The following is a 72,089-nucleotide window of genomic DNA, read 5'->3' on the forward strand; positions in this document are numbered from 1 at the left end:
CGGGAAGACCCCACATGCCGCCGAGGAACTAAGCCCGTGCACCGCAACTACTGAGCCTGTTCTCTAGAGCCCATGAACCACAGCTACTGAAGCCTGCATGCCTAAAGCCCGTGCTCCAAGAGAAGCCACCGCAATGAGAAGCCCGCGCACTGCAATGAAGAGTAGCCCCCACTTGCCACAACTAGAGAAAGCCTGGTGAAGCAACGAAGACCCAATGTAGCCGAAAATGAATAAATAAATAGACAGAAAAAAATAAAAATGAGAAACATTTGGAGGGCAGAAGAAAACATTGTAAGGTTATTACATTATAAAATACATGTGAATTCAAAAATATATAATTTCTTCAAGTGAAACATGAATATTTATACAATAGTATGATATACGTGTTTTATAGCTTTTTAAAATTAATGTTATAAATCAGAATTTCTCAAATACTATTCCAAAGAATACTACTTCTTCAGGTTGTTAAAGACATTAATTGCCCAAACGAAGGGAGTCTTTGTCCAATCAATTGTTTGGAAAATGCTGTTTTAAAGTTAAGTGGCTCTGATCACCAAAGGACTGCTCAGCGACTTCAGTATGTTAACATGCACTTTGTCCAGGGTGGGATGTACTATCTAACCTGTTTTTTCACAGAGCTTTTCTTTACCCCCACAGAACATCTCTTATGAAACTGTCGACTGAAAAGAAAACACACACACACACACACACACACACACACAGCTTAAGAGCCCTAAGTTCCAGGTTTATTTTATTTTATTTTTTAGTTTTTCATGTTTGAGAGACAAAGCTCTCTTCGTTTATTTGTCATGAGGATGGGGAAGAGAACTGACAGGTCACAGGCATGTCTGCACATGGGGGTGCCAGAAGCTGGTATCCACCAGGCCCTCACTCTGCCAGGAGGCCTCTCTGGAAGGGGCTGCCAGCTCACAGATGCCTTGGACACCCTCCATGCCAATCACAAAAAAGTCACGACTGTCCCATTCTTGCCAATCTGCCTGGGATCCAGGGGAAGAAAGCAGATAATGATCCTTCAGGGGACAGAGAAAAAGATGTCATCAGCTCCTGGGCTAATGCCTCACATTCCAAGACCCGGAGACATGCACACCCACCATGGGCTCCCAGGCCAGCCTGCCTTAGCCCCCAGGCATTTTGCAAGCCTGCCTCACCCCATTAATGCTCTCCCAACAACCTCCAACAGGGCAGTGGGCATGTCAGGGATGGGATGGTGACTGCACATCATCATCGCCCTCCCAGGACAGACTCTCAACACGGCAGCCTCCATGGTCACTGTATGCCGTCTGTGAGCTCACAGGGGAACCCTCTCTCTTTCAAACCGCAGGCCCCCTGGGGACATGTGCAGTGCTCCAGCCACCTGTTTTCGCAAAGCCTGGCTTAAGAAGGCCAAGCACAGGGTGACTCCCACCCCCACCCCCACCCCCATAATGTCTGTGGAGTGAGTGTGCCTCTCTCACAGAAGTGACAGGAAGTTCTTTGTGAAGAAACAGGATACTTGGGATAGCCTGGGGCCAAGGAGGTATATGTGACAACCTCAGTTTTCCCATCTGTAAATAGGCATAATGGAGGTATCTACCTCATAGGGATGGCATGTCTGCATGAGGGGTGTGGACACGGGGACAAAACTTCTAAGGATCAAATGGAATCATGCATGTGAGTTACCTATCGAGTATCTGGCACGTGGTAAATTACGCATTACTTATCATTGTTAGAATTATTATCGCTCCCCAGCTTGAGGACCAGGTCTGAGCCCCCCCCCACCCCGCCCCGGAAGTGACCATTCTTCACCAGCCTTTCTGGGCCAATGAAGGCTCCATTCTGGAAGGTTCTTTCAAGCTTCTCATGCACTTAGTACTTCGTAGGCATGGACTTGGCTCAGGAATATTTTTCACCCAGGAAGAAATGTTAACCTTGCCACAGAATCCCAGGTTTGGGAGCCGTAGGGGCTTCTTGAGAATCATTTAATCCATGCCTCTCTATTCACAGAAGAGAAGGGTACAAACCAGAGATGGTTCATTTCCGGGTTTGTTTGGATCCCCCAGCTGCTCGGGACCCAGAACCCAGGTCTCCAGACATTCAGTCCAATGCTCTTTCCACTACTCCGTGGCCCTCCTGGGAACCTTACATGGGACCCAAAAGTCCCAGCCTCAGAACATACCCAAAATTCCTCCTGACCTGCTTGGAGAAGTTCTAGAAAATTACTCCTGTTTTCCTAAGATGTGGAGAAGTCTGAAGGCAGATGATAACTGGCTTTGGTTTTGTCAGGGTAACAACATCCCACCCTGCCAGGTGCCAGGGCAGGTACGGTATAGTGCCATCCCATGCAGTGCCCCCAGGGAGTGGTTAAAGACAGCCTTCTCACTCACTTCACAGATGGAAACACTGAGGTCCAAGAGGCCACACCTTACCCAGGTGTCACAGGAACCACTGCAGAGCCAGGAATTCATTCAATTCCACCACCACTCTGAAAGTGGCTGCACCACGGAGGGTGGGGGGGCAAGGGGTCAGTGGGCCCTGGGGCACCAGATCCTTCTTGCACAGGGTGAGAAATTTATTTTTTCCCCAAACTTAGGAGGGGCCTGAGGTGGGATCCCTGCTCCCGGCCGCGCAGCAGTCCCAAGAGGGTCCTCTCCCTGCCCCTAAGCACCAGTCCTGGGCCAGCTCCAGCTCCTTGGTAAGGAACTCGAAGAGGCGGTGTGCCCATCACACCGATGGAGGAGACCAGCAGCTGCGCGCCGGGATCCGCCAAGTCGTTCACCGCTGTGGCCAGGCCAGACCGCACCGTCAAGTTCACGCGCTGCAGGGACACGAAAGCTTAACCTGAAGCCGGCGTAGGCCGGGATCGAGCTGAGGACCGGGGCGCGTGGAGTGCGGGAGCGCGGGGTGGAGATGCGCGGGCCCCAAGGGATTAAAGCTGGGGGCACCGGCCGGGGTTACTGGAGGTCACGTCGGGGTCCTGACTGGGCAAGGCGACACGGAACGGATGCGGGGCCGCGGGGTCACAGAGAGCTGGAGGTCAGACTCGGCGGGCGGCGGGGCGGGCGGGCGCGGAAGGGTCGGGCTCACGGTTGGGGAGCCGGGGCGGGGACAGATTCCGACCCAGGTCAGTCAACCTCCTCCCACCCCGTGCTCCCCGGCCCATGCTCACGTCCTCAGGCTTGCCCAGGGTGGCAGCAGTGGCCGCGCACAGCCGCTTCTCCGGGCCCGCGGGCACGCGGCCGGCAGGCAAGTTCGTGTGCAGTTCAACGAACTCTCGAGTCCAGCGGGAAGCTGTGCGAAGGGTAGCAGCGGAGAAAGCTCAGTTTTATTTTATTTGGGAACCTTATTGAGGACTATAGCCTGGAGACAGCCTCTCAGATAGCTCTGAGGTACTGCTCTGAAGAGGTAGGGGAAGAGCCAGTATAAATATGAATTTGGGGCTGGGGAATACATGTAGTCATGCGTACATGTTGGTAAGAAATTATTGCTAATCACAGAAGCAGACATCTCACGTCAATGAGTTTAGCGCTTTTCTATGTATGGGAAGGTGCAAGAATCTGGAGTCACTGAAATTCTTCCTTAGATATGCATCTTAACCATCTAGGGACGGTAATCCTAAACACAGAATGCTTCATCCTGTTTTTGCCATCCTGAATTCCCTGAATTCAGGGCGTACAGTCAGTGGGTGACTGCAAATTCAGGGCGTAGAGTCGGTGGGTAACTGCAGTGGATTGCAACTTAGCCCTTTGTGTAACTGGTTGATAAACAACAGACACTCTGTTCTTTTTGTTTACAGACCCTTAAAACAAGAAAAGTCGCAGTGAACATGTAGGGTAAATGGAACCAGACTGTGAAATAACAGATGAAAACATTTTTTAAAAATTGCTATTTAGGAGGAAGAAAAGAAGGGCTTGCATTATGGTGAAGACCAGTGATGGTTTGGTGAGCCTTCAAGAGAGAGGAAGTAGGAGAATACCTTGGCACTTAATGAGATGTCCAAAAACATCTAACATATACAACAGGAAGTCACTTGTGGAAGCTGCAGTGCGACTTTTTTAAATGAAAAATTTATAGGTAATGTATGTTAAAGAGAAAAACCACAGGCCCCAAACAGCACCACTTTTGCTAAAGCCCATGATACCACCTAGATTTCATAGCTAACCTAACTGCAGTTTCAACCTGCCTCAGAAATGTAATCTTAATCACGCAGTTGGAATTTTCTAGTCAGCATGTTGGCCTTCTCCCCACCCCACCCCCACCCCCCATCCCAAAGGAAGAAGACGCATGCTGCATGATAAAACCCTCTGGGTCTCTTCCCTCCAAAAATAAGTTGTCCTGGCCCAAAATAATCCTTTCTTTTCTTTTACTAATGACTTCCTCTCCCCACCCTTCTTTCTATAAAAACCTTCTGCCTGTACCACTCCTGGGAGTGCTCTTGTAGTTACCAGATGGGATGCTTCCTGGTTCATGAATTGTTGAATAAAGCCTTCAGATTTACTCTGTTGAATTGTTCTTTGACGGGTAAATTAAGTGAAAAGGTGCTTGCTGTAATGTTATGATGACCCCTTGTGGTTCAAAACCAAAATGACCCTTTGAAAAATTAATCCTGGCACCATGAGCAGCAAATATCTTGGAGTTTAAATAACATTCTTTCAATGTTCCCCAAACTATTGTTAGTGGTTATCTCTTCAGAGTGGTTTTAGAGGGACTTTCATATCATGCATTGCTGTAATAGTTAAAATTTTTGCAAAAAGTATGCATTGCCCTGGTAAGCAGAGCAGAAAACGATAAAGACTAAACAAAATATGAGGGAAAATAATCATCTTTCTCAGGTAGATATTCGTTTCTCTGCAAGCCAGAATATAGAATTTGGATTAAAGTAAATTACTGCCCCTAATCTTTTTAAATAAACAGGATTTTGACCTTTTTTTTTTTTTGATGTTGTGGGTAGAAGGGGTTTTTTGGTCTTTTTTTAATTGCGGCACGCGGGCCTCTCACTGTTGTGGCCTCTCCCGTTGCGGAGCACAGGCACTGGACGCGCAGGCTCAGCGGCCATGGCTCACGGGCCCAGCCGCTCCGCGGCATGTGGGATCTTCCCGGACCGGGGCACGAACCCGTGTCCCCTGCATTGGCAGGCAGACTCTCAACCACTGCACCACCAGGGAAGCCCCAGGAGTTTATTAATTAATGTATTTTTTTGCTGTGTTGTGTCTTCGTTTCTGTGTGAGGACTTTCTCTAGTTGTGGCAAGCAGGGGCCACTCTTCATCGCGGTGCGCGGGCCTCTCACTATCGCGGCCTCTCTTGCTGCAGAGCACAGGCTCCAGATCCGTAGGCTCAGTAGTTGTGGCTCACGGGCCTAGTTGCTCAGCGGCCTGTGGGATCCTCCCAGACCAGGGCTCGAACCCGTGTCCCCTGCATTAGCAGGCAGATTCTCAACCACTGCACCACCAGGGAAGCCCAGGGTTTTGAACTTTTTACCTTTGCTTTAGAGTTATACTTACATAAATATTTTATCTAAGTATTATGAGTGATGATTGTTTTTTGTACTTTTCTAATCAGATTAAAATTTTTGCCCTAGAACAGATTTTGTGGTAAGAAATTAAATAGGGTCACTGAAGAACAATAAGCTATTATGAAGGAAGACACATACTGTATCAGGTCCAGCCTTAATTAACATATAAAGGCAAAAATATAATTTTGATAAAGTATAAAAACTGAATCATTAAGGCAAACAGCACATTACAAATCCCTGACAAAACAGATTTCATCACCAGCCAACATGTGAAGTACTTTTAGTATTCTCTTTAGCAAGAAGAAAATATTAAAACACCCTTAAAACTTTAAATTATCCAAAACCAACAAAGCATAAATGGTCCCACTTTTAACCTCAGACGAGAGATCCTTCATGCTGAAGTGGCCCAGAAAGTCAGTGATGCTGATGACAGTTGGCAAACACTCTGGCTTATAAGAAAGGAGTTAACCGGGAGTACACACACTCTGGCTGAGCAATGTGATAGCTGTTTCGAATCAATGTCAAGGGAGCAGTCTTGCTTTGCCTGCAGTGTTCTTGTCCTGAATTCAGTCACATGCTTTCTGGGTTTTCTCACTGTAGCCCACTTTAATCACTTGAAGAACGTACACGGAATTTAAGTTCATGTGGCTTTAAAACTCAATTTTTCAGCATGATGTGTTTTTTTGGACTGATATGGGAGGTTTGTTCTGTTTTGATATGTTCTAACCAGAAAACTTAAGTACTGGAGAAAACAGTTAAGGAGAGGTAACCACAAACCCATCTACAAAGGCACTGTTTCTACTGGGCACATGTGCTCTTAGAAATCAGCCACCTTCATGTACTGACCTTAGCTTCCAGTGAGCAGCGCGGGGCTATCAGACCACTAATTGAACTGCCCACTCCAGTGCGGAGACTTTGCCTTTCTGCGAAATCTCATTAAGAACTACAATGTTAAACCAGAGCTCCTTGGAGAAATAGCCAATTCCAGGTCGGGGTAAAAATTGAACAAAATGAGTAGGGAACAGCCTGTCTACAGAAAGCAAGGAATTTGTCAGACTACTGGGGTTATATCAGAAAACAGGATGACTATGCTTAAATCCATATGTTAATAATAATATTTTTTATTTTGAAAAACAACCCTTATTGGTCACTTTTGGAGGATGCTAAGAGCCAACTTGTTATTTGGAAAACTAGTAAGTAAATGGAACGAGTTGAGCCTTTATCCTGCTTTCTTATATGAAATGTAAACTAGGGTAACCAACAGTTGTTGAAAAGTCTCTTTTTATATAGTTCTCCAGCTAATAAATGAAGAAGGAATGATAAACTAAAATATAATCATTTTGTGACTGAATGAAACAGTGGACCTAAGTGGTAATCATAAATGGCATCTGACATAAAAAAAAAAAAAGAGATACGTTACATGCATCCTGATGGAAGCATTCAAGACTGCTGTTAAGTGTTCTTGCAAAAAATCTAACATGAAAGGGATCTAGTGGCCAGATTTAACTACCAACTTATAGGAATAACAGGAGATAGACCAACAAGTTCAGTGACACCTCAGAATGTAATCAGCAAATTCCAAACTGTGAAAAACTCTCCAGAACCTGAGACCAAGTGTCTTAAACAAAAAGCAGGGCTAGAGGGAGGGAAGGTGTACCTAAAAGAAAGTTAAGAGGCATGTAACCCAATTATAATGTCTCCTCATTCCAACAAGCCAAGTGTAAAAAAAATTATGCTGAGAAAATTTGAACATTAACTGGATATTTAATATTAAGGAATAGGGCTTCCCTGGTGGTGCAGTGATTGAGAGTCAGCCTGCTGATGCAGGGGACACGGGTTTGTGCCCCGGTCTGGGAAGATCCCACATGCCGTGGAGCGGCTGGGCCCGTGAGCCATGGCCGCTAAGCCTGCGCCTCCAGAGCCTGTGCTCCGCAACGGGAGAGGCCACAACAGTGAGAGGCCCACGTACCGCAAAAAAAAAAAAAATAATAAATAAAAATAAAAAAATAATATTAAGGAATAACTTCAAGTACAATGGAGTCATGATTATATTATAATATATAATACAGTATATGTAACAATATTGTATTATTGTTAAAGGATTTTTATCTTTTAGAGATAACTGAAATATTTATAGATAAAAAATGATATCTTGGATTTAAATAATTAAGGATAGGGAGGAAGTAGGCAATGTTATAGGGCAGGGCCAAAAACGATGGCCCAGACCAAATCTGGCCCACCACCTGTTTTGTTTGTTTGTTTAAATATTTATTTATTTATTTGGCTGATCGGGTCTTAGTTGCGGCACATGGGCTTCTCTCTAGTTTTGGCGGGAGGGCTCCAGAGTGCGTGGTCTTAGTTGCCCCACAGCATGTGGGACCTTAGTTTCCCAACCAGGGATCGAACCCATGTCCCCGACATTGGAAGGCGGATTCTTAACCACTGGACTACCAGGGAAATCCAATGTTTTTGGTAAATAAAATTTTATTGGAATACAGTCAGGCTCATTTGTTTATGTGATCTATGACTGCTTTCTTGCTACAAAGGCAGAGTTGAGTAGTCGCAACAGAGACTGTATGGCCCACAAAGGCTAAAATATTTACTATTTGGCCCTATGGGGAAAAACCTTCGTGATCCCTGGTAAAGCTGAACTAAGACTGGCCGTGAGTGAATAATTATTGAAGCAGGGTGATGGATACATGGGGGTTAATTATAAAGTATTGTTTCCATTTATATATGCTTGAAATGTCCCATAATAAAAGGGTTTAAAGTTTATTTGTTTGAAGTGCTGATAGCTTTAGAAAAGGACTTTGACTTGGCCTTTGACTTTGTCACTGAGTATGGCATCCTGGGCCCACTCCAGGGGGCCTACACAACACTGTGTAGAGGGCCTACACAGCACTGTATCCTACACAACACTGCCTCTAAAGACACTCCGAGGGACTGTTTGGCTGGGAATGGCTACGAAGCTAATGACTCTTGGGAGCTCTTAAAATTGACAGAAATTTGTAATAAGTTCTATATATTCTACATAGATAAGCATACATACACATATACATATATTTGTATAGCATGCTACCAAACCGCAATACCTTCATTCTTCGGATACAATTACCAAATATAGTGTTTCCTAGAGAAATGTGGAACTAAAGACTCTGTAAGAGCAATTTTATCCAGCAAACAGCTATTTGAGTCTCTGCTCGCCCTCAAGGCATGCTACTAGGCACTTGAGAGACAGAAAGATGATAAGATACTCTTCCTGGCTTTCAGGAACTCAGTGTAGTTAAAGAATTAGGATTACAGTTTGTAGTAACAGGAGGAAGAAGGGAAGCCATTGCAGTAGCTTCTTAGCACACAAGCCCACACCTGCTAAGCATATTAAGGATTGTATCTCATTTAATATTTACAACAAACTGAGGTGAGTGTTATTATCTTCATTTTACACATGAAAACACTGGCACTCAGAGAGAGGAAGTCATTTAAACTCATACTCTGTCGAACTCCAAAGCCCACTCTCCTAAACATCATTGGTAGTTTAAACACTGAAATGAACATTTTTATTACATTTTCACAAGAAGGACCCATTTACAAAGAAGCTCCAGATTATTGTCACTGTGCTGCGTTTCCTCTCATATCCCATGAGTTTGATCTCATTTTTGTTAGGTACCTGCAGCAGGAAAGGGACATTTTTGCTTTTGCTAGGTTAGAAGAGTAATGTGAAGAAAAGGAAATACTTTGCCTGCTTCATCCACTAATTTCATAATAGTGGAGAAAGTAGATGTCTATCATTTTAAAGAAACATTGGAACTTGTCTGCTTATAAATATAAAACATGGCAAACTGAAGTTTTTCACACACACTCACACAAAATCCATTCTTTTTTGAGCATGTGGACATTCAGGGCTAGTTCTCAGCAAAACCATGAAGACTGTGTTGTGCTCTAAATATTTAACAACTGGCTCTCTCCCCAAAATATGTATATATGTTTATCATAAATTTTATGATATAAAGGATGCATATTACCCAATTTACAAATAACAATAAAATAATACTCTTTCTTACAAATCCCATATATTTCATTGATTTTCACAGTATGCTTTCATTTATCTTTGTTCAACTCTAGAATCTGTAGCCAACCTATGGTTGCAATCGACAAACAAGTGTAGTTCCGATGACTGTTGGTTGATATTTTTATTTACATTAATGAGTAGGACAAAAATGAAACAATGAAGTCATATGTAATGTGTGTGGCTTCTTTGCTGAATAAAACAGTTTTTTGAATACTGAAAGACTATTTCTTCAAATTTTTTGCAATTCACAATGTAACTGTAACAGGAAGGGGGACGGGGCCCCTTCCAGGGCCAGAAAGTGAGCTCTTGTCTAATACTCGGAAATGGATTGTCCAAGGAGACACACGTACTGACAAAGCAAAAGATTTTATTGGGAAGAGGCACCTGGGCGGAGAGTAGCAGGGTAAGGGAACCCGGGAGAAGTGCTCTGCCACGTGGCTCACAGTCTTGGAAATACTGAGAAGAGACTGGAGAATTTCTGGCACCTTAACTTCAATTAAGAATTTGACACAATATGTATGAAAGTGAAATACTACATATGTAAAATAGTGTTCAGGATATTTGATACAATTTTAGAGCTAAGTGTAAGGGAGAACAAGCATTCCTTTTGGGAGCATGAAACCACAATTACGTCCTGGCTTAATTAAGCTGTGCATTTTGAGCTGCCTCCCGACTTCTGAGAGCTGGTTCCTTATTTGTGATTTGAGTAATAATACTATCAGTCCAGATACTCGTCTGAGTATCCTGAGATCCAAATGGGAAAAAGAAAATGACGATCGCCTTGTAAAGGGTCAGATTTTGCAAAGGTAGTGGCTTATTATTAAGAATCACAACACTGTGTATCAGCTCCCAGGATTGTTTTCTGGTCTCTGCCTCTAACGACTGGGGGCAGGGAGGGAAGCAGCTACGAACCTTTGACCAGGTTAAGGCATTACTAGTCACTGGTTTTACAAACACGATGCTGATGAATTAGCTTCTCAGGGTTCTCCAAACTACCTGCTCATGTTTGCTCTATTTACATATAAGTTAATTAAAAAAAAAGAAGTCCTCTCTTTCTTCTTATTGATAGTCCTCAGGACACTTAGGACAAATGTAATTTACAATTGAAAGCTCAGAAGCTCAGATGGGGAAGGAATGCTTACACAACATTCTGCTGTAGCAAGGGTTCCAATAGCAAAGCGGGGAAGGGGCCATTTGCTCTCGCAGGGAAAGAGCCCTGCCCCCCGCCTTCTCACGACCCTCCTCTCCCAGCAAGGGTTTGCTCCCGGGTGCACTCGGGTTATCTAGCTGATTCACTGTTGATGTAAAAACAGGGCTGGGCAGGCGATGTTGAAAGCCACTGAAAGCGGAGGAAACTAGTCACGAAACCCCGACTATCAGCTGAGAGATCGCTTCCCGGTAACTCCGGAGAACTGCTAGCACTCTTTCCAGACTGGTGCACGTCCTCGGGGTCTGCCAGGGACGCAGAGCTGTTTTCAGCCTCTCCCGGCCGCGACCGCTTCCCCCATGCTTGAGGGCGCCGAGCTGTACTTCAACGCGGACCATGGCTACCTGGAGGGCCTGGTGCGAGGATGCAAAGCCGGCCTCCTGACCCAGCGGGACTACATCAACCTGGTCCAGTGTGAGACCCTGGAAGGTAAGCGCCGCTCTTCTCGCCGTTTAAAAAGGAAAAAAGGGATTGATGCTGCCCACTGGAAGCATGGACCAGGGGCCTCGGAGTCCAGGGCGGGTTCTTAGGCCCAGGGTCCAGACTTCAGGGGTCAATGAACTTGGACGAGGAAAAAATATTACACCTCTATTTTCAGTATTCTCTAAGTAAAATGTAGCATTTCCTTTCATTATGAATGTAGGCAACAAATCACGGCGGTTAGTACTTTGTCACCAACAGAAATTCAGTGTTTTCATATCCTCATACAGTTCTTACAGATACATTGCGATATCATTTATGTTTTCACTATTTCAAAATTATACTAGATATTGCACTCATCCTTGATATTTAATGTCTTAATAAAGAATCATGTTATTGCACATTTTAAAATATCTTAATAGCTATATTTTAAAATATTTGGTTTCCTTTGTAATACTATGTATTTTCGTTCTACATATTTATTTATTTTTGGCTGCCTTGGGTCTTCGTTGCTGCATGTAGGCTTTCTCTAGCTGCGGCGAGCGGGGGCTACTCTTCGTTGCTGTGAATGGGCTTCTTATTGCGGTGGCTTCTCTTGTTGCGGAGCCCTGGCTCTAGGCACGTGGGCTTCAGTAGTTGTGGCATGTGGGCTCAGTAGTTGTGGCTCACGGGCTTAGTTGCTCCGCGGCATGTGGGATCTTCCCGGACCAGGGCTCAAATCCGTGTCACCTACATTGGCAGGCGGATTCCCAGCCACTGCGTCACCAGGGAAGTCCCTCGTTCTACATATTTATAAATATTATCTGGAGAAGGATATCACCAAACTGTCCAGGGATCCATGGCCAAAAAAAAAAATAATAATACCTTAAACCTTGGTCTAGAGAATTTTATTCTATTCTACTTACCAGTATCTATTAACACGAGAGTATGCATATTTGAGGTTTGTCTTTAATGGAGCTTAAGAAAAAAATCAAGAGGCATGGTATGTGGTGAGGCCATCCTAGATTCAAAAGTCCTGACTTTGACCTCTGCCAAGAATAGGTAGGTGACTTGGGGCTGAAAGCCTCTGAGCCTGATTCCTTATTTGTAAAACTTGATGGTAACGCCTGCTTTGCTGAGTTGTTTGGAGAAATAAATAAGGCAGGACATGAGAGAATGTGTTAAGAACTGTGAAGCACTCTACAAATGGAAATGATCTCTTTCTTTTAACCACTTTATGAGGTATGATTGACATGCAAAAAGCTGTATATATTTAACATATACAACCTGATGAGTTTAGAGATAGGAATACACCTGGGAAATCACCACAATCTATGCCATAAACCCATCCATCACCTCCAGAGGTTTCCTCCTGCCCTCTGTTATTACTGTGTGTGTGTGTGTGTGTGTGTGTGTGTGTGTGTGTGTGTGTGTAAACTACAGGCTCTATGCTGTACAGTAGAGCACTACAGTAGATTTCTAGGACTTATTCATCTTGTATAATCAACACTTTGTATCCGTCTCCTCATCCCCCCCCCCAATTCTGGAAATTATCTTTTTCTTAAAAAAAATTATTTATTTTAAATATTTATTTATTTATTATTTTTTTGGCTGCGTGGGGTCTTAGTTGTGGTATGTGTGCTTCTCTCTAGTTGTGGCGCACAGACTCCAGAGCACATGGGCTCAGTAGTTGCGGCACAAAGGCTTAGTTGCCCTGCTGCGTGTGGGACCTTAGTTCCCCAACCAGGGATTGAACAAGCATCCCCTGCATTGCAAGATGGATTCTCAACCACTGGAATACCAGGGAAGTCCCTGGAAATTATCTTTAAGCTACAGTATTTTCAAAGGCTTACCAAAGATTTCACATTTAAATATATAGTATTTTTATTATTAAAAACACTACATTTGTTTACTTTGAAACATGCTTATAAAATTAATATAATAATGTCAATAATAGGGTGCTTTAACACTTCTAGATTATTCTAGAAAAAACAAGAAAGCACTAAGGATCAAGACTGCCAGGAAGAGTATTAGAAGGCAAAATAAAACAAAAACTCAGAGGTGACTTTGCAAGCTTCTCAAGTAGGGCCGATGTTCCTGAGGTCACCTTATGGTTCTGACCAGTTAGAGCCAGAGTTAAGGCAGAACTGCCCAAGTTGAGGGAGACCCTCTCCTTTCATTAGCAATGGAAACAGCTAGACAAATCTTGTAGATGATAACTAATTCTGTTGGCTACAAATAATTGCAATATAATCTCAAATCCTAAATCACTTCAGCATATTTAATTAGGAGTTTGGTGTCCGGAGAATGTTAATCATATATATAAAATCAGCATAAATTAAGGTAGAAAAAATTAGTGAACACAGAGCATAATGAATGCTTCTGAGAGAAGCCATTTGAATGAATTCTCAATAGTTTTCAGTCAAGCTTTTAAATGGACTGAGGAATGCAAATTTAAACATAAACAATATGTGAAATGTCTTCATGATACAAAGCAAGGTTTAGCCAGCTCACTAAAGAATTCAGAGAAAAACCACCCTCAGCTTCAGTTTGGGGGAGAAGGAAAGGTTTCAGACCCTTTTGAAGACCGAAGAATGAACTTCTTAGAAAAATACACACAGGTGCATACATTTAGAATTTTCCATATAACATCAGGCGGTCATGGACCACCTGAAGTCATCCTGCACCCCGAGTAAGAAACTCTCTTATATACACCATTGCTTTATTGTCATTGTATCTCATGGTTTCTACCTTTCTTTCCTCCCATTAATATATATATTTTTTTCAACCATTCGTTTTACAACTGTGTTTGAATCTGTTGCCAATCTGTTCGGAGACTTAGGAATATTGAATATGAGCCATCAAACTATAGGTTATAATGATGCATGAGAAAATCAATCTAAATAAAGTAAGGGGACTGTTGAGGACTCTGAGGCTTAGAGTGGCTGTGACTAATCTAACCACCTTGTCAGGGGAGGGGTATGCAGACATCTGCATCTGCTTTTCCACTAAAATGTCTGCCTCCTGAGCATGAATGGAAGATACATGAATAGGTCCATGTTGCTCTCAGCTCCATTTTTTTTTTTTTTTTTGTGGTACGCGGACATCTCACTGTTGTGGCCTCTCCCATTGCAGACCACAGGCTCTGGACACACAGGCTCAGTGGCCATGGCTCACGGGCCCAGCCGCTCCACGGCATGTGGGATCTTCCCAGACCAGGGCACGAACCCGTGTCCCCTGCATCGGCAGGCGAACTCTCAACCACTGCACCACCAGGGAAGCCCTCAGCTCCATTTTGATATAGAAAATAATGTCTGTCCTGCCTGTTTATTTTATAAGGTGTTGCGAAATAAATCACTTGTGAAAAGCAGTGCAACTGTTGCATGTGTGAATGTACGGAGAGAAACCCAGCCACCTTCCGAGCTGGCTTAAGACATGAAGAGAAGAACTCAACGACACTCATTGAGACAGAAGTTAAGGATTTTAGGATTTGCACCATACAAATTATGGGTAAAGAAGAGTAGGTAAAACAGTGTCAGGATAGTATTATGTGTTGAAGCATTTTCTGTAAAGGAAAGCTAACTTGGCAAAGCTTATATTTGCCTTTAGTCTTTTGAAGTCCTCTAGTCTTTAAAAGAAAAGTGTCCTGATACCAACAAGTTGTTTTAGAACCACTTACCAGGAACATATAAGGTTTCAGGTAAATTTGGAAGAGAGAAACATGAAAATTGTCCAGAAAAGCTTTGAAAAATCCTAGTATTTATGATTGTGTGAGTGTGGTCAGAAATACTCATCCACTCCAAGGCCTGACCCTGACTAACAATGACCTGAACCAGTCACTAGGACCCTCTGTGACTCAGTCCTTCCAGGGGACAGGAGAGGAAGCCAGTTCACATGGCCTGTGTCGATGGTACTGCTTGGAGGCTATATTCACATAGAAAATTCTTAAAAGTAACTTTTAAAACAAGTTCTTTAAAATTAACTTGAACCAAAATAATAATGTTAAAGGGACATGAAATAGTCTTTAGAAGAATTAACACTGCTAATTTTTTTAATTAAAACTTTTTTTAGAGCTGCTGTAGGTTCACAACAAAATTAAGGAGGAAAGACAGAGATTTCCTATATAACCCCTACTCCCACACACGCATAGCCTCCCCCTTGTCAACATCCCGTGCATTTGTTATAATCAGTGAACCTACACTGATACATGGTAATCACCCAGAGTCCAGAGTTGACAATTCAGTCACTCCTGGTGTTGTACATTCTGTGGGTTTGGACAAATGGATAACGTGTATCCACCACTATTGTATTATACATAGTATTTTCACTGCCCTAAAATTCCTCTATACTCTGACTATTCTCCCCCTCCCTGACCCCCAGCCCGGCAACCACTGATAACTTTACTGCTTCCTTAGTTTGGCCTTTTCCAGAATGTCACATAATTGGAATCATACAGTATGTATGTAGCCTTTCCAGACTGGCTTCTTTCACTTAGTGCTATACCTTTGAAGACCCTCCATGTCTTTTCATGGCAACATTGCTATTTTCATCAGATTTTTTTTTTAATTACAAACAAGACTTTGTAAGTATTCTTTCTTCTTCAGAAAAAGGACAAAGTGGTAAAATGAATACTTCAGAGCTTTAGAATTTAGTAAGAAATAGCCTTTTCTAAAATTTATGGTGAAAGTAATCTCTGGCTCTCAGGGTGTGGTAAGAACGCTCTGGACCCAGCATTTACCTCGTCCTCTTTGCCATCATTTTTGGGAAGGGGATGAGAGGAGGTGATTATAGCTCATGAACAATTATTTCCTTTTCAAGGGACATGACCTTCATTACTTTCCAACTCTGTCTTCATATGGGAATTAAATCATATATTAAGCACTTTCCCTTTAGAGCCGAGGAAGTAAAGATGGAAAAGAAATAGTCCCTGCCCTAAAAGGGCTCCAACTCTAGAGAATAAAAATATTGAAAAAATAAGAATCCCTTAATGATAGCAGTTGGGCCTCAAAATTCCAAATGCATGTACATTTGACCTGGTACTTCATGTAGCATTGTTGGGAATAGCAGAAAATGAAAAACAAATAAAATGTCCATTGGCAGGGAACTGGTTAGATAAATTATGGAACAGTCATGTAATGGGATATTCTGCAGCTACAAAAAGAAAGAAAGAAAAAGAAAGAAAAGAAAAAAGCATGAGGACACACACACACACTCTAAGAGGACTGATATGGAAAGATAGGTGAGATGTATTAAGTGAGGAAAGCAAGGGGAAGAACTGTAGCATACGCATACTCTTTACTGGAAAAGGCAGATACATTTAAAATATATTTTCTATATGATTGTCTCGATACAAAGAAACTGTGAAAGGATTCAAATGAAACTAAAACTAGTAATTTACTGGGGCTAGTAATGAGTGGTGGGGGTGGTGGATAGGTAGGTGACAAGTAGGAGACCTTTCATTGTTTACCTGTATTTATACCTGCTACCTATTTTTTTCTTAAATTTTATTTATTTATGGCTGCGTTGGGTCTTCATTGCTGAGCGCAGGCTTTCTCTAGTTGTGGCGAGCAGGGGCTACTCTTCGTTGCGGTGTGCAGGCTTCTCATTGCGGTGGCTTCTCTTGTTGCGGAGCACGGGCTCTAGGCACACAGGCTTCAGTAGTTGTGGCATGCAGGCTCAGTAGCTGTGGCGCACGGGCTTAGTTGCTCTGTGGCATGTGGGATCTTCCCCGACCAGGGCTCGGACCCGTGTCCCCTGCATTGGCAGGCGGATTCTTAACCACTGTGCCACCAGGGAAGTCCCCTTACTACCTATTTTTAAATTAAAAAATTCATATAGAAGGAAGACTCTTATTTCAAAGGACTTTCACCAAGCTCCTTTAGACATTATTTGTACCTCTAATTATAGTACTTATTTTCTCTGCCTTGTATTAAAAATGCATATACAATACCATCACTTTTCTGTTCAAAAATACTTTCGTCAGGCAGAATAAACTTCACTCAGTTTAAAGGCTTGAGCACTCTGTCCTATCTCTACCTGGTAAGCATTTCCTCAGAACCCTTCTGCCCTTCTACAGTTATTCCTTCAGCCACAAATTCCATTCACCATCCTGCTTTCCTGGAGAACACCCATTCCTCTTTAAAGTCTCCACTTCCGAGTCAATTTCTCTATAAACCCTTTTCTACTGTATCCCTATTGGGACAGAATTGACTACTCTCAATTTAGTGTTCTATTGTGCCTTGTAATGGACCTAATTCTGTGTAGCATCTGTGATATTTGCATAAGTATGTCACCCTGGGGCAGGACATTTGTCTCGTTTATCTATCTAGTCCCCTGAACTATCAGTTAAGGGCTTACCTCCTGAATGAATAAATGAATCTATCCCCTCCTAAATTTAAGCCTTAAGGGCAGAAACTATAAATATGTCTGGTGACAGAGGTGTTAATTAACTAGGTGGGAGAATCCTTTCACAATGTAAATGTATATCAGATCACCACAATGTACACTTTAAATGTCTTACCATTTTATTTGTTGGTTATACTTCAATAAAACTGATTTTTTTTTTAAAAAAAGACTTTTTTTTAAGGGTTGAAACCACACCATATACTTTTTTGTCTCCTAGCTTCTCTAGCCCAAGGCTATGTTTTGCACATAGTAAGAATCTGAAAATACACATTAGAAATGTCTGCACGTTTGAGTTTAAGTCCTGGCTCTTCTACTTTCTGGCTCTGGGGTGTTAAGCCAGCTGCTTAACTTTTAGTCATGGTGCTTTCTTATCTGATGCTTAGATGGTATCTCCCTGGCCTAACTCCCAGTTACCAGGGGAGTTAGAAATTTCTGAAGATGTTTTGTAAACTGTAAACCATAAGAATTCCTGGGAAGTCATAAGAACACCCCCTGAACCGCAGTGTATATACAACAAGAATTAATTTACCCTCTTCTGCTGGACTTTGGAATTCCTAAAATAATCCTTCCATTTCTTGGTTATGGTTAATGGTGTTTGGTATATGATTCTAAGTAGCTGATTCTATTTGCCTTCAAAAGCACTGGTTTGTTTCGGAAATATTCATTCTATAAATAAAACAATTAAAAATATAAGAAGAGTTTAAACCTATAGATAGAAAATCTATTTGAAAGTGAAACGAATCTTGAAAGACAGTAGGTTGGGAAAATGCCAGTGAGATAAGGCATAGGAGGTGGGTGGAGGGGAGTTGATATGGCAAGACATTCTAGGTTCTTGGGAAGAATTAATGAACTATAGATAGAAAACAATAAAAGCATATGGGTGAGGAGTAAAGCAGTTTGGCTGCAATACTAGCATACTTGGAGAATAAGGCAAGAATTTAGGTTGGGAAATTGTTTGAAGGCCCTTGAAAGTCTAATTATGGAACTTCAAAATATCGGATGAGGAGGTACGTTTGAATCTTCAGTCAAATACTTGTAAGCATAGAAAACATGAACAAGTTATTTCTCTGAGCATCGGTTTCTTCATCCATGTTTTTGTTTTGTTTTGGTTTGTTTTTTTCGCGGTACACGGGCCTCTCACTGTTGTGGCCTCTCCCGTTGTGGAGCACAGGCTCCGGACGCGCAGGCTCAGCGGCCATAGCTCACGTGCCCAGCCACTTCGCGGCATGTGGGATCCTCCCGGCCCGGGGCACGAACCCGTGTCCCTTGTATCGGCAGGCAGACTCTCAACCACTGCGCCGTCAGGGAAGTCCGGTTTCTTCATCTATGAGATGGGGATTATTGTTAAGGTTGAGAGATAATGTATATTAAAATCATTGTCAGTGGTAAAATACTCTGCAAATATTATGCAAGTTGCTTTTAATCTGCCTAAAACTCAGTAGTTCCAAGCTACTTATAGGATCATTATAAGATCAAAATATTTCTTAGGAAATATTCTTTGAGGCATGGAATACCTGGAGAGAAACAAGTCTGGGAGAATCTATTAAGAGATTGCCGCGGTGAGCTAGGTTTATGATATGGTCATTCTAAATGGGGGATATAAGGAGAGGAAATATAGGAAGATATTAAGGAACAATGCAGGGGATTTGGAGTTAATAAAGCATCAAAGAGGACTTGAAGTTTTATCACCATGAGAATGGCAGTACATTAGCAAAAATTGAGGAAGAAGCGTCTGGTTTTATAGATCCTGATATATTTATTAAAATCTGAGTAATTATATGATGGTAGATTCCAATATATTATTTAAGAAAATTCTGGTTTAGAGAATAAAAATCAAAGTCTTAGCCAACTGAATCGAATTACTTTGGAAGTAGATGGGTACAAGTGAGGGAAAAAAGTCTCTTCACCTACATCATCTTTTAAAATCTCCACAACAACCCAAAAGCATAGTTTTTATACCTATTTTGTAGATGAGGAAACTGAGTTCAGAAAGGTCAAATAACTTTCATAAGTTCAGTGCCAGCAGAGTGTGGTGAAGAGGCAGGGGGCTGCTCAAAGATAGCACCCTTCACAGGTACCTCTGAAGGTGCTTCCTCGGCATAACCTACCTGGAGTGTGAAAGATCTGGACATTCATTTTTATAGAGTATCAACAGGAAGCTGCACAGAAGAAAAAAAAAAGACCTGTCCAACAAATTAATAAAGAAGAGGTAACAACCAGATTGTTGTCCTGCCTCACTGGCCAAGAGATCTCAGATAATTCCCTGAACCCAGTGGACTGCAACCCACAGAAGATGCATTTTTACTTTATGACCCTGTGTACACACATGCGGGCACATTTCATATACACTACTTTGGATGATATACTCAGATATTTGTTATAATAGCTCAATCTGTTCTCTTTATGTTATTACATCTGGGACCTATAAAATTGATTTAGTTGGTAGTGATCTCACAGTTCTTCATTTGAATAAAAAAAGCCACTTGACACACTACTCTGGATAAGAAAAGGGTGTAATTTTCCAAAGTGTGCTCTGTGGGTGTCTCCGTTGATTTCTGGTGGCTTGGGAGGTTCTGTACCATACTCTTTCCAAAGAAATCATTCAAATTAATGTATTAAAGGCTTTCAGTTCCTGCAGTTAAGAAGCCTTTTTATTCCAAATGTATTTGACCACAAAGCTCTATTCATCACATACCTATTTAGATAAGCATTTAGGGAAATGTGAGGAAAAATATGTGATCCTATTTTAAAAACTATAAAACTATAAGCATTATTGTCATTACTGACAGCTAATGATATTGTCTGAGCAAATATTTCAGGTCATAAGCTTTTCTTAGGATCTGATTGCAAGTGTCCCTTGGATCATCTTGGGGCTGGTGAGACAGGGCTCCTTCTATCTCAACTGTCTCTCCACCAAGCACAGTATTACAAGATTGCTTACAGGGTCTGAAACACTTGAGACATTTTTTTTATATAAATTTATTTATTTTTCGTATTTATTTTTGGCTGCATTGGGTCTTCATTGCTGCACTCGGGCTTTCTCTAGTTGCTGGGAGTGGGGGCTACTCTGTTGTGGAACACGGGCTCTAGGCACGCGGGCTTCAGTAGTTGTGGCACGCGGGCTTAGTAGTTGTGGCTCTTGGGCTCTAGAGCGCAGGCTCAGTAGTTGTGGCACACGGGCTTAGTTGCTCCACCTCACGTGGGATCTTCCCGGACGAGGGATTGAACCTGTGTCCCCTGCATTGGCAGACGGATTCTTAACCACTGCACCACCAGAGAAGCCCTGAAACACTTGAGGCATTTAATTTCAGAATCTCACTGGCAGCTGAAAGGTTTGGAAGTTATTTTGCTTAAAAGAACCATATGTCACATGAGCAATATACCATGGTTTTGGAAGAAATACCATTTGTGTCACTTCTGTTGGCAAATATTCCTCAGTGCTGAGAAGGCAAACTGTCAAACTGTATAAAAGTCTGACTGTCAAAATAAAAGCCAAAGAAGACATAGCAAAAGAGTATGATTTTTTTAAATTAACTTAATTAAATAGGTAATTGAGCAATTAAATTCTGCAGTCAATCAGATGAAGAGCATTTCTGTTGCATGACTTACTCCAGACACTGAGGAAGAATGCCTGTCTGCTGAATCTCAGAGACTCAAGAGCCACTTGAGTGCCTAACTGCAAATCCACCCTCCCATCAGTTTACAGAGCAATTAGTTCATAGCCCACAGGGGCTCCCTGTTATCCTCAGGATCAAGGAAGTCACACCAAGCCTTCCTGGGGACAGCCCCTGCTTATTTCTCTGTCTTCACTTCTTACCCCTCCTTCTCTCCTACTAAGTGCTTCAAACCACCAAACTGAACTGTTTTGAGTTTCTTGCACCCACCATACCCATACTAATTCATGGAATGCCTTCCTTGCCCTCTTACATAGCACCTTAAGGCTCACCTCTGGTTTAACCATCTTCTGGAAACTCTCCTAGGTTTTTTTGCTCTCATCCCTATGCATCTTGCTCTTATTTTCTATGTTCCCATATATCAAGGTTCTTATCTTTATCACTGAATTTAGTTGTTTGCATCATCTGTTTGTCATGCCTCTACCTCCACCAGATTGTGAGTTTCCTTGAAGATGAGGAATATGTCTTGTCCATTTTGGGCCTCCTGTGGTAACAGCACATAACAGATGCTTAATAAATGTTTGAATGAAAAATACAGTAAGATCCAGGATGCTATATTATCTCCAGTTGTGTGCTAGATGGTGCCAAAGACTTTTTTTTTTTTTTTGCGATACACAGGCCTCTCACTGTTGTGGCCTCTCCCGTTGCGGAGCGCAGGCTCAGTGGCCACGGCTCACAGGCCCAGCCGCTCCGCGGCATGTGGGATCTTCCCAGACCGGGGCACGAACCCGTGTCCCCTGCATCGGCAGGCGGACTCTCAACCACTGCGCCACCAGGGAAGCCCCCAAAGACATTTTTGATATTCAGATATTTAAGAACACTTATACGTTGGGTACTGCACAAGGAACCAAAAGATAAAAGATATAACTAAAAGATATAACGAAGAAAGCAGAACTGCATTTTTGGAGTTAACATATTAAGACTTTATAATATTCTGGGACAGAAGCTGTGCTAGAAATATTATCCAAGTACTTTGAAATTCAGCGTGAGATTGAATAATTCTGCCAGACAGAATTAAGGCTTTACAGAACAACTGATAATCTGATTTAACTGATTGGCAATAAATTACAGACTTTTAAGATATGAGGCTGGCTTTGAGTCCATTTATCAACGTGATTTTGAGCAAGCTATTAAGCTCTCTGAGCTTCAGGGTTCTTATCTGTAAAAGGGGCTAAAAATCATTCCTAACTCATAGGGTTGCCATGAATAGTAAATGAGATAATACACACTTGATACAATGCCTGATATGCAATAAGCGCTCAATCACTGGTAACTATTATTTTAATGCTGAAGGATACATTATAATGAGCAATCTGAAAAGGGGAGGGGGCCAACTCTATAGAGTTAGATGGGATCAGTATTAACAGAAGTGTAGGACTGGAAAACAAATGGTTTGTTCAGGATGAAGTGACAATAAATGAAATCAATTAAATTATCTGGCAACCAAAAACATTGCCATTTAAAGGACATCTAACATGGTCCCATGGAAATGATGTTGGAATTCAAGAGTAAGGAGACCCATCTCCTAGTTTAAGCTCCACTACTATATAACTCCCATTTAGACCTGCTGAAACTCAACGTCTTCATCTGTAGTCAAAGGATATTGGTGGCTGCCCTCCCATACCCATGGTAAATATTAGTAATAAACTTTTCTTTTCCATCAAGCTGAGATGGAGGCTTAGTATCCTCAAACAGTTTTCCTAGCACTATTTTCAAATGACTAAGTTGGCTCAGGTAAAACCAATTTGCAATCTCTGGACTAGGTGGTCTTTTATGTTCTTTTGAGCTGTGCTAAATAATTCTAGAATTTTTCAGGTAATTAAAAATTGTTATATCGTACTAGACTGTGTTAACATGAATTTTTTATTGCTTTAGAGATTGATGCTCAAATCTAAATCACATGTAGACCTTATGTTAAGGTCTAATAAGATAATAATTAAATATGCATTTGTCATAAAGTTACCGTACTTTCAATTAATGTTGTAAAGGTTATTCATGCATGTTCAAAATTTAACCTGATTTGAGGTTTCATTTAATTTCAGATCTGAAAATTCATCTCCAGACCACTGATTATGGCAACTTCTTGGCTAACCAAACAAATCCTCTTACTGTTTCCATTATTGACACAGAGATGAGAAAAAAGCTATGCAGAGAATTTGAGTATTTCCGGAATCATTCCCTGGAGCCCCTGAGCACCTTTTTCACATACATGACGTAAGTGATAGCAGGAGGCCCTACTCCTCCCCAGTGTGATTGTGCAAAGAACCCCGAACAGTTAACAGGTGGGGTGTTAGGCTGACATGAGGCTTAAGACCTCTTCTACTGTTTGAGAGTTTGAATACATTCAAATTTGAGCGACTGATAAGTTCACAGAGCTGCATTTTCACTGTTAGAATATAGATTTCATTTATTTATAAACATGATTAGATAGGTGGCAATGGCCTCCGTGTAAAGCAGTGTTTTCAGTTTTCATTCTAAAAAATAAGTACTGCTGATGCGTGAAGGTAGATATGCGACATTTTCAGATCACTTGTCAGGGTGGGGTTGAAATATCACAAATCGTTCTTAAAGCCACACCTACCCTTTCCTGATTCCTCTTCAACAACATAAGGAGTTCCCATCACAGTTATATGTGTTTTATTTTTAATCCCTCCCCATCACCAGTGGTTCCAATCTTTCAGTGTGAAGGCTCTTCTTTTTAAAAAATGTTTGAACTTCTACACAATAGCAAATTGTATTTCTTAATCCAGTTAATAGATTATATCCAGCGCTCAAAACTTTGGGCCTCTCTAGTTGTCTTAGCTGACAAACTGGGAACAAACGCCCGCAATGGATGAGCTGTTTATCATGTATATACAATTTAGATGTAATATACAAAGTTATGATTACTAGATCCAGGGCCTCGACTGGTTGAGAAAGGCATAAAATAAAAATATCCCTTTATTCCACATGTCCCCTCCTTCCCCACTCAGTTCGATTCCCTAAATGTAGGTACTTCTCAGTTTCTTATTATTTTTCTAAAAAAAAATGTACATTGTGTATGTATATTGATGCACACTCAACCCACCCTACCCCCACATTTTCAATTTATACAAACGGAATCAGTTTTTTCCCACTTAATATTTGTTAGAAATATCCTCATCAATGTCATACTTTATTAAATAACTGCGTAGAAGTCCGTGTTTGGTACATATCATGACTCCATTTATCAGGCATTTATTAACAACTAACTAACTTTTTTTAAATTACAAAATGTTTTGCAGCTAGCTTATTACTGTGTAGGTCTTGAATTTATTTCTAAGCTAAATTTCTAGCAGTGTGAATGCCCCGTTCTTTTTTGTTTTGTTTTGTTTTTTTGTTTTTTTAACAGGAATGCCCCGTTTTTATCTTAACAAAATTTGCTAAGTTGAACCATCCCAACAGCACATGAGAAGGCCTGCAGCCCTAACCATTACCAACATCACATACTACCTTCTTAAGTTTTGCCCTTCCAATAGGTTAAAAACTGTATCTCTGCTTTAATTTATATATTTTTATTAGCAAAAGGGAACATCTTTTCACACTTAACTAGTCATGTGTATTTGCTACCCAATCAAATACTTTTATTTGCTACATGACCAAATACTTTGTCTATTTTTTTTAATTGAGGTATTCAGCATTTTTTGTTTATATATAAAAGCTCTTTTTAAATTAAGAAAGTTAACCTTTCATCATATGGGTTGAAAATTTATTTTCTCAGTTTGATATAATATATTTTTATTTTTATATTGTTTGCTGTAGGAACATTGAAAAATTTTAATTAGCTATTCGGCAGTCTTTTCATTGTACAATCTTTTGATTATTGTGTCCTGCTTAGAAAGGCCTTCTGCACTCCAACTCATCAATAAACTCGCCTGTCTTTTCTTCCATTTTTTTGCTGTTGTTGTTGATGTTTCATTTTTTACATTTAAAACTTTGATTCATCTAAAATTTATTTTGGTGTAAGGAATGAGACTAGAGATCCAGCTCAAATTGTTCTTCACACATAGTGATCCAGTTGTTCTGTACCATTTCCGTAAATAAGCAAGTAGAAGAAATGATCATAATTCCAGGCAGGAAGTAACCACTGACGTCCCTGAGACATGTTGTTAGTGCCTGTGTTCCTTGTTTGTGCAGTCAATCCTCCTATCACTAAATAGTATAGAATTTTATTTATAGGCAAGACACAGATGCTGACATTTTTAAAGACTCCAACAGTATACAACTAGTCAGGGATGAAGATTAGATATGAACTTGGGTCTGACTCAGTCTAAAGCCCAAGCACTTTTTTTGAGAATTCTGGAAGGGCCGACATTGTTGCCAAGCCTGGAAATGGAGTAGAATTTGGAGATTCGGGAGAAGGCTGAACATCTGGGGTTGACGCATGAAGAGGGAAGGATTCTGCCTGCATGAGGAATAACTGGTCAGTTTGGGCTGGAGTAGGCTGTGCAGAAAAGGAAGGAGAGAAATGGGAAGGGAGGCTAGAGAAGTAAATTCCAACCAGATAATGGAGTCTTCAGTGGCCAGGCTAATGAAGCTGGCCTTTATCACATCAGAGTATTTTGTGTGTGTGTGTGTCCCAAGATTTATTCCTCTCCATAACAGTTGGGGTGAAGTAGAATGCACTTGAGCTTTGGACTGAGTCAGGTCCGAGTTTATATCTAATCTTGAATGGCTGCCTGTGAGAGAGGATTTGCAAGCAGGGAAGCCTCTTGCAAAAATGTCTGGCATGGGTAATTATGAAGACGTTAAAGATTCCTGAGCTTTAAGACAACATGGCCATAGTTATGTAACAGCAAAAATGATAATCCAAATGCTAGACACCATTTATGAACTATTTCTATATGCCAAGACTCTGCTAAGTACTTTACAAATATTGTCTCATTAAACCCTCATGACAAGTCTTATTCAGTTCTGATCATCACCATTTTAAGGATGAGGAAACGAAACTTAAGTGCAATAACTTGCCTAAGTCACAGATCTAAAAAGTGGAGGAGTCATGATTTGAAATAAATGTTAGCAGTAGGCTTTGTAAAATTATTTTGCTCAGATTTTAGATGAGTTCGGAAAATCTGACCTGTGATGACAGGGGACAGTCCAATTTTAACTGAATGAGAAAGCTGCCAGGCTTTGTACTTTTTAGGTTGCAAGACGATCTCACATGATGAAAATTTTCCCCAGATCTGTGAAGAGATGCTCCAGCTCTAAGAATAACTCTGAGTCATTTGGTCAGTGGTTCCTCTTACGTGATGATTCCATGATTTATTGCTTCCTAATTATAGACTCTTAAACCTGGAAGGAGCCTTAGCATTAATTAGCCTTCTTATTTCACAACAAACTACCATGTCAATCTAGTTAAAATATACTCTGTTTCTAAAAACAATTACTTAAAATTCCAAATATTTCTAGTCATTAGCGATATTTAAAAACTGTATATAAGAATTCAGACAGTCACAAATACCTGGGTAGAATGTTAATAAAAAATAAGACGTGGAAATGTAGTTTTGGTAGAATCAGTATTGTTAGTAATGGGCATGTTTTAATTTATCTTCTGCCTCTCTCTGTCTCTCTGTCTCTCTCTCAACTGTAAACTCTTTGAATTAGTTCTTTTAGTATCTCTATCTGGACTTACAAGTATATAATGGGCACTGAATATTTGCTGAATCAATATATAATCCTGTATTTAGCAGTATCTTACACATACATATAGAAACATACTTTCAGACAGTTCAGGTTTTATATTTTATATAGTACTTGAGAATTGGTTATTTACTGGCCAGTATGTTAGGGGTAAAAACCAAATGTCATGCCTGCAGGTACATTTTGTGTGACCAGGTCAGTCTTTACAGTAATTTTTAAAAATATATTTAATTAAGGCTTTATCCAATTAGCCACAGTTGCCAGCACTCCCTTTTGTCTTATGATCTTCAGGTATTTAGTTTACTTATCAGACATCTGACCTAGATGTTTTACCTACATCTCTACACAAAGAAGTGTTTATATCTCCAGTTTTCAAACTAGAGAAACTGAGGCTCAACATATTAATGTATATTTCAAGATCACAACATTATTAAGAGATTTGGAAGAGATTTGATTTCAGGTCCATCATTCTAGAAAACTAATGATCTTGTACTGGCCCAATAGTTTATTAAAAGGCAAGTAAATCAGAAATATCTGTGGGCCTTTAAACAATAAGTATATTTCTGATCCCTATCCCAGGAGATTCTGATCCAGTTGGCCTTGGAGTGGGGCCCACCTGTATTTTGGAAGGCATGCAGGTTAATCTGATGTGCACCCCTAATTAAAAATGTCCCATTATGGTGCCTCAACTTTATGACTTGGAAGTCACTTTCACAATTATTCTTATGAGTTTTTCCACCACAGTTAATTACATGGATAGGATTATCTCCTTGTCAGAGACCAGAGAGCTCAACTGCACTGAAACCTAGGGCTTCTGAATCTCAATCCGTGGTTTGTTCCACCATGTCGTGTGACTTGCCAACACTGGCAGCATCCGGCTGTGCTCTGTAGAACCTAAAGATGTGTCACCATAACAAAAGGTAACAAAGGTATGTGTGCAGGACAGTTGTCCAATAGTTCTGAAACTATTTTTCTTATTTTTCTTTTAGAACATGTTGCAAAGTCAAGTGTCTGTCTAGCGCCTGTGAACTCCCATCAAATAGGATTACTTCCTGCCCTATTAGGAAATGCCCAGGGCATCATTATGAAAATGATTAAGTCAACCCTAATAGAGATGGTCTAAATTTAAGGTGGTATGATAAATATAATCTAAGCATTGCACATGCGTGTGATATAATTACTGTATATGTAAAACTTGTTTTGAAAATCTGGAATGGATATTTTTAAATGCCTAATAGCAGGAAGATCTGGAGGTTTTATGTACTATAATTATACACAGTGGTATGAAACAAAGGAATGAATCCAATAACATTTTAATGAAGAGACTATGTAATGTAGGCTTGGATTGTTTTATTTTTCTTCCCTCCTACTCAACACTTTCCAGCAGCATTTCAATTTCTCCTATCTTTTGAGATTAGCCATCTGACTAGAATAACATTTTAATATTCAAAATACTAATTTTATTTTAAGATTGTTTTAATCTCTTGAAATAATCAAATTTTCTCAATATAGGATGACCAAGGAAATATAATATTCAATACTTCACAGTAACATCGACCAAGAATCGTAGGTTAAGGACCACACAGTGAAGAAATCTTTAGAGATTCATTTATGAAAGCTAACCAAAGTTCTTGACTATTCCAGTGACACTTTATAACCCTGCTGTAGGCGTTGAACTGTGCTGTACATTAGGAGGCTGTATACCTTGGTTTGCCCTAAAGGGTTTCTCAGGATGAGGTCTTTTGATGCTCAAACCAGGAAAAACCTCAGCAAACTGGATGAGTTGGTTACCCAATCACTTGTTAGTCAAAACATAAATAACCTAATTCTGAGTCACTAAGAACTTCCATTCTGATGGAGCAAGCATATGTGTTCCCAAAGGGTGAAAAGATGACAGAATTAAGCAACAGCTATAATAGAGACTTGAACATTCAATTAGAGGAGTCTGGAGGATGAAATAACTAAATCTGGTTTTAAAAGATTTTGCAGAGAAAGTAGAATTTGAACCAGTATTTCAGTGGGCATCTGATTAAAGGAATACATGTGAGGCATGATAAGATTGTGTATCTTGTGTATCTTGAGATAAGTCATCTCAGGTGTGGCTGGAGCCCACACAAGAGCAGGAGCATGGATTGGGGAACGAGAGTCAAGAGCCTGGCCTGATTTAGGGCTCTGGCCTAAGTCTCTATAAGTAACAATCAAGGAAGGCTTTTCAGAAAGGGTGCTACCATTTCATGCTTCAAGTGCCCAAGTCCTTGTAGCCAGTAAGTAGTAGAAATGCTAAGATGCGACATCAGGGCTCTCCAAATAGCATTTCAAAGCTGCTACTTTTACTTTTTTGTTTGTTTTTACTTTTCAATTCTTATTGCCTTGAAAAGTGAGGGTTAATGATCTGATACATATTTTAGGAAAATGATTCTGTTGGTATTGTGAAAGATGTTTTGAAGAAATGAGGCTTGAAGCAGAGAAACCATAGAGGAAGCTATTTTTAAAGTTTAGAGTGGAAATATTGATAGTAGAGTTAAGAAGGAGGGGACAGTGGTTAGATGCATCTGAGAGGAAGACAACAGAATTTAGTGTCTTGATTTATGATGAATGAGAGAAAACAGTCAATGATTTCTGGGAATTCTAAGCTAAGGGAAGAAAGAATTTGCAAGTTGGAAGAAGGATTTTGTTATTTCTACTCAAAAAGAATAAGCCCATTTAAGTTAGATAAAATTATATGAATAAATTAATCATTCTTAATCTCACCATGATTTGACATATTTTTATACTCTTTCTATACATTTTAAAAGAAAATCATGTAAAAATAATTTAATTAATTTAAAATATCTATTAGCATTTTTTTCAAGTAAGTTTTTCTAATTTTTTTTTACAGTATGGTACCATTTATATTTTTAAATGGGGGGTTTTGCATGTATTTGCTTGTTTGTGTATATATATATATATATGGGAGATATCAAAGGCACTGATGGAGTTACGCTCCTGGAAGTTTCTTTGCGCAATTTTGGTTCCAAACAATTTATTTTGATTTATTTTCCAAGTAAGACAATTTCAATATACAGAACACTTTTCTTCATTTGGGTTGAGAAATTGTTGTTGTTGTTCTGCTGAACTAGCTATCACAGTTAGTAGGGGGTTATCACATGATTGCCTAAAAGGAGATTCCGAAATGGATTTGAGTACTCAGGGGAGAGAAGGGTAATGATGGTAACAATGTTTTATTGTTTCCTTTTTTATCTTTTAAATTCTGAATCATAGGAGTGTACTACCTAATCAAACTAATAGTTGCTAGTCCAATATCCATAGCTTATACATTTTTTTTTTTTTTTTTTTTTTGCGATACGCGGACCCCTCACTGTTGTGGCCTCTCCCGTTGCGGAGCACAGGCTCCGGACGCGCAGGCTCAGCGGCCATGGCTCACGGGCCCAGCCGCTCCACGGCATGTGGGATCTTCCCGGACCGGGAACCCGTGTCCCCTGCATCGGCAGGCGGACCCTCAACCACTGCGCCACCAGGGAAGCCCATACATTACGTTTTTTTATAACAATTTCCTATGTCCAAAGTATGCCATGCTATCTTAATCAGTTTCTGAACTCAGGGAGCAAGTTCAGAGTAAGATGGATACCTGAAAATCTCTCAAAGACCTAAACATAAGAGCCAGAACTATAGCCCTTAGAAGAAAACATAGGGGAAAACCTTCATGATGTTAGATTTCCCAGTGATATCTTGGCTATGACACCAAAGCACAGGCAATAGAAGAAAAAACAGACAAATTGGAGTTCATCAAAACTGAAAACGTTTGTGCATCAGAGGACACCACTGAAATGACAGTGTTCATTCTTTTCATCTGTCATCTTCCCATTTTTAAGCGCTTTTCTTGGGTGCTTGATAGTTTTTATGGCAGGTTGACATACATAGTTCTCTAAGTTCCTTGGAGGTTTTTTAGTTCTCTTAGCCTGAAGGCCAATTTTCGATTTTCAGTTTCCCTCTGTAAAGTTTGTTTCTTTCACTGAAAACTGTTGCTGTACATCAGTCAAAGCATCATCTTTCCCTGCTTCGATGTTTCTTTCCCGATTCCACTTGCGAAGGTCCTCTTCTTCCTTTGTGCTGTTCTCTAGCTCTACTTCTCTCTTGCTGACGAGTGTGCCAGTACTGATGGCCGAGGGACTCTTTCTTGAAAATCCTTCGGAATCAGAACCCAATCCTAACAGCAGTATTTCTAGGGTCCATCACAAGTGTATGTTATTGCCAAGGAATCTTATGAAAATTTTACACAACTGTGTTCCATAAAAAACAGGGATCTCCAAAACTTTCAACCATCATCTCTTTCTCGTGTCAGAAGCCAAGGCCGAGAGAGATGAGAGTGCAGGGAAGTGCAGAAGAGGGGGTGGCTGCCACCAGGCTCCTCCGCTTTCCTTGGTCCGCAGCGGATCCCCTCCACTTGTCAGGAGGTGACCAGTGAGTGAGTGGACTTCAGCAGCGTGAGCCCATGCCCCCTCCTTCACCTCCTCTCCTCCCCTCACCCCCTTCCCCCTCTAATATTTTTAAATGTTTATATAGCCTTCCATCTGGTCATGAATATTCTAGATGTTTTGTGTCTTCCTTACCTCCAAGTCTGTATAGTATTTAATTTGTTAAATTCTGATTTCAAGAATCAAATTCCCAATAATATTATGAGACTGACTATTTGACAGCACTATGCACTTGTGATTCTGACTCTTCGGCCAGAAATGTTCTGAAATATAAAGATTGTACCAACTTAAAGGCTTTCTATCCATGTGAATGTTCAATGGGGAACAAGTGCAGGACAAAAATGTCTCAACTCTAGCTGCTGATAAAGCCTTCCTCGTATAAAACTCTCAAGCACTTGAATGGTAAAACACTGGTGCTCTTCTGCAAAAGTGATGCTTGGTCGAGCTATAACTGAATGATACTTAATCAGCATAATGTTTATTAAGTTACTGCTATGAGTGAAGGCCTATGCTAGGTTCTAAGATTAGAGATTAATTGAATATAGACTTTGTTCTCTAAGCCAGTTAGAAGAGTTACTTAAGGTACAGATTCTAAGACCATTCCTCTAAAAAGTATGTTTTAGTAGGTTCTGGACTGCGATCTAGGAATCTGCACTTTCAATAAGCCTTTCAATCAGGTGACCCTGATGCACGTGAGAAATTCTTACAGCCAGTAGGTAGGTTCTCTGTCTACAATACACCAGTTGTGAGACCCTGAAAAGAGTTCCTGAATCAGTCAAAACCTTGGTTTCCTCATCTAAAATAATAATTATATTAAATTTAGAGTTGTGAGTTTAATTGAAAGTAGAACATTATTTTGTGAGGCCAGTGAAATGAAATACAGGGTCCTTGTTAAAAAATGTTTAGTAGGGCTTCCCTGGTGGCACAGTGGTTGAGAGTCCGCCTGCCGACTCAGGGGACACGGGTTCGTGCCCTTGTCCGGGAGGATCCCACATGCCGTGGAGCGGCTGGGCCCGTGAGCCATGGCCGCTGAACCTGCGTGTCCGGAGCCTGTGCTCCGCAACGGGAGAGGCCACAGCAGTGAGAGGCGCGCGTACCGCAAAAAAAAAAAAAAAAAAAAAAAAATTTTTAGTAATTTCAGGAGAAAAACAGCAGAGAATTAAACCAAGCACAGGGCCCTTCTAAGTGTGGAATCCTGTGTGACTATACAAATCGTACATCCATGAAACTGGCTGATTGAAAATTATGCACATATATAATACACAAATAAATCTACACATACAACATATCCACATATACACAAAAAATGTAGCTAACTTTATGCATTGGGGTCTAGTCACCTGTGAAAGTGAGAAAAGTTTGCATAAAGGAGGCCTGAAGAATGACCCCGTTTGTACGTGAACAGGAGGCACATCCAGCAGAGAGAGCAGAAACACAAGCTTAACCAGTATGGCTGTTGGGTTGCCGATGCCGCCTGACATCGGCAAAAGTGGTGTCTGAGGGTTAACGATGTTAAGGTAATGGATGCCACAGAACGTATAATATTGATACATCAGGGCCAAGGTGAACAGGTTCTATCCTTTGCTTTGCCAACTTTCTGGCTAGGCAGCAATCAACCACCAGGGGGCATGATTGATCCCAGCAACCTGTTTTCCAAAGTATTGCTCCTTCCCCAGCAATTGTTTAGTAAAAGACTTAGTAAAAGACTTGTCCCATAACCTGGAGAGATTGAAATCCATTGTGGTACTTATCCAGATAACCACTGCCTTAGTTGTATTTTATTTTGTCTCATGTATTTTGTTTTTTTTAATTGAAAATGAGGCACGTGTGTATATTTTTTTAAGAGTTTTTATTCAAAAATTTATTTAGTGCTTACTACAAGCCAGCAATTTTATAATCACTTTACATGTATTAAATTTATTTAATTCTCACAACAATCCTATGAGATGGCTTTTTAGAAATACAGAACAGAGGTTTTCTAAGTAAAGAGTATATTCCAGTACCCATTTCCCAAAGCCCAGAGGCAAACACTTATGTTTTATGCATGCCTTTCCAAATTTCTTTCTATTTGAAAAACATTTTATGTGTATGCATACATTTATATCTAAACCAATAAATATGAATACACATAGTTGGTTTTATTTTTTTAGAACAGTGAGATTATACTATGTATTGCCTACAATTTGTCTTTTTTATGTAATCTATTAAGATTTTTCTACATAAGTGTATATAGATCTAACTTATTTTAAAGCATATATTGTATTGCATTGTGTTGGATGTACCAAGATTTATTTAATCATCCCCCTTTTGTCCATATAGTTTATTTCTTTGCTATTTCAAGTAATGCTACAACAGACATCATTGTACGCATATATTTGCTTCCTCATGCCAGAATTTCCTTACGTTGGATTCCCAGAAGTGAAACTGCTTTGTCAACAGCTGTGCAAGTTCTAGATTTTGATAGATATTAGCAGATTGCTCCCTCATGCTCCAACAATGTATGAAAATTTTTCTCATCTACCCTGTCCTCTCAGCTGTTTCTTTTTTTCTTTCCTCATTGGAAGAAATAAGATTCTCCAAAATTTATTGTGACTGGTGTTTTGAATATAATAAAGATGAGATTCACCAGTCACTGTTCTTGACTAGGTGGAGAACAAGCTATTATAGACACAGCATGTCTAACTGCCTAATGAGCAAGAAGTATCACTCCATTGGTGTTTTCCTATGAATTTCTGTAATATTTACATACAGTGCTAGAGAAGGGGCGACACTGGAGCAATCTCACTAATGTTATTCTCCTCAGTAGAAAAGTACAGAAAAAGCAAGGAATAAGCAGCTATGACCTCTAGAAAAAAATGCCAGTTATCTTCTTGATTCTGTTTACTCAGGGAATATCAGAATTAACATATTTGTCTGAACATAGAGAAAAATGTATTCATCAGTTGAAAAAAATCATCAGTGTGTGTCCCTGTTCTGTGCAAGTATGGTTCAGGCCTCAGTACAAAAATTGTACTGAACAAAGTCCTTATCTTTAAGGATACTATAAGTAATAAAGATAGGTAGGAATTATCTGTAAATAATTACACTTGAACATGTAAAATCACTTACCCAAGAACAATTGATTAGTGGCAAAATTAGTGCAGGAATCTAGGTCTTAGATCTTTAGATATATAATAACTATTTGTGAATGGATGAGCTAACTGTTGCTCATGTTCACCATTGCTACTGCCAATGTATATTAAAAATTAATTTCACACCAATATAAATACAGAAATTTAGAGAGAAAAAGAAAGATATCACTTCTAGTTAGAGACAGTTTAAAAGCTTAAAATGAATATTTGAATATTGGCCTTAAAGGATGGGAAAGATCTCAGCTTTTAGCAATTTGTGGGGAAGGGATGCTTTATCCATATAGAGAAGAGTAGGAACAAAGACACTGATAGAGAAAAGGACAAACAAGCTTGAAGAATTTTTAATCCAAACAAATGCGTTAGACCAAGATTGTAGAGAATCTTAAGTACTGGAGAAAAGAGTTTTCTAAAGATTGCAGAGCTACCAAGGGTTTGGGAAATGCATAGTGATAAACATTTTTGTTCTAAATGTGCTGTTACAGCAATGCTGACTTCTTAGTAGTTTCTCAGTATTTTATTTTCCTGGAAGGAAAAGAAAATGAGTGTGACAGCAAAATTAATTGCTTTTAAAAATGGTTTTAATTTTCACTTCCTCTATTTAAAAAATGGGAAACTTCAGGGAAGTAAGAAATGTTAACCAAAATGTCAGATTTCAAGAGGGAGCAGCGTGTTTATGGGGATATTCTAAACCTCAACAGTCTATTAGCAAGTCAGACTAAATGTCGGGGCTGCCCCATCTGAGTACATGGGATTAGCATTGGATTGAATAAATCTGGGGTATATCAGAAATGTTTATCAATACAATCAAGGAAAACTTTCATTTGAAAATTAACACATGGGAAAATACTTTCCACATGGCCCTGTTGTCCATGTGACAGTAAATAACTGGTGGGCTTGTTAAGGGTGGATCAGTACCTTTCACTGAGGAGTTTCATTCAGAATGAAATAACTTAAGTACACCTAATGTATTTCACACACACCCCTATACTTTCCATGAACAATTACTCTTGATCATGCATTTTGTAAAATTTTATTTATTTATTTATTTGCGGTACGCGGGCCTCTCACTGCTGTGGCCTCTCCCGCTGCGGAGCACAGGCTCTGGACGCGCAGGCTCAGCGGCCATGGCTCACAGGCCCAGCCGCTCCGCGGCATGTGGGATCTTCCAGGACCGGGGCACGAACGCATGTCCCCTGCATCGGCAGGCAGAATCTCAACCACTGCCCCACCAGGGAAGCCCTTGATCGTGCATTTTATGTCCCTGATCTTGTATTTTCTATATGTACAAGTGTGACCTAGAATCGTATCACAGTCCTGCTTGCCGAAAATAGCATCATTATCACTGAGAACACTATATTATATGTTGCATAGGAAAGGATGCTGATCCAGCCACTTAGGTAGAAGGAACCAGTCCTGACATCAGGGTGTGGCTCACATGATGAAGCCAAACCTTAGTCACAATGCTTTGAGATGATGAATCTCTTTTCATCTCCAAATTCGCCAAGTTGTTTCCTATCCAGTCGTGCCTGAAAGGAGAATTAAGACTGAGTCATGAAGAGCTTCCATCTTAACAAAGGGGTTCAGGCCTTTTCATACATAAAAGCAGCTATCATTTATGATGAGTTAACCAGCATTGTTTTGAGATTAATGATTACATTTCCAAAGAGAAAACATTAATTTTTTTTAAATTTATTTACTTTATTTATTTATTTTTTGGCTGCATTAGGTCTTTGTTGCTGCACGCAGGCTTCCTCTAGTTGTGGTGAGTGGGGGCTACTCTTCATTGCAGCACACGGGCTTCTCATTGCAGTGGCTTCTCTTGTTGCAGAGCACAGGCCCTAGGTGCACAGGCTTCAGTAGTTGTGGCATGTGGGCTCAGTAGTTGTGGCTCATGGGCTCTAGAGCGCAGGCTCAGTAGTTGTGGCTCATGGGCTTAGTTGCTCCGTGGCATTTGGGATCTTCTAGGACCAGGGCTTGAACCCATTGGCCTTGGCAGGCGGATTCCCAACCACTGCGCCACCAGGGAGGCCAACATTAAATATTTTGAAGCTCAGATATCTTAAAGGAAACATCATATAAAATAATGGCCACACAAGGATAATTCTAGGGTTATAAGATGTAGAACAGGATGGTAACAGATTTTATGAAAGGTATAAATCTAGACCTGAGGGTGAGTATCCCAACAGGTATTATGATTTATGGTCTTGTGGATGTTCTGTCTTCCAAATGACTGTACCACTCAGCTTCTTGTCTCCATGCCATACCAGGAGTTAAACCCTTCTTTTTTTTTTTTAATTAGTTTATTTTATTTATCTTTGGCTGCGTTGGGTCTTCATTGCCGCACTCAGGCTTTCTCTAGTTGCGGCGAGCGGGGGCTACTCTTCGTTGCGGTGCGCGGGCTTCTCATTGCAGTGGCTTCTCTCGTTGGGGAGCATGGGTTCTAGGTGCACGGGCTTCAGTAGTTGTTGCACACGGGGTCAGTAATTGTGGCTCGCGGGCTCTAGAGCACAGGCTCAGTAGTTGTGGCGCACGGGCTTAGTTGCTCCGTGGCATGTGGGCTTTTCCCAGACCAGGGATCAAACCCGTGTCCACTGCATTGGCAGGCGGACTCTTAACCACTGCGCCACCAGGGAAGTCCCTAAACCCTTATCTTCTAAGAGCAATAGGTAAATTTAGAAAGGATTCTGTTAACTAGAACTAAGTGTAAAAGTGCAGAGATGTAGAAATCTCAGACTTGATGAAAGAGTATGAACATTGCAATTTTTTTACTCTAAAGATTATGTATGTGGCTTATAATTTTCTCCTCCTCTTCCTCCAAGGTCTGGTTTATAGAGAATTAACTTCCTCTAAGGATGTATGACCCTCCTTCTTTGCAGGAGGCACTGCAGTAATGCTTTCATATGTATGACTAATCCTGGTGCCAACCATTCAAGTTGAATAAATATTTCCATTTAAGATGAGGAAATGAAGCTCTTGTTAAACTGGTTTTTAAGTAACAGAGCTGGGCTTAGAATTAGGCTTATCTGTTTCAAAGCTTGGACTCCTTTTACTGTGACAATTTATGATTCCAAACTGTTTTCATATGTGTGATTTGATTTAATTTACACAGCAACCACGTGAAGATAATGGTATTCTACCCTTTCCCACCCCCTTGATGCCAAGCTTCTTAAAAAGGATAGTCTCTACTGCTATATTCTCACTTATTTACTCAACCCACTCCAGTCTTATTTTCTACCCCACCAGGCCCTCGAAACCACTCTAGTTGCTAAGTCTAATGGATATATTTTCAGCTTTTTCATAACTCACCACAGTAGATGTCCTCATCCTGTGCATTCTGTGATGACACTTTCTTTTTGGGCTCCTTTAACCATCCTGGCCTTTCCTCATTCTTCTTACAAAGTCTTCTTCTCGCCCTTTAAAAGTTTTTGGGGTCTGTTCTATTCTCTCTTCTAAAATATATACTTTCTTTTTAATGCTATCATTCACATCAATAGCCAGAGAAGTAATCAGAAACCAACGAATGAAGGGCCTTGAATACAATTATGAGAAACCTGTGTTTCATTCTAAAGGCAGAAGGAAGCCATTGAGAGATTTTTAGGAATAAGAGTAGTGAGGTTGCTGATAAAGATAGAGATTCCAGAAGAAGGAGAAAGATTAGGGGCAATAAGATTTTTGAGATAGTGTGACTGAGGTGCCTATGAGAAAATCAGTAGTCATACTCACAGAAAGGAAGTGAAAGAATATGGATCTGAGGCTGGAGAAAGAGGTTTTGCCTGGAGCTGAAGATTTGCAAATAGTATACTTCTATGTGGCAGAAGGAAGTGTGGCCATGGATAAGGTTTTTGAAGTGGGACCTACTGAGTGAGAATAATACTCTGATGGAATCCTTGCTTATTAGGTATGTGTATATTTCTTTGCTCTTAGCTGAGAATGCCTACAATAAAAACCACACTGGTAAATACCCCACCTAATGCCCAGATCTTGGTTTCTAATACCATTCTCCCATAAAGGGAATCAGCGTTCCTTGGAGAAAAAGCTAATTTTAGGACTGGGGCAAGAAATATATAAGATGAACTTAAACTGTCTTGGAATGCCAGAATATGAGGACATGAAAAACGAAACAAACAAAACAAAAAACCTGCAATGGTTGGGTATGTTAAAGGAGCACACAGGAGCCAACTGCAAGAGCCCTTAGTGGCTAAAGCTGGAACAATCTGAGCAACAAAATAAAGGAAGTTGTACTGAATTATCACCCCAAATAAAAATAAATGTAAAATAAATATTTATGAGACCATCCTGGTCTAAATAAATGATTGGATAACTTAATAAATGAGGGAGAAGAGACAAATCTCCCTTGTAGAATAATTTGTGTAGATACTCCATCCTCAAGGAGGGGAACCATATTCCCTACTTCTTAAGGATAGGCTGTACACAGTGACTTCTTCCAAAGGGTACAATGTGGAAAGAGGGGGCAGTACCTTCGCAGTGTGGAGACATCTGGCAAACACTGCCTCAGCCAGGTGATCAAGATCAGCACAGTCATAAACTATGCTAATAGTATGTACCTTTGATATGATGGGATGCAAATGGCTCCTTCTACTTAGCTTGTGGAAGTACAGAAGTAGTCTGCAGGGGTGACTGGGGTGGGGGTGGGGGGGTGAGGTGGGAACAGAGCCCTTCTCCAAGCTTCTGGATTTCAAACTTCCAGTTCTTCCCACTACATCCTTTAAGATTAAGACTCCTCCAACTCCATTCTCTCCCTCACTCCTGGGACTCAAAATACACAGCAGCAATGAGTCCCAGGAGGAGAGGAGAAAAGGGGAAAGGCTGAAAATGTATTCAAAGAAACAGTAATTAAAAATTTTCCAAATTTGGCAAAACACAAACCTACTGAGTCAAGAAGCTGAGTGAACCCCAAACAAGAACAACCCAATGAAATCCAAGCCACAACACATCATAGTCAAACTTCTGAAAGACAAAGACAAAAATGCCTGAAAGCTGTGACACTTGTGGGGGAAAAGCAACGTGAACAATGGTGGATTTTTCATTAGAAACGATGGCGTTCAGAAGGAAGGGGTGTAACTTTTTTTTTTTTTTTTGAGGTACGCGGGCCTCTCACTGTTGTGGCCTCTCCTGTTGCGGAGCACAGGCTCCAGACGCACAGGCTCAGCGGCCATGGCTCACGGGCCCAGCCGCTCCGCGGTGTGTGGGATTTTCCCAGACCGGGGCACGAACCCGTGATCCCTGCATCGGCAGGCGGACTCTCAACCACTGCGCCACCAGGGAAGCCCAGTGTAACATTTTTTTAATGCTAAAAGGAAAGAGATGTCCACTCAAATTCTATATACAATGAAGATATCTTTCAAGAATGAAGAGCAACTCAAAACAGTCTCAGATGAATGAAAACTAAGAATTTGTGCCCATAGACCTACCCTAAAATAATGGCTGAACAAAGTTCTTGAAACAGAAAAGAAATGATAAAAGAAGGAGTCTGAAACAACAGGAAAAGAACAATAATAAAAGGAGGAAAATATGGGTAAATACAATAGACTTTCTCCTCTTGATTTTGTAAATTATATTTGACAGTTGAAGCAAAAATTAATACTTGTCTGATGTGGCCCTTTCTGTATGCAGAGGAAATATTTAAGACAATTCTATTATAAATAGGGAAGGTAAGGAGATTTTAAAAGAAGAAAGGTTTATACACTTCACTAAAAGTTGTACAGCCACTCTGGAAAACAGTTTGTCACTTTCTTAAAAAACTAAACATACCCTTACCACGCAACTCAAATTGCACTTCTAGGCATTTATCTGAGATAAATTAAAATTTATTTCCATGTAAAAACTGACACAAGTTTCCATAACAGTTTTTATTTATAATAGCCAAAAACTGGGGGGAAAACCCCCAAAACCAAATGCCTTAAATAGGTGAGTGGTTAAATAAACAAGTATACACATACAGTGGAATACTACTCACCAATAAAGGGACAAATTATTTACATGCAACAACTTGTATGTATTATATATGTCTCAAGGGAATTAAGCTGAATTAAAACAGCCAGTCTCAAAATGTCACATAATATACAATTCCTGTTAAATATTATTCACAAAATGGCAAAGTTACAGAAAGAACAGATTAGTATTTGCCAGAGGTTAAGAGATAGTGGGTGGGAAGAGAAGGATGTGACTGTGAAGGGGGTAGCACATTGGAGATCTTTGGATGATACAATAGTTCTTTACCTTGACTGTGGTGGTGGTTACACAAATAGGCACATGGGATAAACTAACACAGAACTACACACACACAGAGTACCAGTGTCACTTGTCTAATTCTAATGTTTCACTATAGCTATATAGATGTAACCCCTGGTGGAAACTGGGTGAAGAGTACATAGGACCCCTCTGTATTATTTTTGCAACTTCCTGTCAACCTAATTATTTCAAGATAAAAAGCTTTAAAAATTTATGCCATGCTGGTGTGCCCACATAGTAGTAATCATAATAATAACTCATAAAATTTCTTCTAACATTTGAAGCCTGTGATCACAGCAAATGAAAAATAATATTCAATTATATGTACATAGAGTTATAGAGAGCCATAAAAGACTTTCAATATAAAGACATAAATGCCATATTAGGGTAAAATTTCATCAGAGAATTGGAATAGAAATAACATTTCCAGAAAAAAAAAATAAGGAACAACATAATTTCCTTCTGTTTATGTATTTGTAATTGAATAGTGGTAGTGTCTTAGTGAGCTCGGGTTTCTGTAACAAAATGGTATAGACTGGGTGACTTGAACAACAGGAATTGATTTCTTACAGTTTTGGAGGCATGGAAGTCCAAAATCAGGGTGCCATCCAATTTGGTTCCCTGGGGAAGGCTCTCTTCCTCACGTGTAGACAACTGCCTTCTCATTATGTCCTCACGTAGCAGAGGGAGAGAGAACAAGATCTCTCGTGTCTACTCCTATAAGGACACTAATCCCATCATGTAGGTCCCACACTCATGGCCTCACTTAAACCTAATTAATAGCCCCAAAGGCCCCATCTCCATATACCATCACATTGGGGGTTAGGGCTTCAACATGAATTTTAGGGGGACGAAAATCTGTCTTTAGCAAGTGGGTATTCAGATTCTTCATTGGATAATTTAATTTGACTGATTTAACAGGTTCATTTTAAATACTGACATTCACAATATACCAGAAATATTTTTGCAGTATTTAAATTTATAATAAAAGTTTTTGTTTGTTTTTGTTTTTGTGGTATGCGGGCCTCTCACTGTTGTGGCCTCTCCCGTTGCGGAGCACAGGCTCCAGACGCACAGGCTCAGAGGCCATGGCTCACAGGCCCAGCTGCTCCGTGGCATGTGGGATCTTCCCGGACCGGGGCACGAACCCGCATCCCCTGCATCGGCAGGCGGACTCTCAACCACTGCGCCACCAGGGAAGCCCGCCTCAGTTTCTTATGTGTAAAGTGGTGGTAATAATGGTCCTTAGAGCACTGACTTGTGGGGAGGCTTAAATGGGAACATGCATGTAATGCATATAAGGTACTGCATGTATGTAATGTGATGTAGTGTAATGCATGTAATGCCTGGCACATAGCAACAACCTCAAGAAGCATTGGCATTTTTAAAAATTATTATTTTTACAACCTAAAATTTTTGAAATAGAGTCATTTACTGTTACAATTTAAGGTGACTTCATGATTTTCACATGTGCCAATATCAAAGTTACAGAAGAAAATATTTAGAAGGGGCTAGAAGTGAAGATGTTTGTCTAGACCATGAGTGGGAGAAAAATTAGCCCAACAGAGTGGGCACTAGTTTTGGCTCTGTTGCTACTAATAAGCACAGTTATTTAAAACATTAGGAGTTTGAGCTAGGTGAGCACCCAGATGTCTTTAAACTCAAACATTACTCAAACAACGCCAGTAGAGATTTCCTTCCTAACCACTGGAGGCAGGGCCCTAGAGTTCTATCAAGATTATACTCTGGAAAGAGCAAGCTGTCTTCTGGGCACATTATCCCCCCGCCATCCCAAACAGCCAATAATAATTATATACCTGGTGCCTATGTGACAGAGATGAGGGAGGGACAGGAAAGATACCCCTCTCCCCTGCCATGGGCCGAATCCTAAGTCTCATTTCATTTTCTGAACAAAACTATGAGAACTGCTACTGTTGTCCCATCTTAGAAACAAGGCCACTTAAATGAGTTGAAATAAAACAATTCAATCTCCATAGCCCTTGCTCTTTGCAATAGAGGGCCTAGCCTCTCTATTAATTTTAAAAAAAAAAAGCACTCCAGACACACATGTGCACACATACACATGTACAGGCATAGGCTTGAGTGTTACGTGTGGGCTAAATTCTCACAGCATTGACTTTGGTTTCCCCTGTCAGCGTTGGTCTCATTGTCCTCTGCACGTTGGGAATGTTGGCGGCTCATATGCTGTTACATTACAGGGGTGCTGAGGGGGAGCAATTAAACATCTGGAGTCTGCTAAGGATTATTAAGTGCTGGCAATTCCCCTCTCAGGTAATAGCTTTTGAGCCATAAGGGGACAGTTAAATAAGCACTTCCATTTTAATATCATTTTCAAGAGATAAAAAGGGTTCTAAAATTCCATAATGTCCAAATTTGGTACTGCTGTTTGGGGGAGTGAAGAAACTTTATAGTCATGTGCTTTTTATAAAGGGATAATTGCCTTCTTCTAAACTTCTTTAGGTAAAAATTTTATTGGGGTACATTGCGGAAGCTCAGTTGCAATGCAGGAGATTCTTACCCTGCTGGAAATGCATTCTTTTTTTTTTTTTTTTTTTTTTTGCGTTATGTGGGCCTCTTACCGCTGCGGCCTCTCCCGCCGCAGAGCACAGGCCCCGGACGCGCAGGCTCAGCGGCCATGGCTCACGCGCCCAGCCGCTCCGCGGCATGTGGGACCCTCCCGGACCAGGGCACGAACCCGAGTCCCCTGCACCGGCAGGTGGACTCTCAACCACTGCGCCACCAGGGAAGCCCTGGAAATGCATTCTTGCACAGGAAGTCAGTAACCCTTGCCGCCAGACTCCAGTGACAGGGCTTCTAAGTGGCCAGGTTCATTTTCATCCAGTGAAAGGTGTTCTTTTCAAGCCTTAATTGTGCAGTAGTTGAGTCCCATCACTGCCAAACGTGGAGGACCTTGTCTCATCGCTTGGCTGTCCCTTCCATCTTCTGAGCCGCCACCTCAGCCTCTTGGCCGCCTCTTTCCCCTCAGCTCTTAAATGTGTTCTCTTCTCTCCCACCTTAAAAAACAACAAAAAAACCGAAAAATACACCCAAACTGAAAGTCCAAAGCTCCTCTGGCCCCCGGGTCTCCATACAGTTGCCTTCCCCTGCTTTATAGTTTAAACTCTTTTAAAAAACAAAACAATTAAACATTCCAAAACCCTCTGTACTTCCCACTCATTTTAAACACACAGTGGTCAGGTTTCTGGCTTCTCCCCTTTCCCTTCCACAAGCAAACTCCACTGAACATGTTTTGTGGTGCCAGATGACCTCTTAGTGGCTGCATCCTGAGAACACCTTGCTTCAATGTCTACCCTGACTTTCCTGTGGCCTTTAACCTCTTCCTAGAATTCTCTTCCCTGGTTTTCTTCCTACCATCTGGTCATTCCTTCTCAGGTTCTATCAAGGTCCTTAAATGTTGGGGTTCCCCAGAGTTCTCAGGACAGAACTCTTGACATACACTCTAGAATGTGGTCTCAAGCATTCCCAAGATATCTGCTTCCACCTTTAAACTAGCACCCCCTGCCCACGCTCCCTAAATGTCTCTGGTCCACAGCTGTCTCTTCAGGACTTAGACGTCCGAGGCTTATTGGGTATCTCCTCCTGGGCATCTAAACTCATTCGGTCCAAACATCAGCTCCCACTACAAGCCGTTCTTCCTCCAGTGCTCTCATCTCAATAAATGGCTCCAGCTTCTAACTGTTAAACCTAGAAACCTATGTGTCATCCTTGACAACTAAACACAGCATAATCTGAGCGTTAAGAGAAAAGTTTCAGAAGCAGGCTGTCTGAGTTTGATTCTCAGCCCTCTTCATTTGTTAGCTGTGTCGTTATGGGTGAGATTTTTACCTGTCTGGGCTGCCAGTTCCTCATCTATAAAACGGAGGTAATAATAGTACCTATCATCATCACAGTGTAATTATCGTGATTAAATAAAATAACTTTTGTAGAGCACTTTACTATATAAGTGTTGGCTTACTTCTTATCCTGTTTTAATGCATATTCTATCTACATAGATCATAATTCCCCTTATCCTTGACGTATTCAGCATCTCCCATTGCCCTCAATCCAAATTCCTCATCTTGTCTTTCAGGACCCTGCATGTTCAGACTGGGCCCCACCTCCAGTGCTCAGCAGGCAAAAGAACGTCCTTGTTCCTGGCCCTCTTGTCTCTGGGGCTTTTCACATGCTCTCCCTTCTGCCCGGAAGCACTCTTTCCCAGCCACCGCTTTTGCCTGGACAGCTCCTAATCATTCTTCAAGTTGCAGCCTGAATGTCACTCCCTAGGAATTCTGATCCCAGACTGGTTTAGTGCCCAGCTCTGGATCCCCACACCCTGTAATCTCCTTTATGCAGACTGTATGCTGCACTGCAATGTACCAGTGCCTCCCTTAAGCTGTATTTTCTGTGAAGGAAGCAACTATGTCTCTCTTACTTCTTGACCTCATTGCTTGGAATATCCTGGGTAGAGCTTATATTGAATAGAGAAATCACATAAAGTGTGAACCTATGGGCTCTTGGGGTTCTGGGAGGGGAAAAGGCTAGAAAGTTGACTATCTGCTCTCATAGGAGGAAAAAAAACCCAGAATACTTTAATTTTTAATATATAAAACATTTTAATATTAAAATTACTAAATATTTTTATTTATTTTTAAATATTTAAAACATCGAATACTCAACAATGAGCTTCATCAAAGATTTAAATAGTCAGTTTTTGAAGTATAATGAAACGCTTTAGGTCTGTGTTTCTCAACTTTTTAAGCCCATAGTCCATTATGAGAAACCAAACAATTTAACACCCTCACTACTGTCTGCCCCACCCACCACATTTGGCATTTACTGTGTAAGGGTCATCTTCTGTGTGGTCCCACCAGTCAGGTGTTATAACTGTGAACATGGTTTTTCAAACTATGGTACCCTCTGAGAGTCAGATATTTTACCTCACCTACATCTCTCAAAACCCAGAGTTTAAAATAAAAGGAGATATATATTTCCTTAACGAAAGCGTGTGTGCCTGAAATGTGGGGGGGGGGGTTGTTTTGTTTTTTGTTTTTTACCTGAGGGATGCTTCTTGTTCTCATGCAACTGTTTTCCTAACGATTGAGCCCTCTTCTACACCAGGTGCAGTTACATGATAGATAATGTGATTCTACTGATGAACGGTGCATTGCAAAAAAAATCTGTGAAAGAAATTCTGGTGAAGTGCCACCCGTTGGGCCGTTTCACAGAAATGGAAGCAGTCAACATTGCAGAGACACCTTCTGATCTCTTTAATGCCATTCTGGTTGAAACACCATTAGGTATGAATGCATAAATCATTGCACAGCTGCTTGTATATGTTATCACAGTATTAGAAAATGTACTTTCAATTCACAGTTTTCTCCATGAATATAGTGTCGTACTATACAGATTCCTAGAAGTGAAATGGACATTAAAGAATCATCTGGTCCAGCTCCCTCATTTTTCAGATCAAGACAATGAAGTATACCAGATCACATGCAAACCATTTGTAGCTGAGAAGGAGTTAGGGCTCATCTCCCAACCTCCAAACCCCTGTACTTTGTTCCTGACCATAGCAAATAAATAATAGAACTTATAATTTTTCAAAAAATTAATTTTCTAGCTGGGTTTTGTATGTTTAGTTCCTTATCTTTTCATTTTAAATTTCTGTCTTAATAAGGCTGCATATAGGAAACATTTTGTTTTAGGAAATTTAAGAATGCCATTTTTCTGAGATGCTCAGGAGTGTCTGTCTAATGACCTGAAGCAATGATGAAATAAATAATAATTTCATTATAATTTGGCACTGACAACAGCTGTAGCATTTAAAATACTAATGGGATAATTTTATACAGTTATTGTCAGGAAACCTGGATTATAGTTATTCACTGTTGATCATTCATCAAAATAGTTGCTGTTTAAAACATATTTTAAAAAGAAAAAAATTACATCTTTATTAAGTGTCCAGTGCTAATGGAGCATAGCATGGCAGAAAGAGGGTGAGTCTGAAAGCAGATATCCCTAAGCATGACAGGCTCTGCCCACCACCAGCCAGGTGACTTGGAACAATTCATTTCACTCCAGTTTCTTCATTTTAAAAACAATAATATCTTACTATAACAGAGTTTTGAAAACTAAGACAGTTTTAATACAACTCAATGATTGGCACATAGTAAGGTTGCAAATGGTAAATATTACTGTTATCTAAAGGCGGGTGTCGGGGGGGCTTCAAAAAGTAAACCATAAAGTGAGTAGTTCCAGGTTGTGGGGATTAAATAAGTTCAGGTATATCCAGTGTTTAGTGACAGCTTGCACAGAGCAAATGCTTCCTAAGTAATCACCCTTCTTGTCACCATCACTGTTAGCCTCACCGAGTCTGTGGATTGCCACTCCACAGTGTCCTAGTTAGGGGTGAGCAGAGGGTGGTGCGTTCAGGAGACATTTTCTACAGTTTATAATCATGTTTTGATTAATTTATTTTGTACAATAATTTCTGCTTTCAGCTCCATTCTTTCAAGACTGTATGTCTGAAAATACTCTAGACGAACTGAATATTGAAATACTGCGCAATAAACTGTACAAGGTAACTGTTTCCCCCAATATTATGTTCTTCTTTATTACATAATGCATCATAACCAGAGTTCTTTATTAAATGTTACTTGCCTGTTAGCCAGCTGCTGAATTATGAAGCTAGGCATACTGGGGACAAAGATCTTTTAGTCCTGGGCTGTCTTCTAGTTAAATACATGTATGTCAACTTCTCCCAGCCAGCAAGATCCTTGAGAGGATCCCATGCATCTCTGTATCCTTAACTCTTTACATGGTGCCTGGAACATAAAAGGTGTCAATTGGATGGATGGATGGATGGATGGATGGATGGATGGATGGATGGATGGATGATGGGTGGGTGGACAGATGAGTGTGGTGAACCATATGAATCCATTTCAAAAGAACCAGCATACATAGTGAACCTTGTGTTATGTATGTCCATCTCTGTCCTCAATCCTGTTACCAGAGTCCCTGAATTTCACAGTTAATCTGTCCACACAATTTTAATCTACTGACAGTGTGCAGCATACCAAGATGACCATCTGTGGACACAACATCATAGGCACCACTTTGTATAATCTGACCAGCTGTCTGTCTGGACTACGCTGCCGCCATTTGAGTCATTCTGTGTAATAAGGGCTGAGCAAAATATATCCATTTTCACTCACACCACTACAGCATCTTTGGACACTCTCATAGAGTACCTGAAAGAATATATATATATGTATACATTGCCATGCTGTATATCTAGCTTCTTATGCTGAAACATGTGGGCCTCTCAAAAGCATTGCATTGCAGCAGTTTTCCTTTTTATATAAAGACTTATGGGCTTAGAGGAAGCATCCCTGAGATATAGCTAACAGAAGGTGCTGTTTTAAGCATTTAAAGGCATTAGATCACTTAATCCACCCAGCAAAACTATGTGCCATCCTCATTCCTCAGATGAGAAAACTGAAGCACGGAGAGGTAAATTTACTTGGCAGAAGTCAGTTAGCTAGTAAGTAACAGATTTGGGACTCAAACACAGGGCTGCCTCTACAGCCTAGACTCTGCCTTTCCAGTGTATCTTCCATGCTCAATGCCATCCCAAATGTGTCTCCTGAGCACATTAAATATCAGCATAGGACCAAATCTAGACTTACTTGCAGAGCTCATAAGAGAGTTTGGCACTCTTGTTAGAATAGCAAGAATTAACAGTGAGAAATAATCCAAGAGGCATGCAAAAAAGTGCTTGTTGAGTAATTATAAGTTATGATAAGTACAATTTTGTTCTTTTGTGGAGTTCCTTTTTTAGGCTGTGCAATGTGCTTCAAGGTGAAAGTTTACACCAAATTTATTATAAAATATCTCCCTAGGGGAGAAGTAATTCTATTTCCATTAAAGAGTTTAATAACCCATGGAAAGCTGATCTAGAAATTTCCAAAAGGAAAATATATTCATTTTCTTGCCTTATGATCTTTCTTCTTTTTAAGTCTTACATCGAGGCATTCTATAAATTCTGTAAGAATCATGGTGATGTCACAGCAGAAATTATGTGCCCCATTCTTGAGGTAAGAAAGAGTCCTTGAATTTTTTTATGTCAAATAATGTGCTTATACACTTTTTATTTATATAATCCTACGAATTTTTAAAATCTTAGAAGTTCTTTTATTTAGAAATAAAATAGCAGTATATTTTATTGTACATATATCATTTGATGTCTTCAGTTAAAAGAGGTATTTTCTTAGTTTTCTACATAGAAGAGTTACTTTGGAATTAGAAAAGAATGTTTTTGATAGAAGTTTGATCATGATTCACTTTGATGTAGTATGAAGAAAGCAGATTATAATTAGTTAAAAATTTAGTATGCTTTGGACAATTGGTGCACTATAGGTACTCTTATAATAATCACCAACTTCCCTCCCAAAATTGGGCAGCTGGGGACCCCCACAACTTGGCAACAAAGTCTACTGTGGGCATGGTTCCTTATATAAATCCTAAAATAAAGGTTGCCCCAAACAACCATTGAGCATCCCCACTCTTGGCAAGAAGATTCTATGGGTAGTGATTCACAGTTGGCATGCCCACTTAAACCTCACAATGTGTCAGATGCCACCATTGGTTCCAACCTCTCTAAAAGAGAATAATTATATTCTCTTTAATTCCTCTTTATCATCACAGATTTCATCTGTGCCCACAGGACCTCTTGCTTGCAATGTCAATCTGCACATGCATGAGGGACCCAGGCCAGAGATCAGAATGGTCTGAGGGGAATTCTGGGCGTAGTTTGCACTGAGTATTTGACATAGATCACTCTTGCTGGCTTCCTATTTCGCTTGGATCTTAAAAAAAAAAAAAAAAAAAAAAAACCATTCTGGGCTGAAAAAGCTCTCACTTTGCCCTGTGAAACAAAGTTTTATCTAAAGAATATCTTTAACCATTAGATTATCTGTTACAGTGGCTTCTACACTGGTGGGTAGATATTTAAGCTGTTCAGTGACTTCTGATTTCAAGAAAAGCCTGATAAGAACTACCCTTTGGGTTTGAAGAGAAAAAAACCTGAAATAACCTCATCTGCATATATTTCAACCAAATGTTCTGAAACTGCATTTGATAAAATTAGCTCCCCTCAAATACCTAATTATTAACATCTTACAGTTAAAGCTACTGTTAAAACTTTAAGGTCAAAGCAGTCCTTGAAGTCAGAACTCCTTGGAGAACTCCAAAAAATATTTTTTGTCTTTATCTATATTATACAGACGGTGCATATCGATAAATAACATTTTTTTTCATGGCATGCTAATTGTCAGAAAGTGAGTTAGTCTCTTCCAGACATGCTGATAACATAACACAAGCAGCCTAGTGACTCTATGAAGCTCCCCCATTTCTTTTCATAAATTTAACTACTAGCCACACTATAAAAAGCCACATTATCTCTGGCTCAAAAATGTAGTTTGGGGCTTCCCTGGTGGCGCAGTAGTTGAGAGCCCGCCTGCCGATGCAGGGGACACGGGTTCGTGCCCTGGTCCAGGAAGATCCCACATGCCATGGAGCGGCTAGGCCCGTGAGCCATGGCCGTTGAGCCTGCGCGTCCGGAGCCTGTGCACCGCAATGGGAGAGGCCACAACAGTGAGAGGCCCATGTACCGCAAAAAAAAAAAAAAAAAAAGTATTTTGTACATGGCATAATTCCTGTGGTTTAGAAATGGTTCATGTACTTTATACCTACAAAATATGTAGGAAAATATTAATGTTAAAATTAATAACCTTCACACCTGTCAGAATGGCTATCACCAAAAGGAATACAAATAACAATTGTTGGCAAGGATGTGGAGAAAAGGGAACCCTGATACACTGTCGTTGGGAATGTAAATTGGTGCAGCCACTGTGGAAAATAGTATGGAGGTTTCTCAAAAAATGGAAAATAGAACTACCACATAACCCAGCAATTCCACTACTGGGTACATAGCCAAAAGAAACAAAAATACTAATTTGAAAAGATACATGCACCCTAATGTGCATAGCAGTATTACTTACAATTGCCAAGGTGTGGAAGCAACCTAAGTGTTCATCAACAGATGAATGGGTAAAGAAGACGTGTTACACATATACAATGGAATACTACTTGGCCATAAAAGAGGATGAAATTTTGCCATTTGCAGCAACATGGATGGAATTGGAGGGCATTATGCTAAGTGAAATAAGACAGAGAAAGACAAATATTGTATGATATCACTTACATGTGGAATCTAAAAAATAGAACAAACCAGTGAATAAAACAAATGAACAAACAAAAAGCAGACTCACAGATATAGAGAACAAACTAGTGGTTACCAGTGGGGAGAGGGAAGGGGGCAGGGGTAATATAGGGATAAGGGGGACAAAAAGGTTATTCTGGGATTATATGAAATGTGAAACTTCAAAATTGTAAAGCACTTAGTATTTAAAGAATCTTTCATTCAATAAAAAAAGAAAAAATAATAACCTTGCAGAGGTATACAATGGCACTATTAATAGCTAACACTTATTATATACCAGATACTATCCTAAGTGCTTTATATACACAAATTCACTTGGACTTCAAAATAGCACAATGAGATGGGTAGTTTAGTACCTCATTTTCAGAAGGGACAACTGAGGTGCAGAGAAGGCTAGTAAGTTGCCTGATGTCTAGTAAGTGGTAGTGTCAGGATTTGAATACAGGTAGTCTGGCTCCAGTTCTTATATGTTTATCTATGTTAAATTATGTCTACATCAAATTCACCTGCACAGTTCTTTTGTATAAAAACTGCTCTTCTGTGCTAATTCTTAAGCAAGATCATACTGCACGGGCTTCCCTGGTGGCGCAGTGGTTGAGAGTCCGCCTGCCAATGCAGGGGACACGGGTTCGTGCCCTGGTCCGGGAAGATCCCACATGCCGCGGAGCGGCTGGGCCCATGAGCCATGGCCGCTGAGCCTGAGCGTCCGGCGCGTGTGCTCCGCAATGGGAGAGGCCACACAGTGAGAGGCCCGCGTACTGAAAAAAAAAAAAAAAAAAAACTGAAAAAAAAGATCATACTGCACGTGCTACAAAAATCAGAAGTAAATGAGAATTATGTCTTTGTAAATGTAAAAAGGATAGCACAGTATTAGCAGAATGCTTATCACCAGGAGGATTTGGTCAAAATACTATATACCCTGTGTTCTCTTTGTCCCTTTCCTATACCCATGATACTACCTTATTAGATTAGATTTTTTTCAAGCTGTGTTAAAAATAAAAATCCATTTAACTATCTTTGTACATTTATATAAAAATATCAGTTATGTATGTTATGCAGTTATAACATTTCTAATGATATGATTGGAAGAGGCTTGTCAGTTTTATATAAATATACCAGATCATGTAATTACTTCCCCTTTTATTTGTGCAACTATAGAGCACTTAGAGTTTCTGAAGTTCTTCCATATTCTCATTTGATCTCATTTGATAGGAGACTTTAAAAGACTGAATACAGTGGAAGAGGGCATTAACCTAGGTTTGCAGGTTAAAATGTGACCTAATCACAAGACTGTAGCTTCATATTTAAAAAAAGAAATTTTTTATGGTGCAGACAAATGTGCTGCAGTGTACTGTTTGCCTCTTATTCCTGCTCTTCTGACGGTTTGTAAGGTTAACGCAGCAGTGAAAAATAAGCACAGAATATGTTTGTTTCATCTCCCTCGGTCAGTACACATGCTAATAAGGCTCCCACCAGGGAGACCCTTCCTGCTGTAAGGAACTGGCCAGAATTTTTGACTCGATGAGCCCAACTCCATCATGAGCAACGGATAATGGTTTTGAATACATCAACACTGCATGGTTATCTTTTGCAACAACAACAAAAAATAAGTTATGGTTTTAAAATGCGTGAGTGTTTGAAGGGTAGAGTGAAAGGAAAGACATCCGACGTACACTGTGCCACACAGGCTGGCTGCCCTCTGAAAATGATACAGGGCTTACAGGAAACTAGTACCACCCCATCTACTGTCCTCCATAATCAGATGTCATAGCAAACTGTCTGCTTAGGGATGGTCAAAGACAGCATAGCTCCTTTACAATTCAAAAATTACAGTTCTTTTCACTAAGAGAATACACATACACACACACACACACACACACACACACACACACAGAGCCCCTAGGCTAGAAGTAGTAAAGTAGATAGACAGTTATAATAAAACGGAAATTATAGTATAATAAGGAGTCAAAGGAAATCATATCTAATTAGAGAGGAAAGAGAAGGGCTTCTTAAGAAAAAGATTACATTTGATGGAACCCTCAAATGCAGGTAGGATTTCAACCTGGAGAGTCATGGGATGGAGTATGTGCTCTGTAGGCAAAGGGAACAAGTGTTAACCAGGACAAGAAGTTGGAAAGTGTGTGGCGTGTTCAGATAACCAGCCGCATCAGTCAAAGTCCTCTCTTCTTGGCATGGCTTGTGAAGCCTTTCCTATTCTCTTCCCAGCTACCTGTCCATCCTGCCTCTCCAGCTGCTTCCCCAGGGTTTGAGCTATGGCCATTCCTCCAAAATGTCATGCTCTACTCCATGCAGCTGCCTCCCCTGCCTTGCATACCTGCAGTGCTGCCTACCTGGCCCTATTTCTCTCCTTATTATTTTAACATTCTAGAACTAGAAAGGACGTTGAAGGTCATCTGGGACAATTAACTCCATTGTTGCTCCCCCTGCCCTATTATTTCAAGGTTTTTTTATTGCCATGAAATCTCCCTCTTGCATTTCTTCTTTTATTCTTGGACAGTCTGAAATTACCGACAGGACTGGATATATTCAGTAGCCAGAGGCAGCTGCCTTTGCTTCCGAATAAGCCCACTCCTCGCTTCTGGCGCACCCACAATTTCCATGAGAGCAATCAAAAGGATCAGAAGGAACCAACTCTCACTGTACTGATAGGAAACACCTGTTCTAACAAAAGAGTTCCAGTAAAATCTGGTGCAAGTCTGGATTTGTTATTAATTAGTCAAAAATAGTATTGTAGAGCAATTCATTTCAACTTTCGTGTGCATATGAATAAGCTCGGAATCTTGTTAAAATGCAGATTCTGGTTTACTAGGTCTGGACTACCGTCTAAGATTCTGAACTTCTAACGAGCTTCCAGGTGATGTCAAAGCTACTAATCCTTGAAACACACCTTGGATAGCAACATTGTAGAGAATAATAGAGAATTTTTAAAATAGTAGAACCATAGTAGAACCGTGGACCATTCCATTGGATTTAGTAAACAGTTAAGATCTTCCTGTGTCAGGCACTGGATATTTAAAATTGAACAATCAACGAGAGAGACATGATCTCTCAAAGATTTTAGAGTGCGGTGGGGTGAAAGACACATGCACAGATTTTAAAATAATGTGGTAAGTGCAGGTTGCTTTGGGTGGATGGAGAAGGCTTTCTTAGCCCAAGGATATCATGGCAAACTCCCATGGTGGGCAGAGGAGATGCCCATGGAGGACAGACTGAGATGAAATAGTCAGAGTAGGTAAAAGGAAAACTAAGAGGAGTCCAAAGGAAGAGAAGGCAATTTCAAGAAGGACTCCGTGGTTAGATAAGACAGAGAGGCCTGACGGGCTGGGAGCTTGGGTGCCTAGTGGTGCTCAACACAGAGAAGACAGGCCGGGAGTACATGTGACCCACTTGAGAGATCGTGTAGCCAAACCCCACCATTTACAAATAAGAAAACTGAGGCCCTGAGAGGAAGATCACTTGTCCCGAGCCCTGTAATCCTTAGCTACAGACTTAAATTTATTGATATCTAACCTAGAACTTTAAAGAAGAAAAACAAAACCAGGAAAGTACAAACGAATTGTAAGTAGCACAGTTTCATTACGTAAAAAATCCTACTGACATCAACAATCAGAAAGGGATGTTTAACATGCATGATATGCACATTTTGTGCTAAACACTCTGCTAAGCCCTTCTATTTACATTACCTTGTTCTATCTCTGAATCGACCCCAGCAAGTAGGTATTATTCCAATTATTATGGAAGACACATTTGAGACTCTAGTGGCCTACATGAGAGAGACACATGAGTAACTAGTAACAGAGAGCCTGGGAACTGAAGTTTAGTGGGAGGTCCTGGGCTCCTGGGCTGTTGTCACTGCTGTGTGATCCTTCTCTGGCAAGCAGAGTTACTCCGTTACAGGAAGAGACTACGGGAACATTAATAACGCATGTCTGTATTATAATTAGACATAGATCAGGAAAGGAAAGCAAATCATTTTGGAAATGAATTTGTCTAGAGCGTCTAGTAGATGGTTCAATTTCACTGATTTTATGTCTTGCAAATTCAGTTTGAGGCAGACAGACGTGCTTTTATCATCACGCTTAACTCCTTTGGCACCGAGTTGAGCAAAGAGGACCGCGAGACCCTCTACCCGACCTGTGGCAAGCTCTATCCCGAGGGACTGCGCCTGCTGGCCCAAGCAGAGGACTTCGAGCAAATGAAGAGGGTAGCGGACCATGGAGTATGTGTTTATCCCGGGTTCCCGAAATGTCTTGTGTGGTTTCATCACCTGTACTTTAGAAGCCCGCATATCACATTTACACTTCCTATCTATCTAAAACATTTATAATGTTTGTGCAATAGAAAGCAGTATCTCTTGCTGTAATGTCTCTCCCAAAGAAATACGCTGAGTTTCTAACCCAAGCTATTGGTGTTTTTTAAGGTCCCTGCCAAGCAAGTACTTGTTTAAATCTCCAAGGAACGGTCATTTGACCCCCTTTTTTTTTTGAAGTGCTTGATAAAGCAAGTTCCCCAAGAGACTGGTGCAGTGTTCTGGAAATGTGAGCTCATGCCAGAGTTATGTAAAAGAGCCTGACCCAGCCATTCTTTCAAGTGCCCATTGGGCAAACAGTGTTAGGTACAGACTGTCTACTTGAAGGACAGCGGAAAATATGGACATACTGTTTATACCACTCCCTTTGCTCAGTGTCCAGGATTCGGGAAAGAAAGGAGGGCTGCTATGTCCTCTCCCACTCCAGCACCCAATTGCTCTTAGAGAGCCTGAAGCTTCTTAGCTCAAGGTTATAACCTCATCCCCTGGTACCGTTCCTTCTGACCTGCAGACAGTAACATACAGACCCTCCAGGTAGCTTTTCTAGAACTGGGATGACACCCCTCTTATCTTTGCCTATGGATTTCCGAAACCCTCCAGGAAAGATAAGCCAGCAGACAATGCGTGAACCTTTGTGACATCTCTTGTGTCACTGCAAGAGGTTCTTTAGCATAATATTAAAATTTGAGTTTCTCCCCAATTTCCACCCATTCCTCACTTGAAATTCCATAATGAATTTTAATCAGTTTTCATCTCAAAGAACCCATGAAGCCATACTGATTAAACCACAAGCACTCCTTTAGCCTCTATAATGTGTCTAACTAGCCCTAAGAATCAAATGTGGAAATCAGCTCAGTATACACTGAAAGTAGAACTGCTTTTGCCTCTTGCCTTGTAGGCCTGAACAAGCCAATAGAATGGAATGCCATCTGTACTCTCGTTGTTTGGATTTTTTGGTATTTCCTCAAGAAGCCAAAGATCCTACAAGAAAAATTGTGGCCTTCTGGATAGATTTTCTAAGATGGGTGCACAGTTTCTATATTGCTGGAAAAATATAGTTTTTATATTTATAAAAAATGAAAATTTGTTAAAAAAACAATTTCTTGTGTTTGTTTTTCAGGTATACAAGGCTTTGTTTGAGGCTGTAGGTGATGGCAGTGGGGGAAAGGCATTGGAGGATGTGTTTTATGAGCGTGAGGTATGATGTAAATGGAAATGCTGCTAGCTTATGCACTCTTTTTCTCATACTCTGGGTCTTAGTATTTCTTTTTTTTTTTTTACTTCGGTTTTCTTTTTACAGTTTTCTTTTTACAGTTGATCAGGCCAATTGATTATATACATTCATAGTTTGAATGGGTATTAGTTAGTATCTCTGCCTTGGAGAGTCAAGGCACTGTGGTTCACATATGATGGCTTCTTGTGGGATTGTCATATCCAGACAGATGTGCACATAGCAAAGCTCTGGAAGTAAGGCAGCCATTCTGTAATTATCTAGAGAAACAAAGCTAGGATGTTCTCATGATCACATATTGACTGTCCCCAGGGAGCACACCCTGTTAAGTGCATCCCACTCGAATCTATCCCTTTTTCAAGAAGGATTTATCACTCCTGCGCACAATTAGAACACTTAGGAATTATTTGCATGGAAATCCATCCCGTCTAGATTATTCTCTTTCCCTGAAAAGGCAAAAGAATACTTGATCCATTTATAGCCAATTCCTGAGCTACTGAAGTGTGCAACAAGAGGACTTCAGGGAAGTGTAGCCAGGTAAAGTCCCCCAAATCTGGAGACTTTTTTCTAGTGTACTTTATCCATTTCCCTAAAACCACTGGTCCTTCCATCTCAGTCTGATTGGAATTAACAGAGAACCCTGAAATTCACCCACACTTTAGGGTTAAACTGGCTTGAGAAAGCAGTATGGGGGTCTTCCTGTAAGTCCTACTCTAGGCATTTTCCAACAATTCTCTAGAAAGAAGTAAAAGCAATGCAAGTATTCCCATATAGTAGGGGTATTTTAAAATTCCACACTATTGCCCTTCTGCTGCAAAGACAGCTGTTAAAGGAGCTGCCCTTGCCACGAAAAATGTGTGACGGTTTCTAAGAGCAGGGGGCCTCCCCTACCTGACTGCTTTGCTTGAGGTTTTCAGAATTACGTGTGGGACTCAGTACCTCTTCCCCTTTTTTCTAAATGGAAAAGAATAAAGGAATTGTTCCATTTTAGACTGTACCCCAGTTAAAAAAAATGTTTTTTGAAAATTTTCTTTTACTGATCTGCCTTCTGCAGAAAAACACTATTCAACTGCATGTTAAGTTGCTGCAGAGCATCCTAAGGAAACTCATAATATCACCTGGTCCAAATTCCAGAGGCCTGTGCCATTACCCTGAAAGGGAGTTCAATAGCCTAAAAACCACCTTAAAATTTAAAAAATTGTGGCCAAGGAAAAATACTTTATCTAAATGAGACCAGCCTACTAGCTAGAAGCCAAATAAATATCACTACAAAGTCACACACACACACACTCCAAAGTCCTCCTAGGAATCTTGGTGCTAGCAGTGCTGCTGAGATTTGGAGCTTGTCTTATGATTTTACAAACTTACTTTTTACACTACTGTTGTCTGCCTTTCTCTGCAGAGTGACGCTCTCCCTTTAGACTTGCTGAATTTCCTACTGCTTTCCTTTCTTTGACACAATTTAGAAATTGTCTATTTAAATACAGATAAGCACTGCACAAGCACAAACCAGTCTGTAGCTTAATATTATTTAATTAAAGTAGTATGTTCCAGAAGAGTTGATGGTCCATGTTTTTTCTTTCCTTCCCCAGGTACAGATGAATGTGCTGGCATTCAACAGGCAATTCCACTATGGTGTGTTTTATGCGTATACCAAGCTGAAGGAACAAGAAATAAGAAATGTTGTGTGGATAGCCGAATGCATTTCACAAAGACATCGAACTAAAATTAACAGTTACATTCCAATCTTATAACCCAGTGAGGGGCCTGAAATGCATAAAATCATAAATGTTAAAAGGAAGTTACTGAGGGAAATAGGAGTCATATTATATTATCTAGATCACACAAAACTAAGCCACGCTTCACTTCATGAATTGCAGACCGACTGGAAACGCAGCAAGCCAACCCTGAAACAAAGCATTTCTTTTTCTTCCAGAAGCTTCCACATCTTGCTTCCACATTTATGTCTCATTCTTCACCTTGCCTTAGACATTAATTTTAATTAACACTATGGTACTTTTCCTATTCTTATTTTTGTTCTTTTAAAAATCAAATCTATTAAAAGTATTTTGCTTTCCCATGATTCTCCACAGGCCCAAATACTGAGTGTCTGCTTTATTTTTTAACCGTCCATCCCTTCCCTAGGTCCACAAAAATCCAGAGCTGTACATAGCCAACATGGACCACATATGGTGGAAAATACCATATTTTTTTCTAATACACTTTGATCTGGTAGGCTTGGGAAAGCTACATAATTCCAAATCATATTCCATAGATGCAGGTAGTGTTACATTTGTTATTAAGGCTACCACTTATAACTAATTTTCTTACAACTTTCTTTAAATAAAAAGTATACCTCTCTTTCTTGCAGTTTCTTCATACTTTGCCTGAGAAGAAAGTAACTCCATTAGTTGTATTTTATTCATTCAGAAGCATAAATCACAGGTTCGGTTTACAAGATATGGATTCTCTATAAAACTTCAGTAGAACTGGTGCAGAGAGCTACCCAGAAAAAGAAAAAGTGACAAACACTGCTCTAGTGCTTTCTTCAAAAATAAAAAATTCCTAAATAGAAAAATCTGTGTTTGCTATAGTTTAAAAATTAAACATATATCCATATTTGAAAGTTCTTCAAGTGAGAATATTTACAGAGAATATACATATACTGGTAACTAGAATTAGGCACAAAGACCAAGAAGTAAATCAATTTTTCTGCAAAATTTCAGAAATTTTTTTGTAGAACATTTGCATAATTTTAGTGATAGGAATGTTTAAGCATAAGGAAAAACAGCAGCTCATACCGCCAGAAAGAAAGCCAAGTGCCTAGCCTCTCAGCTGTGCGAGAAGCCTAGGCCACACCCCAGTTCTGATGGCAGCGGGGAGCAGCTGGTGCAGGGCTCCGGTGCAGATCCATCAGCTGGACCCAGGGATCCCGCTTCCCATGTATGGCCTCTGGTCTGGAAAGCATCCTCCCTGACTTGTTCCTGCCCCTGCATGCAACTGCTGTCTTCCACTCTGAGGCCTGGATGCCAGGAGACATCTACATTTTACATTTTCACCCATGGTGTCTACAGTGGGGGTGCGTGAGGATGGGGGTCAAATTCTGGGCTTCTTTAAGGGTTGAGAGCAAAGATGCTGATAGGAAAGAGGCAGCTTAGAGAAAGTTGATTCTCAGACTAAGCCCTTCCCACCCACCTCTGCATGACATGCGTGGGGGCCCTTCATGCGCCACAAGGCCACAGGCTGATGATACTTCTCTTGTTCCCTCCATATAAGCAATGAAGCTTCCAATCCCCCAAACCCTTTCCCTAGCCACCGAGTGTAACCATTGTGTAATAGAGACGAATTTCCTATAACCTCATGAGGCAAGTACTGTAAAATGTGCCCCTATTAGAGAAGGGGATACACGCTCTGCAATTTGAAGAACTTGCCTTGAACTTACAGCTTTTTAAGTGTTGCTGGGATCTGACTTCTCTGTCTTACCTCAGGCAACTGGTCCACACTGGAGAATATGGACATTTGAAAAACATTACGTATGCTAGAAAACGAGGCCAACAAATCAGGTACATAAAGCAACATAGAAAACAATGAGACAAAAATGTATTTCTTTTTCTATGTGATCGAAGCTGAGGCTCCCTACCATCCCTTTCCCACCCTCCTCCCAGCAGTATTTCATCAATCTGTCATATTTCCACCTGTATAATTTGCTACAGTTGGTCTTGGAACATTGTATTCCAGTGAATTCTATACCCAGAATTGCTCTCAGTCTGCAGCCAATCCTGCCTGTGCGCTGGTGCCGACTTCCAGCCATGCCCCCACCCCCCTTCATCCAGCTCCCTTTAGCGTCATTCTCAAAGGTTCGAAAGTACTTTATCAGTCTCTCCGTGGGCAGGAACCCGTTAAATCTCTAAGAAAATTTTGCAGTCAGGAGAATTTGCGGTGCTAGGGGATTCAAAATTAGCAATTGCAGTTCTCAGGATATTTGGCGAATATCTGAGAGAAAAAAAAATGCCGTCCTTTTATTTGTTGCAATGCTTTACGAATGCTGAGAGTAAATGGAAATGACCATTTTGAATCTGGGTGAGTTTGGGCTAAGGCTAACTTGCTGGATAGTGGAGGAGTTGAGTTAACCATTGGCATGGCAGCAATGTAATAAGACATTGAGAAAGGGAAATAAATATTTGCAGAGTGAAGAAAGACTTGGTGATGATCAGATTTGAGGGGTTTCATTAGTAGTAACTTTTAGCCTACCACTTGAAAAATGCTGTCAATGTCAGATCTCACAGGTAAGACGTAGCTATATGAGAAGGACACGATTGCAGTTCCACCCTGTTTTGTCTTAGTTTCAGCAGCAGACAAAATTCTCCTTATTGTTTGATGCATTTCAGTCATTGTGAGTCATTTTCTCTTCCCTTTCACAAACGGAGGCATTAATACTAATATGTGGGGAATAGAATTGCTGAGGAATATATGTGACTTTATCAGATCATATCATTCTTAGTGATTTCATCCCATATGTCTCACAAGAGCTGATGTTAGGAGTTTTGATGACATTTTGGATTGCTGCAGAGTCACAAAATCTATAAGCTTTATAAATATGAAAATAGGATGTAGAAACTATCATAAAGGCCAAACCACCTGCCCTGAGCAATTTCCCATCCTGATTTTCCTCTTTTACATCTTCATTATTCTATCTGGCCTCTCATCAGTTACTTTTCCACCCTCCTCCCGCTTTCTCCTCAGTCACTTTGTGCTGCAATTTTCCGCTTCCACCACCAGCTTGATCACTAATTGAAATCCCTCTGGTCAAGTTGGAATTCTCTTTGGAAAGAAAAGAGATACGTTAAGAAGATGCACATTGAAACTAGTGTCAATCAATATATTAGAAAGGAATTGTCCCCAGAGAATTATCACTCTGACCAGATCCACAAAATGTCATTTAAAGACTAAGACCTGGGCTTCCCTGGTGGCGCAGTGGTTGGGAGTCCGCCTGCCGATGCAGGGGACACGGGTTCGTGCCCCGGTCCGGGAGGATCCCACATGCTGCGGAGCAGCTGGGCCCGTGGGCCATGGCCGCTGAGCCTGCGCGTCCGGAGCCTGTGCTCCGCGGCGGCAGAGGCCACGGCGGTGAGAGGCCCACGTACCGCAAAAAAAAAAAAAAAGACTAGGATCATTGACAAGCTGTAAAACTATATCAGTAGCTCTGTGGAGACTTCTGATATCCCTGGGAATGTTGTTAACATTCCAGCCAGTGTGGCTCTCTTATTGACAAATTTGGAAACAAGTTTTTAAAATAAATAACTAAATAAGAAAATATTAGGTCTCCATTTCAGGTAGCAAGAACTAGGCTTCCAATCAATAGAGAGGGCTATCATTGAGACTGGTTGCAGCAGCTTTACATGTCTACACACTCTTTAAAACTCCCCCACCAAGAGATGGGATCTTTGTCCTTCCTCCCTGAATGTGAACTAGCCTTAGTGACTTAACTCATAATCAACAAAATCCAGAAAAGCAGTGCTGTATGACTTCCAAGGCAATACAGTTTCCTTTGCTTACTGAATTTTGGAGTCCTGAGCTACAGCCTAAGTAGTCCAGCTTCCCTGAGCCTCCCATTCTGTGAGGAAGCCAAGCCACATAGAGAGGCCAAGTTTAGACACTCAAACCACATGGAGAGGCCAGGTATAGACAAATATGACAGTCCCAGGAGAGCACCACCCAATAGCATCAACTAACAGCCACGTCTGGCCCAGTCAATCCTTCAGATACTAAAGCCCAAGCCCAATACTTGAGCACAACTGCATGAGAAATCCCAGGGGAGAACTATCTAGACAAGTCCTTCCTAAATTACTGACCCATGGAATCCTTGAGCTTGAAAAAAGAGTTGTTTTGAACCACTGAGTTTGGGATACTTCCATGCAGTAGTACAAATGGAACAATGGTACTCAGCAGTCATCCACTGAATGTGTCCTACAGGGTTTTGTGGCCTCTCTGAAGTCCTTTCTAAGGCCTGCCTAAGTCATCTACTCTCCAGCCATCTTTGCAGGTGGTCGGGGCAGGTGTGGTTTTCTGCACATATCACCTACAAATGAGTCTTGACTCTGGCCCGGAGGGACTACCTCTATGCCATTCAGAGACAGAAATGACATCCTCAGGGCCAGATATGAACAAGCAACTCCAGGTGACAATGTGGCATCTTGTTTTCCAATAAGATTTGGCAGAAACAGGTTCACTGACACTGAATCTAGCTCTTCAGAGGTGACAATCATTATAACATTTGTCGTTTTTTGAACAAACAGCAGTTTTAGATTTAAATCATTTATACATTTTTCTTTTGTAGGATTTTTTTAAATTAAAGCAGTTCATTCTCTATTTAACTGTTAATGCTGAGATGCATATTTCATTATGTAAGATGTTCACCATTTTAAAATTTTTGCTTTGTTTCAGTTTGGGTTTTATTTTTAATTTTCTGGGTTTTATTTAAATATGAGTGAAATAGTAATATATTACAGTTTATTTCTGCAACATCAGGAATTTTTATTTTTTCAGCTTCCTTTAGGTATAAATGACAAATAAAATTGTAAGATATTTAAAGTGTACAATATGATGATTTGACATACATAGACATAGATATTGTGAAAGGATTCTCCCCCATCAGGTTAACACCATTTTTCTTGTATGTGCAAGAACATTTAAGTTTTACTCTCTTAGCAAACTTCAGTTATACAATACAGTGTTATCAACTATATCCACCATGTAATGCATTAGATTCTAAGACCTTATTCATCTTACAGCTGAAGGTTTGTATCTTTTTACCAACTCTCCCTAATTGTACCACTCCCTGCACTTGGTAATCACTTTCTACTCTCTGCTTCTAATGAGATTGACTTTTTTTTTTAATATTCCAAATGTAAGTGAAAATTAAAAGGAAATGTACGGCTAATATTTTAGTGATCTTCATGATTAGATATTTTAAAAAATGGTACTGATGAACCTAGTTGCAGGGCAGGAATAAAGACATAGACATAGAGAATGGACTTGAAGAAAATGGGTGTCAGGGAGAAGCTAGGGCGAAATGAGAGTAGCATCGACATATACACTACTGAATGTAAAATAGATAGCTAGTGGGAAGCAGCAGCATAGCACAGGGAGATCAGCTTAGTGCTTTGCAATGACCTAGAGGGGTAGGATGGGGAGGATGGGAGGGAGGCTCAAGAGGGAGGGGATATGGGGACATATGTATGCATATGGCTGATTCACTTTGGTGTACAACAGAAACTAACACAGTATTGTGAAGCAATTATACTCCAATAAAGGTCTATTAAAAAATAATATATTTCTTAAGATGTGTGGAGGCATGGAAGGGTGGGTGACCATCAATCCCAGCTCCCAGGGTCCAGATCACATGGTTGTGTACAAGGATTCACCCTGGTGGTGTGATAGTGGTTTATATTGAATAAATCTTTCAGAGCCTGAAAGGCTTTTCAGTAGAAAGATCAGAGGAAAGTCATGCAAGATCCACACATACAAATAAATAAAGATAAATCATATCATAAGGAATTAGCAGTTCACAGTTCAACTGTTTCCTGTGCTGGAGGTAATTCTGTGAAATACCAGGATTATCTGAGCCACTGAATTTAACATGAATTGTTAACAGTGGCTTTAATCATTTGGGTTCAAATAACCCTATAAGAATCTGATGAACACTGTGGATACCTTCCATTAGAATAGTAGACATTACACATTCACCTAAAAATTTGCATAGTATATGAAAAGACTATGGATCCTGTAAAATTCACTCATGAGCAACCTAGAAGTCTATGGACATAGATTAGAAACCTCCATTGCATAGGCTGAGGAATGAAAGAAAATGACAGGTTAGAAAGTAATAGATGGGAAAGGATTTTAATTTGATGAATAAAATATAGATACTCATGTACACTGCTCATCTCTTAGAAGGGCATCTTGTTCAGCTGAGCAAATAACTTTGGGATGGAAACTGGTGCTGTGGTGGAAAGGGCTCCCCTCATGGCCAGCAAGTTCAGTCATGGCAATCATGGAGATGATGGAGGGACAGGGGTCACAGTCAGTTTGCTCTCATTATAGGCTAAAGCATCTAACTCTGCTTAAAACTATTGATGTTCATATCCATCAAATACATTAAATAATGCTACTGGGGTTTTTGCAAGTAAAGTAGGTGAAAACTTTGCAGATTGGTTGAAAATAATTGCTGACCTATAAGTATAATCAACTGAACTAGAATGGGCACTAGTTTTCCAGATAAGGAAACTGTGGTCAGAAGAGCTAAGAGTATGGGAGCCAAAACTAGGTCTCAAGTGTCCTGTCTCTTCCATTTTATATATATTTTTAATATAAATTATATATATATATATATATATATTTCTTCATGGTGGTTTCATTTTTATTTTCTCTTTAAGTTACAGCCTCCAGTTTAAGACTGACGTTCTTGTTTGGGCCAAATATGTTCTGTGAAAAATGACAGAAATCCTGTCAAACTAGCTTAAAATACAAAAGGGAAACTTACCATCTCATGCCTTTGGGAATTTGTAGAGCTCATGGACCTGGACCCAGGGCTTCAAAGACTTCATTAAAAATTGTTTCTCTCTCTTCCCCATGTTGGGTCAGAGGTGACCAGCAGCAGGCCTGGGTCACATTGCACCAGCTACCCAGCCTAGTGGAAACTGTTCCTCTAGTCCAATAGAAACAAATGTTCTGGATTTGATAGCAACTGACTTGCCAAGGCATTTCACATAAACGTTTGAAATTATAATTTTTATTATTCTACTAATATTTGAGAAAAGAGGAAGCATTTTTTTAAAATTTGTTAATTTACTTTTATAAATTACTGGAATAGTAGAAACACTACCTATTTTACCTAATCATTTAATCGTTTAAGCACTGAGCCTTTACTGAGTACCAGGACATATCATGCCCAGGGTAATTTGGGAAATAATTTTGCCATCGTTCAACACTAAGTGCCAAATACGTAAAATTATTTGGAATGCTAGTTATGAAAGCTTTGGTTTATTAAGGTTTTAAATTTAAAATGTTAATAATTGGGACTCCTCTGGTGGTCCAGCAGTAAAGAATCTGCCTTCCAATGCAGGGGACACGGGCTCGATCCCTGGTCAGGGAACTAAGATCCCACATGTCACGGGGCAACTAAGCCCAAATGCCACAACTACTGAGCTCACACGCCTCAAAGAGAGAGCCTGCGTACTGCAAACTACAGAGCCCACGCACTTGGGAGCCCAAGCACCACAACTAGAGAGAAGCCCACATGCTGCAATGAAGAGCCCGTGCCACAACGAAAGATCCTGCATGCCTCAACTAAGACCCAACAGAGCCAAAACATTAAAGAAAATAAATAAATTTTTAAAATGTTAATAAGTTATATCATGACATCTTAATCTCCCTCGCCCATCATATACAGCCCGTAAGTAAATTCTCCCAATTCTACTAAGAAAAATATTTCTTTAATCCACCACCTAAATCTAATCCCTCATCATCTTTTGTGTAGATTAGGTCCATAAACCTCTAATTGTCTCTAGTCTGTCATTATCCCCACTACAACTGAGAGACCTAAGACCTTATCACCCTTTAAAAAAAAAAAAAACAAAAAAACACCTCTTCCATTGTTTCTCATTGCATTTGAAATAAAATCAAAACTTTACTACGACCTACAAGGCCCAGAATGGTCAGGCCTTTGCTGCCTTATCAATCTCTTCTCCCATTGGCTTCCTTCTGTCCACTATCCCATGCTCAGTGACCTTCTTTCGGATTTCCAGTACCCTGAACTTGTCCTCATGTGGGGGTTACCATGTTCTTCTCTCTACATAGAATCTTTTTCCACTGGATTTTCACATGGCTTGCTCCTTTCCTTCAGGTTTTAGCATCATATTTTTCCATATTGCCCAGCTCCAGTGGGCACCTTTCCTATCTTTGGAATTGTGAAAACCACCAGTACACAACCATCATGCATATTCAGCTTCTCAAAGACTTCTTTCAATCTTAAGGAAGTACCTTTTATTGTCTCTCTGAAATCACCCTGTTCATTACCTTGTAAATCTTACCACAATTTATAACCATAAATGTATTTGTTTGTTTTGTAATGTTGGTACCCCCCCCCACCCACCTGTGCTCCGTGAGAGCAGGATATTTATTTTTTTGATCACTGCTGTATACTCAGTATTTGGCACAGAGGCTGGCATATGGCAGCCCTTAATAGATATTTGTTTTATGAATGAATGAACAAATTCTTCCACCTGCAAAATTCATAGATTCGAAGTAAGAACTGCTAAAAGACAAACTGAGGCATATTAAAAATTTTAAGAGTTTATTTAAGCAAAATCGATTTCACTTGGGCAGGTCCAAACTGGAAGGAATTAGGCATGCTCCACTGACAGCAGCTAAGGAGAAAGACTTGAGGGAAAAGGCTGAAGCAAAGGAAGGAAATTATTCGAATGGCTATAGCTTACGTGTCTGTCTTGTTTGGGAAAGCTTATTTGGCTGTTTCTGATGCGTTGTCCTCAGGTTTTTATTTCTTAACCATGAGGCATTTACACGTCTAAATTTTGGTTTGCTTACAAAGGCTGCTAAGGTATTAGGACCATCTCAGTCTAATGTCCTCCTTGTGTACCTAATTTAATAGTAGGAAAAGCCACAGTATAACTAGGCCAGGGATCCATAAATTTCCTTTGAGGCACAGATATTTTCAGTGCCCAGGAAGATAGAAAAGCCAAAACAACTGAGTCTGAAAGATTGTCACCTCCTCAATCAGTGAAAACAGAAACACACTCGAAGGTGGTGAACCTGCTGGCTCCTCTGGACCAAAGTGAGATCTTCAGCACATAGCAGGCATCTAACACATATTTGTTGAATGAATAAGCCCATATGCGGGGCAGGTATTGTATCACTATTCACCTCTGACCCTTGCAACAAAAGGGGAAAAACTGACCCAGGATCCACCCCAAGCACAGCATGCACTGGGAGTCACAGCAGCCAGATTGCCATCTTTGCCTGCAGTCACATTTGGCACAACCACAGCAGAAGCCAATCCAGTTCAATCACAGAAATACACTTCAGCCAAGAACTGCTTAACTAAATGGAGCCTACCTCCTGTGGCTTACAAACACAGGTGTCCACAAAGGACAAACCAGAGGAACAGGGAAATTAACCAGAATTGCTCCCTGGTGTTCCCTGAACCCTGAGGTAAATGTGGGTAATTACTCTCAATCCAATTTGCCTGCCTGCTCAAACCCTTAACATCTAACTTGAAACTCACAGGGGTTTACAATACATAAAGAACTGGTTATTTCCCTCATTTATGCAGCATATTAAAAGAGAAAACAATTAGACTGAATTATCAAACGAGGTTTACTCTGCCATGCACTGTGTGTTTATTCAACTAATTATGTTATCTCTCTCCTTCAAAGGGTTCAAGGCATGTAGATAACAGCAAAAGCATAGAATATTCCAGTTTAGTGATGAAAATTAATGGGTATATTAAGGAGGAAAAAGATGAATGATATTTAGAAAAAGGAGAGGAATGGAAATTATCTCAAACAACTGCAGGTGGAATTTAAGGTTAATTGCAAAGTCCCGACATGACTGCAACGTTACTGAGTGTCTCTCTGTCCACCAGGCACCAAGCCACACCCCATTCATCCCATCAAGAACAGAAAGGCACTCAGATAAGGCTACTTTCAACTAAAGGAGTAGCTGAGATTTTAGAAATAATTGTTTTGGGGGGGTTCACATTTATTACATACTCTTAGTATAGTTTCCTGATATTAGGTGGTATTTAGGCATCTGTTCCAAACAAACAATTTTCTTTTCTTAAATGTGGAAACCTTGGGGAGAGAAAGAGGGCTGTTCCACAGTGGTCTTCTTCAGGTATAAGTTAGGTAAACCATGCCCAAACACAGACTAAAAGCCGCATGATCTCACGAAACCTTATGAAACCTCATGAAACCTCTGTCCTTATGCAATTCTTTTTCGAGGTGAGGAATGCCGAAAATGCACTCACTGAGGAATAGCGTTGTTTCCTCAATGAAACCCACTCCTCCTAGGTGCTTAAACAATATATCTGATCTGCCAAATGTTTCTCAAATGTGTCATTCCAAAAGAGGCACTCCCCGAATAAACCAGTTCAACAGTCCTAATACTTGAACTTAGTGAAACTTAGGAAGACATGAAATACAGCCCTAGTTGGAGGAAAGTAATCAAGATGAAGATATTTTGCACATCCTGTTCATTATTTAGTTGCTTTTCTGACCATCTGTCTGAAGTCCTTTCTCCAGAACTTACTTCACCACTATGGAGAACTATTTTAAGACAAGAATACCTCAAACAGCATTATTTGCTTTGATACTACGTGGGAGTGGGTTTTTTTTTTTTTTCAAAACAAACAACTTTTTATTGGAGTATAGTTGATTTACAATATTGTGTTAGTTTCAGGTGTACAGCAAAATGATTCCGTTATGCATACATATATATTTTTTTTCAGTTTCTTTTCCCTTATAGGTTATTACAAAATACTGAGTATAGTTTCCTGTGCTATACAGTAGGTCCTTGTTGGTTATCTATTTTATATGTAGTAATATGTTTATGTTAACCTCAAACTCTTAATTTATCCCTCCTCCCGCCTTCCTCTTTTGTAACCGTAAGCTTGTTTTCTATGTCTGTGAGTCTATTTCTGTTTTGTAAATAAGTTCATATGTAACATTGTTTTTTTTTAGATTCCATATATAAGTGATATCATATGATATTTCTCTTTGTCTGTTGACTTACTTCACTTAGTATGATCATCTCTAGGTCCATCCATGTTGCTGCAAATGACATCATTTCATTCTTTCTTATGGCTAATATTCCATTGTGTATATGTACCACATCTTCTTTATCCATTCCTCTGTTGATGGACATTTAGGTTGCTTCCATGTCTTGGCTACTGTAAATAGTGCTGCATTGAACATTGTGGTGCATGTATCTTTTTGAATTATGGTTTTCTCCAGATGCATGCCCAGGAATGGGATTGCTGGATCATATGGTAGCTCTATTTTTAGTTTTTTCAGGAATTTCCATACTGTTCTCCATAGTGGTTGTACCAATTTACATTCCCACCAACAGTGTAGGAGGGTTCCCTTTTCTCCATAACCTCGCCAGCATTTGTTATTTGTAGACTCTTTAATGATGGCCATTCTGACCTGTGTGATGTGATACCTCATTGTAGTTTTGATTTGCATTTTTCTAATAATTAGTGATGTTGAGCATATTTTCATGTGCTTTTTGGCCAACTGTATGTCTTTTCTGGAGAAATGTCTCTTTAGATCTTCTGCCCATTTTTTGATTGTATTGTTTGCCTTTTTTGATATTGAGCTGTATGAGCTATTTGTATATTTTGGAGATCAATCCCTTGTCTGTAGCATCATTGCAAATATTTTCTACCAGTCTGTAGCTTGTCTTTTTGTTTTGTTGATGGTTTCCTTTGCTATGCAAAAGCTTTTAAGTTTAATTAGGTCAATTGTTTATTTTTGTTTTTATTTCCATTACTCTAGGAGACAGATCCAAGAAAATATTGCTGCAATTTATGTCAGAGTGTTCTACCTATGTTTTCCTTTGGGGGTTTTATAGTATTTGGTCTTACAAGTAGATCTTTAATCCATTTTGAGGGTTTTTTTTTTTTTTTTGTACATGGTGTTAAAGAGTATTTTAATTTCATTCTTTTATATGTAGCTGTCCAGTTTTCCCAGCTCCATTTGTTGAAGAGGCTGTCTTTTCTCCATTATATAATCTTGCCTCCTTTGTCATATATTAATTGACCATAAGTGTGTGGGTTTATTTCTGAGCTCTCTATTCTGTTCCATTGATCTATGTGTCTGTTTTTGTGTCAGTACCATACTGTTTTGATTACTGTAGCCTTGTAGTATAGCCTGAAGTCAGGGAGCATGATTTCTCCAGTTCCGTTCTTCTTTCTCAAGGTTGCTTTTGTTATTCAGCGTCTTTTGTGTTCCCATACAAATTTTAAAATTATTTTTTCTAGTTCTGTGAAACATCCATTGGCATTTTGATAGGGGTTGCATTGAATCTGCAGACTGCCTTGGGCAGTATTTTCATTTTTAAAATATTGATTCTTCTAATCCAAGAACATGGTATATCTTTCCATCTCTTTGTGTTATCTTCAATTTCTTTCATCAGTGTCTTATAGTTTTCAGAGTAAAGGTCTTTTGCCTCCTTAGGGAGGTTTATTCCTAGGCATTTTATTCTTTTTTGATGCAATGGTAAATAGGATTGTTTCCTTAGATTCTTTTTCTGATAATTCATTGTCAGTGTATAGAAATACAACAGGTTTCTGTGTATTAATTTTGTATCCTACAACTTTACTGAATTCAGTGATGAGCTCTAGTAGTTTTCTGGCAGCAAGCAGTGGGGGTTTAAAAACCAAGTTTTTATACCAAAGTTTTAAATGATTTCAGAGGTGACCTTCATCCTCTATAGTCACCCTTCAGGATAACAGAGAGGGGCCTGTCATCCATGGAGGTCCTTCCCTCTTAATATCATTGCGTCATCCTCCAAAACAGAGGTCTTTACTCTGCTAGACAGAGCACAGCAGTCAAGAGCCTCATAAATACATGTCTCAATCTTGTTAGGCATCAAACAAACACACTTATACTCTAAGAAATTAATTGGTTAGAGCAGAAAAGCCTTTGAGTAAACGAGTATGAGATTCATGAATTTGAATATATCTTCCCTAGCTTCCAGAACTTTGTGGCCTTAGGGATGTTACTGAACTTTTAAGATTGAGTTTCCTCATCTGTGAAAGTGACAGAATCATAACTACTTCTTAAGATTGCTATGGAATTTAGATTAAATAATATGTTTAAATGTTCAGTACACAACCTGGCAAAAAATAGGAGCTCAGTAAATGTCCTATTCATACCTCCTTTGGACAGACCTGCATTTGAATGACTTGTGCATGTGACTGTCCCAGTCACCAGGTTGAAAGCACCATCTCTTAATTGCTTTTGTGTCTCCATTAGTTCACTACACAATGTTTGCTTAAAATCAATCATACATGCTTTTAAATAAAATCAAACTTTGCTACTGGATATTGACATATACAGATATATGACCAAAATAATTTTACTTAATTCCCAGGTTGACTGGGGATTAATTAATTCTAATAAGTGGGGACCGTCACCTTCCATATCAACCTGCACAACACTATATGGTCTCTTGTGTACAGTAATTTCTTCTGGTTCCAGTCCATGGACTCCCTTCCACGAACTCCTAGAGCAGCTCATGTTCTGGTCTTGCAATTCCAGTTACTGCTTCCAGCTCTCCTTGCCCTTCGCTCTCCAAGTCCTTCACTGCATGTCTGCTGCAATACCACTCAGCCCATAATCATGTCACCTATTATGTTTCCTGG

At 40.2% G+C, this 72,089-nt stretch overlaps 1 protein-coding gene and 1 pseudogene across 1 annotated transcript; one reads left to right on the forward strand and one right to left on the reverse strand.

Moving 5' to 3' along the window:
- Window positions 1-958: 958 nt before the first annotated feature.
- Window positions 959-6,154, reverse strand: LOC115843360 (D-dopachrome decarboxylase-like; annotated as a pseudogene).
- A 4,804-nt stretch (window positions 6,155-10,958) lies between these two features.
- On the forward strand, window positions 10,959-58,851 carry ATP6V0D2 (ATPase H+ transporting V0 subunit d2). The gene is made up of 8 exons (XM_030839240.3): window positions 10,959-11,215; window positions 23,307-23,478; window positions 45,920-46,098; window positions 47,302-47,381; window positions 48,820-48,897; window positions 55,150-55,323; window positions 56,534-56,611; window positions 58,237-58,851. The coding sequence occupies exons 1-8, from the start codon at window positions 11,086-11,088 to the stop codon at window positions 58,396-58,398; spliced, it is 1,053 nt and encodes a 350-aa protein (XP_030695100.1). The 5' UTR covers window positions 10,959-11,085; the 3' UTR covers window positions 58,399-58,851.
- The last annotated feature ends 13,238 nt before the right edge of the window (window positions 58,852-72,089 follow it).

Source organism: Globicephala melas, chromosome 17 (genome assembly GCF_963455315.2).
Source record: "Globicephala melas chromosome 17, mGloMel1.2, whole genome shotgun sequence".
Taxonomy (NCBI): domain Eukaryota; kingdom Metazoa; phylum Chordata; class Mammalia; order Artiodactyla; family Delphinidae; genus Globicephala; species Globicephala melas.

Bases quoted from the DNA above. Each gene is read 5' to 3' on its own strand.
- ATP6V0D2 (XM_030839240.3), top strand. From the start codon at position 11,086: ATGCTTGAGGGCGCCGAGCTGTACTTCAACGCGGACCATGGCTACCTG. The intron at 23,479-45,919 runs GTAAGTGATAGC...CTTCTACACCAG, and splicing joins ACCTTTTTCACATACATGAC to GTGCAGTTACATGATAGATA. The intron at 47,382-48,819 runs GTAACTGTTTCC...CTTCTTTTTAAG, and splicing joins TGCGCAATAAACTGTACAAG to TCTTACATCGAGGCATTCTA.